A 72,089-nucleotide genomic window follows, 5' to 3' on the forward strand; every position below is an offset into this window, starting at 1 on the left:
CTGGCTGTTATCTGAGGCAAAGTGATTTTTTTTCCGTTTTAATATTTTTTGGTTTCATGCACAGTGTCCTGCTTGTAACAGAGGACACCTTGTCATATTCAAGTACCTTCCTTCAGGCATGGGGATAATAAATTAAATGCTGTGAACTGCCCTGCAGTTGCAATATGTTTGACGATGAAATGCAAAGAAAACATGATGAATATCAACATACGTACAGTACAGCTGCGGAATACAGAAAACATGACAAGAACTGACCTGACTTTGCATTCGCTTAGAGCTTCGACCTTTACAATGAACAAACTTGAAACCTGCCAAGAACATGCCTGATCATAAGAAAACACAGGAAAATAAGAAAATGTATTAGTTTGCTTAGAGAAAAAGAAGCCTGTCTTTAGGACCATTTAAGATGCCGCCCTTTTCTCATTACTGTAATGAAAATTAAAATAAAATAAATAAAACTACTCTACTGTATGTTATAATGATACATTATTTTAGTTCTATTTAGTATTTATACATAATGGTAATATTTGTTGTGCTTCCTTTAATTTATGCTGATATAAATAAAAAGCAAATATTACTTATTTCTTAAATTTATTACATAGAAAATATAGTGCCTCGCACACCTGAATCATTAGGTGTGTCTAATATAAACTTAATATAAACTAATATAAACTGAAACTTGCATCGTTGCTAATAAAATTTACTAATGATGCAAGTTTGAGTTTTTTGCGGGATTCATACTTTTTTTTATTATTACGCAACATTACATAACCGTATTGTATATTGTACTAAGATGCTGATCATCTAATGAAGATCACCACTGGAAATAATGTAAAAAAAAAAATTTTTTTTATTATTAATTTACAAAAAACTAATCGATGCATTATGCTAATGAGAATTGTGGGGTGATATGTGCTTAATTGTGATGAAAATAATGTTACAATGCAAAACAAATCTTAATGGTAGAGCTGCACGATTCTGGATAAAGAGATCACGATTCTGAACAGACAATTAAACAAAATAACATGTACTTTACTAGAGGTTCTGACTAATGTCTATTTAAAATGTTTAATAAAAAAATGGGTTGAAAGAATGATTCAATGACTCACTCATAAATAATTCACTTGTTTCATTACTGGATGAATCAGCATTTTTTTTTTTTTTTACAAATCTCTTGAATGATTCAATGACAAATACATTTTTAACAGTCATTTGTCGCCACCTACTGGTGTAACAATGTAATCCATACAATCGTTATTTGAAGCATCAAGTTACTTTCAAAAGGTGATTTGCTTTATTTTAATCGCAATCGTAGACATCAGTGTTTATAAATGAAATTTTAACTTTTATTCCAGTTCTTCTGTGATAATTTGAATTACTGTAACACAGAAATAATGTGTGGTTGTGTGGTTGAACACAGTGTGGTTGAAAAGACTGTTAATAAAGCTGTTTCATACCCATGCATCTCTCAGCGGCAGCGCGAACACAGATTTGAATCTCATGTGTGTGATTTGTCAAAGGTTTAATATTTGTTACGTTGTGATTTAGGAATGAGATCGTGTGGGTGTTTGAATCGAGATCACAATCTTGTACATTAATCTTGCAGCTCTGCTCAATGGTCCTTAAAATAGGTTTCTTTTTCTTTATGCAAAAAAATGAAAAAAAAATATTTTTCATTTTGTGTTGAAATGTGACCTGTGGCCAGTTGCATAAACTTAGCCACTATAAGACTGTGTCTTAAGAGCTAGACTGACCAACTAGCAGTTTTCCAAGGAGTAATCAGTCTTATTCTACAGAAAAAATTAGATGACTAACATGTAAGAAGACGTCTAACAAGCAGCATTTGATGCAACCGGCCACAGGACATGTTTTCATGAGATTCACCCAGATTAAGATCTGGAATAGAGTTGAAAACATACTTTTGCACCTTCAAGAATCAGTCAAAATTCCAGCAACCGAGTGATTTGAGACAAATCCTGCACACCAGTTTTACCTAAACCAAAGATCTCGTGACATGCTAATGCCGGGTTCAGACTACACAATATTTTTTGTCTGTTATGATAGTCACTGATAGGCAATGACTTTGCAGGCAGTGACGGGAAGCACACGTTCAATTATGGTTTGCCGTCTTTAACGATTGAGTGATGTCATCAAGAAAACTAGTGATTTACGTAAACAAACAAGGACTGTGGAGGACCAAACAAATTTAAACATGTTAAGTCTTTCTGTCGGGACGTTGCAGCCTAGGCATCAGTTCTCGTTCACTATGACTCACTATTGGAGATGAAACGATTCACTGAAAAAAAAAATGATTCGTTGAATTTAATCAATTTTTTTGTCGTAAGTGGTTGCACACAATTGATTTTAGCTACATTTAAACAAATGCATTAAGTTGAACTTTAATGCATTTGTTTAAATGTAGCTAAAATCAATTATGTGCAACCACTTAGGATACATTTTTTTATTAAATTCAACGAATCATTTTTTTCAGTGTTGATTCTCGCGTTCCGGCACCCATTTCTGTATACCAATCACCACGACACCCGTTCATCAAATGGACTGTGCCAAAATCGGGCTGATATTGTGTAGTCTGAACCTGGAATAAGACACTAATTGCGACACTACAGTAAAAGAAATGCCTTTCCACATTCATCACTTGCATTCATCTTACATTTTGACAGGCTATGATATTTCCCTTTGGCCACATTGACTCAGACCTTCGCACAGGGTCAGAGACTCACCTGAGAGAACCTGCAACTCAACAACTGTAAAATCCGTGACTCAACATAAAAAAATAAAATAAAAACTACTTAAATGGAGAGGCACAGGATGCTGTACAATATAACATAGCATCTAATACTGGTTATTCTGGACATTTTTTGGCATGATATGGAAAGCTCATAGGATTCATATGTGCTTTAAACCACTTTTGGTTTAATGGGAATAATTACGACGATTCGTCCAGCCTCAATAATAAGGAGCACTTCAGTCATTCTAAAGCTAAAAACGGTCCCTCTTAATCTGCGTATGGAAAACTCAGTAGTTGAATTTTTTGTCACGACTTTTTGCTTTTCTTACTTTTTTTTTATTTTTTGCTGTCCAGCAACAAACTACACACCACATCCTAATCGAACCTGACTGATAAATACCACGTGCGTTTTTTGGCGAGAGGAGCATTTAGTTTGGCTGTAGGGATGAATTGCACTGGAGGCTGGATCTTTCTCTCATGGTCTGCCGTCGAGGTTGGGCGGGGCCCGTGACGGCGGGGGACAGGGGGGTCCGGGTGGGACTCGGGCGGGCGGGGGACCCGGTGGACCCGGTGGAGGTTGGGTCAGGGGTGGTCCTCTCGGAGGAGGGCTGTTCGGAGGAGAGGACACTGGACTGGGAACCGGCTGATAGTCTGGTGGAGGTGGAGGTGGGCTTTGAGCTCGTGGACGAGCTTTAGCTGCCGCCGCCGCTGCCGCCTCCTCCTTCACTCGTGTAAAGTTGATACATCGACCCTGAGGAGAGAACAACAAGAGAAACAACGTGAGGTAATCCGCTCTGTTGAAGGTGGCCACTTTCCAATACGCAAGCATTGCTTCGTCCTATTTTCCAGAATGACACCCAGATCTGAGGCGTTCTTGCTTCTGCTCTAAACTGCACACATACAAGATCTCGCAAGCTGGCTGAAGCGCTGTGAAAACCACAGATGAAATCACCCACAGTTGTAAATTATGCATCATGGAAAGTCCTCCATAACCCCAAAGCCTCTCTAAAAAAAAAAGAAGAAAAAAGTCTGGACTTCACAAAAAAAAAAAAAAAACAGAAAAGTCATTAAATATATATTTAATATGCTTTACATAGATTATATATTTAAATTCAACATGAAATCAGGATTATTATCATAAAAAAAATAATTTAAATTAATTTCTGGTTAAATCTATAAATAAATAACAACTAATATGAACTAAAACAGAAAAATAATTCAACTTAAATAGCTATATATATATATTGAAAAAAGCACATAACAAAATTGCTAAAAAATTCAACTAAAATTAACATTTGAAAACTAAAAGTATAAAACTAAAAGTGAATTCAATATATCAATAAAACTATTTAATATTTGCCCATTTACGTTCTTAATAAATATTCCAAATCTTACTGTGCACAAATCAACAGTTCACCTTATACCTTTTTCTTATTTACCTTTTCGTAAAATGAGTTGACCTTAACGTCAAATCTTCTTTAAGGCTGCATAATGACAGGTGAAGTAGGTGTTTTGAAGGACGTTTGTTGTAATAGTCCTTCCCTCATGGCAAAGCAACAAATATGCCAGAGGAAAATGACCTCCTGACACAACTGCAATTATAGCTGGGTCATAAATCAGTCTGAAGTCAGTCTCAAGACCGTCGTAGATGTTTGATGTGGCCGTTTTATACATGACCTCATCCTCAAACCTCCACCAGAGCGAGGGTGTAAAGTGAGTGCTGCGCAAAACCGAAAGGCAAACTTCAAGGTTTCACGTCAGAGCTTCTGGGACAGCCAGTGGAAAGCTGATCCCTGTGCATTATGGGATTGAAGACAGAGGCATGAGGAAGAGAGCTTAACCAGGGCACAAATGAGAAAAACAGACAGAGGAGAGATAATGATACACTATAGACGTCAGACAAACATATGCACACACACACACACACACTCCGAAACGAACCAGAAGAATTCAATCGAAACAACATTAAACCTTGTTTCCACACTAGGTAAAGCCAAAACCTGCCAGGAAAGCACAGAAAGATGAAAAGTGACAGGAATCTGTTTGTTTAAGAAAGAGAAATATTGCATTAGGCGAGGGGGCGAAACTCGTAAAAGCATTGCCGTGACCTTGTCTTCAACTTATGGCGATGGTGCGAGTGCTTCATGCACACTGCTGGATTCATTTTATGTCCTCTTAATGCAATTGTAGACAGGAAATGATGCCCGTTTCATTTGTTTTCCATACTCCCAAAGAACGAGAGAGAGAAAAAAAGAGTCCGTCTGGGCATTTTTCAGCCCTCTCGTCACAAACCGCAGAGACCCATGCCATTACACAGGACGAGGAGGTGAAAACCATTCCTCTGCATCATGCAACCGTTCGCTCGAGGCTATTGAAACCAGTTGGGTCAAAAACTTGACGAGAACCAGTGTATGCACAGGATGTTAATCGGTCAACTGGTCTCAGTTACTGTACAGATTGTAAACGACGTCATGTAACTTTACATTTACCTCACACATTAGCCAGTCACACTGGAAACCTTTACCGACCCATAATGTAAAACAAAAAACTCATGTGACTTAGCCTGAGGATGTGATTGGATAACTGGACTATCCAGCGGACCAACTGCATCGTACAGCATCTCAAATGTTAGTTTGTGGTTCTGAGCCAAAGTCTGTCATCAGAATTATTTGGTTTAACATGATTGTGTTCCCAAACACCAGAATCCGAACACACTTTTTATTGCGTTTCGTAAACGCGCTCTGAAATACAAGTCATTTACGACGGAGGCTAAAAGAGCCACTGCTCACAGCTACTTCCATTTTTATTACAGATATTTTGCGCCAAATTCCCAGAAAGTGATGATTATGTTCTCTTGAACACTCGGGATGGAAACGGTGCTTTAGTAGCAAATGTTTTATGCAATATTCCTATTTTACACACAAGTTAAACTCGCAACTTTGGATGGAAACACGACCCGTGTATCTTCGGATAATTTATTTTCTCGTTTTTGTCTTCGAAAATGGGAACACAATGAAACTATTCTTTTAACTCTTTCCCCATCAGTGTTTAAAAAAGAAAGAAAAGTTGCCAGTCATCGCCAGTGTTTTTTTATAATTTTCACAAAGATTTCATGGCCCCGTCGATCGTCCTGGGTCGACAGTTCATTCAGTAACAGGCAGTTTTTATTTATATGCTGTTAAATGTTGATGAGCGGATTATTTTACATATCCATCTGCTTACATATGATATCTACGGTGGCCGAGAGAGCTCAACGCGCTGCAACTGAAGAAAACACATGCAAATAGAAAAACACCTGCAAATTAAGAAAACATCTTCATCTGTTTCACAACACATGTGTGCTCCAAATACTCAACACAACCAAATACAGAAACGCGCTGCAAATAGGACAGAACACAACGGAAATGTTTCCGGGGAACCCAATAAGTGACGGACGGACGGCTGGGACGTGCTTATTGCTCGTGAGCTTTACCTATGCCCTACTCTCTTATTGACAGACGGCAGAGCCCTTGACTTGGGCACTTTGGAGGGAGCGGGGCACTTGTGTGCCATTATGTTGATGAAGGGAGCAACGAAAGACAACGTAATTTCCTCATTATTTTCACCTGGGATGTTCCCATGACAACGCAGCGCGTGTCCATCAGCTGAATAGCTGTTCTTACCAGAAATATAGTATTATTGCTGTTAACATAACTGTTGCAAATAAATATACATTTTATACAACAAAGTTTTTAAAATATGCGTTATATCTGTGTGTGAGTGTCTCAACTTTAAAACTTGCCGTCTCATATTTGGACCCTAGCTGCATTCTAACATTTCTTATGAAACTTATTTTAACATAACATGACAAAATGTGTACAATGTAACTGATGTATAGATTAATGTCTTTCCCTCATGTTCTTTTTCTCTATCTTTATTTATTTATTTATTTATTTTAGTCTTCAGCTCATTGTTCTTTTTAGTATTCTTATGACATTGAACTTATTGTAAATACATTTTGTATATTGTATACAAAGTTGTATGTCATAAATGTGTCATCTCTGTATGTTTTGCAAAAAAATTAAATAATAATAAAAGTAGACAGCTGTAAGCACGTCCCAGCCGGGTCCGTCACTTATTGGGTTCCCCGGAAACATTTCCATTGTGTTCTGTCCTATTTGCAGCGCGTTTCTGTATTTGGTTGTGTTGTGAGTATTTGGAGCACACATGTGTTGTGAAACTGATGAAGATGTTTTCTTAATTTGCAGGTGTTTTTCTATTTGCATGTGTTTTCTTCAGTTGCAGCGCGTTGAGCTCTCTCGGCCACCGTAGATATCGCTTGTTTCTGCTTTTCTTCGACTGTGTTTTGATCAGGAGATTCTGTACTCTTTCAGAAGATGTGTAATAGCGCCCCCTACCGTATAACAGTGAAAACACAGAAAGCCAGAAATTTCAATCAATAATGGGGAAGCGTCTCATAAATTATGGGAATTTCCATCAATGGCGGGGAAAGAGTTAATAATAAACAGTCCATTTAAATGAACATTTTTTCAGTTTTGAAGACAAAAATGAGAAAACAAACTATACAAAGGTACACAGACAAAATGCAACCAATGACCATCTTGATAGCTAGCTTGAAAAAATAACTCTAGAGAGGTGCATTTTGATAAATATATGCACTATATTCATTATATTCTTACTTAACCTGTTCTTGTATGTTTGAATAAATCCATCATGAAAACAAGATATGACAGCCACCACAAACGAATTAGCGTAGAAACACATTTATATCATTAAAAATGTATTATTCAATTTTTATTTAATTAAATATATAAATTAAATGTTATATATTTTAACATTATATTCTTATGTGTAATTTAAATGTTTTCAATTTTTGTTAAATTTAACCTTTAATATTATAGTAATGTACCAACTTACAGGGTTCCCTGTATAAATTACAGCATTTTTTTTTTTTACTGTATACATCCAAATTAATCGATATCGAAGTGAATTGAATCGAGGTTGGAATTTAATCGAATCACAAGCTTGTGAATCAAAATCGAATAGAATCATGAGATGTGTGTCTATACCCAGCTCTAGTTTTTTCCACATTCACTAGCACCTGAAGATAGTTAATCTCAGCGGGATGAAAACGTCTGTGTGAAAGATGCATTAAGTCTAAATCACGGCGATCCAACAGAGCCGATAACCTGCAATTTGACATTTGAAAAGTCAAACCATGTGGCTGCTCTGCATATGTGAAAGTGAAAGGCCTTTAAAAGTGCAGACTATCTGTCTGGAAAGTGCCAACATTTGTGTTTCATTTCATTTTTATGGCTACTGATTGGATGCAGGAGGCAAGCTGGGCCTATGATGTGTCTTGGCACCCATCAGGCCTCTGTGATGGGGCGTTGCTGGTCTGGGTCGACAAATGAAAGGTAAGGAAACGTCTGGCCAAGGCGAAGAGGAATGAGTCAAAAAACCCACAGGACAAGGATTTATGAGGTCCAAACGCCTTGAAAGCTTTTGCTTGAGACTGTTTGTTGTTGAAGGAGTGTGTATTGACCTCATCGTTAATGCTAAGCCAAGACTCTTTGATCATCTAGACCTGGTTACTCACATGATCTCCTGGTTGTGGCCTCATAAGTGACACTTGATCATATCCACGGCGGAAAAGAGCCAGGATCGCATCAAGTTTACCCTGAACAGGAGAAACGTGCCGTTAAAACACTGGACCTAATTAAGCTTACAGCATGCTTTGATCAGACACAAAAATAAACAATGATGAGGATGACAAAGCATCGTTACCCTAATGGGAGAATACCACTTCCTGTCTTGAGCTTGCTTCCTGTTGTCTGATTTCCTGGGTTTGGGTTCAAAGGGTTCAAACTCCTGCTCAGGCATCTTTATAACAGCGTTTTTGGGTTTTTCCAGCTTCGCTCCCTCCTCAGTGGAGCCCTTCCCTCCCCAGCGAACCTGGACCAGCACACACACATTACATCATTTCCTCTGAAACTTGTTACAGATCTTCAGCAAATGCAAAAAGCGTGTCTTTCAGTTTCCGTTTTATTTTTGCAACTTTCTTTTGAGATGCTTTGATGTTTCACTTCTAGGTCACTTTTAGCAAAATATTCTTTGTTTTATAATTAGTATTAAGAAGGAATGAATGAATGAGGCATTTATAAAGCGCTTTCATATGTACTACTGTACACCCAAAGTGCTTTACAATCATATCAGGGGATCTCTCCTCAACACCACCAGTGGTTATTAGTATAATTAGTATTATCTTATTAATTATATAGACTGGTCAAAGTTTGTAATATTTCAAATTTTCTAATGTTTTTGAAAGAACTCACCAAGGCTGCATTTATCTGATCAAAAATACAATAAAAACTGTAATATTGTGAAATATTATTATTATTTAAAATAAAAAATTTCTATGTGAATATATTGTAAAATGTAATTTATTCCTGTGATCAAAGCTGAATTTTCAGCATCATTACTCCAGTCTTCAGTGTCACATGATCCTTCAGAAATCATTCTAATATGCGGATTTGATGCTCAAGAAACATTTATGATTATTAATATCATCACAAATACTGTTGTGCTGCTTCATATTTTTGTGCAAACTAAAAAAGTTTGTGAAAACTTTTCAGTTTGCAACACATTCAAATCTATAATAACTATATAAAGGGCCTAAAATTAACACTCGCCAAGCGCCAAATGCGAGTAAAAATGTTTGTAGGCGAGTATATGAAACGGTGTCAATCACCAGTTGGCCAGTAACATTTTTATGAATAATAACAATGCAATGTTGTGAGAACATGAACGTGAACAAACATGAACGTCGCTCGGGACAGTTGACGGGCCACTGCTGCATCGTCACGAAAGTTTAAGTCTTGCTAATTTTTCTTTTCAAGCTCAAGAAGGCGTGAAAGGGAGCTCGTTACTCGCATTACTAAGCGCACGTCCAGAAATCCATGTGAATAGTGAATTGAGCTCTCTTTCACGTCTTCTTACGCTAGAGCAGACATGGTCAAGCAAAATTGTCAAAAGGCCGGTCTTGGCAAGTACCCTTATGTCTTAACTGAACGAAAACAGTTGAGAAATAAAATGCATGCATAACAATATATTCAATGGATCCATGCATTAGCTCTTAAAGTGACAGCAGCCTAATATTCCTGATGCTGTCTGTGTTTTTAATGCTAATCAAACAACAAAAGATAAAGAACAAGATTCTGTAGACTGAACAACTTTTGTAACTTTATTAAGGATTAAGGCCCGTTCACACCAAGAACGATAACTATAAAGATAACTAAAGTATCTAAACTATATATTAGCGTCCACACCAGCGGACGATATTGTTCTGTTTACTATAAAGCAAGTGCTTGTCTGTCACTTTAAATGCTCGAGCTCATTACAGCAGGATTGATTCTGATTGGCTGTCATTGTTTTTATCTCTGGATAAAATCGTTCTACATTTGATTCCAACAATATTGTTCCTCTGTGCCATTATCATTATAAATGTGGTGTGATCTCTGCTATTCTTTAATATTGAGAACGATTTTTAGAACTATATATTTATTGTTATCTTTACAGTTTTTGTCCGTGGTTGTGAATGGGCCTTTAATCTTTAAACATTTATCTTTATGTAAAAAATGTATGGCCGGTAAGTGTGGCAAAAAATTAGCTTTATGCCCATCTGATATAATATGACTGATTAAAAACAATTATTCTTCCAAAAACTACACTTTCTTTAGTAAAGTTTACAGCTTCCTATGAATGTTGTTGTTAATCGCATGACCCATTTTTCTCAGATTACATATCCTCTTTTGAGGAAGCCCACCTCCATTCGTTTAATTCCTCCAACCCCTCGTCCGCCATAATATGAAGCGTCTACCGTGGGCCATTTCTTCTTTGGCATGCCGTCCTCATCATCTGACTCCTGAAGAGGAAAAACACGTTACGTACTCGAGCACGAGAGGTACGAAACATCTGCTCGCAGGAATAAACTGCCAGTGCTTTTTTTCACATGTTGATGTTGTTATACTCACTGTGAGTATAACAACATCAACATGTGAAAAAAAGCATCTGATGTTTTTCATTAAAGTCTCTTCATGAATCTCACACTAAGAAAATTCGGTTCCTTGTTCTAACCCTGCTGTGGCTTAGATGTTGACATGGGATTTGCTACCGAATACAGATTATGAGACAAGGCCAATTTACATCCATTTAAACATACTTTGAAACTGTAGCTTTCCAGGAGACAAGCTACTCATTATTTATAGCAGTTAAACCACAGTGACATATTTGAAAACATAGTTATACTATGTTGCTAGCTATTCAAAGATACTAACAAGAAGCTTTTTATAAGTGTTTTATATAAAGAAATATGTGTAAAATATAAGTAGTTACAAAGTACTTTCTATGAAGTACTAACTATGGCTGTCAACAGAATAAATCAGTTTTGATTAATGTCATGTGTTAGAGCAGAATAATGCCGCTGCCAGGCTGTTGACCGGTAGTTGAAACTTCGATCACATTACTCCTATCTAAACTTCGCTACACTGGAAACTGGTCAGACTGAGAATTGAGTTCAAATTTGTAGTTTTAGTTTTTAAATCGTTACACAGCCTAGCACCAGGGTATTTATCTGATTTAATACATTCTCACAACCCTTCCAGGTCACTAAGGTCTAGCAACCTTGGATTGCTTTATGTGCGTAGATCTAGGTTAAAGCATCGAGGAGACCGAGCTTTTGCGATTGCAGGCCCCAAACTCTGGAATAGCCTATCAGTATCGATGTGAATGGTGTCATCACTTGCCACTTTTAAATCGAAGCTTAAAACACATTTCCTTAATGTGGATCTTTAATGTATTATTCAATTTTGAATCGTAATGTATTTAATGTGTTATTTAACTTTGTGTCTGTAATCTTATAGATTGTAACTTCTGTCTTTGACTATATTGTTTTGTTCAGCACTTTGATCAACCGTGGGTTGTTTTAATATGTGCTCTATAAATAAATAATGAAATGAAATGAAATAAAACACTAGGGGCTTTTGCACCGAATAGTTCTAGGAACTTAGTTATAGGAATTATCCACCAGGGTGGTTCCCCGAGAACTAATGGTTCCTGTGAACCTCAGAAGTGACGTAAGCCGTAAGGACTTTTATTTTGACGGCACGGCGGACCTGTCTAATATGTTATTAGATATAACTGTTATACATAGAAAGTAGACAGTGTATGAAAAGGTATTAGCGTGTGCTGTATGGTTAATGTGCTGCTAGCTGAGCAGAAATACATAATCATGTTTCTCTTGGTCCCCTCAAAAGTTGCGTTGGATTTTCTCCTCAGCGTAAAGCTTAAGAGGCTCATCTATCACTGTTTTCCATGTTCGTAGAGTTAGTTTCTGGAGTAAATATATAGGCTATAATCTGTGTGTTTACACAGCTTTTTTTTAAATGGCGGGTGCTGGTGTTTCGCGTGCATTCGGCCAATCAGCGAACACTGACGTCACGGATAGTTCCTATAGAGCTGGTTTAGACCGACTCTGAAGTAGGAGTAAATTAGTTGCTAAAAAAAGGAGTTTCTAGAACTAAAATTGTTCCTCGTTCCTGCGGTGCGAACACGCTGACATCCGGGAACTTCCTCCAATAGTTCTAGGAACTATGAAAAGGTTCCTCCGGTGCGAAATCCCCTTATAATAAAGTCAAATTGGGATTTTTGTTCTTTTTCGTTACTATTAATTTTAATTTGACATACCGCTACTACTACTACTACTAATAATAATAGTAATAACAATTGATAATTAATAAAAATAATTAAATTAATTACAATTGTTATTATTTGATATACTGTATATTTACTATATATTATATATGGTAACACTTTATTTTACAGTGTCCTTGTTACATGTTCTTACCATAGTAATAACAGTAAATTATGCATAATTACATGCAACTAACCCTCAACCAAACCCTAATCCTAACCTAACCCTATAGTAAGTACATGTAGTTGCTTAATATTACTCAGTACTTAAATATATAATTACACTGTAACAATGACATCTTAAAATAAAGTGTAACCTTATATATTTATAATATTTATAAGATTGTAAATATAATATTTATACTGTTTTTCTCTGAACTTTTACACAGACCCCCTAACACCCTTGAGATCTCTGGTATGGCCTTCTAGAGGACCCATAGATATTCAGCAAAGCCCCCGTCTGTGACATTTAATCTTGTGTATCAGATAAACTGAGGTGTAAGTATAACTTACTGGCTCTGGCGGTGGAGGAGGTGGAGGCTCTTTGATCACCTGTGGAAAGACACACAGATGTTGTGTGAAATAGTCAACTCACAAAACCAAAAACACAAGTGATGCATAATATAGAATATCATGTTAAATCATGACCTCTGGTTATACAGTGTGTGCTCATTTGGGATGAATTGACCAATTTTCCACCTTAAATCACTCAACTTCAGTCTTTACCGCAAATCCATAGGCCTTGGCTCCCAGATTTAAAAATACTGGAAGATGTGTCGTGAGAACGTAGTGTATGAAGGCTGATATTTAAGATGGTAAATGAGGCGATGACTTACTACGGTGCAGCAAAGCGGCCAGAACCACCACATGAACAACAGAGCCAATAATAGAAACAACACCAGCAGGGTGATCAGCAGGATCGTCCCATCAAACTGCAAAGGAAAACACAGAGAAAGAGAAGGATAAGCAACCATTTTTATACTTCACTAACAAAAAAATATTGCCATATTGTTATTTGGGATTTATACTTTGTTACTTCAAGAACCGATGTTTTAATTTTGTCAATGAATTTCACTAATGATACGGTGTTGACAAAATAACATAATTTGCTTATGTTGATAAGCCTGTTATTTGTTTGCATTACATTAATAAATATTACATAACATTAATAAATTAATAATATTAAATAAATAAATACATTTAAAAAAAGGTTTAAATATTATTTTTTAAAAATTGTCAGTAAAACGGTTAATGAATGAACATAACATGAAGAAATGTTTAAATATTATTTAGTCATTTTTGACAGTAAAATGGTGTAAAATTAATGAATATTCCATGACAAAATAATGTTTAAATAGTATTTAAAAATGACGTCATTTTTGTCAGTAAAATGTAAAATGGCATCAAATACATGACCATGACGAAATATTAACTATATCTACAGGACATTTTCATCAACAGACAAGCTGTGACTACCATAAACTGAGTAATCTCACTGTTAAAAAGTATGTCATGGGAAAAGAATGGGAAGAGCACACTGTTTCTTTTTTCTTTTTTTAAGCATTTCGAGAAGAAATGCTTCATGAAAAGTTATTTTTGTGGTTGTGGGCAAGAAGCCCGCTCAGTGAGAGTCAGAGACAGGATCTTTTTGGGGGCTCTTGTCTGAGGACGTGCTGAACCCCTGCGGTTTGGCCCTTGATCTGTGTGTTATTGGGGGGATGGTGTGTGTTGTGAAGAGAAAATGATGATGGGGGACGACCTGAACGTGAGGAGGGGAGAATACAATAAAAATAAGGGGTTATGACGTAAAAGACCACCCATTAATTGTAGTACATAAACTTTCCAATGATTACAATGCAACATAATTACGATCATATATAATAGCTATATTTAGTTTTAATTAAAGGGGACCTATTATACACTTTTACAAAGTCTTGATTTAGTTTTTTGGCTGTACTAGAATGCTTAAAAAACATTTTTTCCTAAATACTCCATTGTTACAACTCCTCTCTTCCCAGTCTGTCAGTAAACGCTCTGTTTAGTTCCTGTCTCTATGAAGCCCCTCCTTCTGAAAAGCACACTGTGCTCTGATTGGTCGGCTGGAGCAGTGTGTTGTGATTGGTCAAGCGCTTCGAATGTGTTTGGGAATGTCCCGCTAGTTTAACACACTACTAACTAACTCAACCAGGCCCCGCCCCTTTATTCTGCTTATTCGTTATTTAAATGAGGAATATTGTGACGTGTTCGCTCCCGGAAGAAACTCAAGACTACACTGGAGGCGTTTCAGGAGTTCAGAAAACACCCAAAAACATGAACTAATGCCATAATTGTATGAGGTGATTTGGGTTTGGGACAGTTCACAACATTTAAAGAAGATACTTTATTATGTGAAGAGCTAAAGAGATCATGAGAGTATAAAGGGACCTATTAGAACAAAAAAGGTTATAAATTCTGATTAGATGAGAGGATTGGAAGAATTGTTATTAATAAATTAAACTAGGGATGCACAACATACTGATATCAGCCAATACAAAGAAAATCTATCAGTATCAATCAACATTGACGGCTATTTAATTGTGTACTCATTAAAATACGGTTTTGCCACCATTTAATACTAATTTAAAGGTAATATTTTCTAACACTAATCATTTATTAGCACTTTTATTTGTAATCTTAAGCAAATCTCAAAATGAATTTCCATTCTGTAGATTGTAGTTTGTCTGGATGTGGTGTTGTGTTGGTGTGTTTGCAGTCAGACTTACACACTCTGTTGTGGTTATGTGCACGGAGCTGGTGATAAACGACAGACCCTCGTTCATGCTGACTTGCAGGTACACCACCCTGGAGCGCAAAGACCAAAACATACATTTTCATACCCATATTTGTCACTTCGAAAGCTGGCAAACCCTTTAACATTGCACAGAAATATCCATAAAAGTAGAAAGAAAAAACACACAAGACCAACAGACATCAGACATGTGTGCCAAAGACAACATTTTTGTGACATTTTTGAGATGTATTTGCAGATCTTTAGTTTTGTGTGAAATGCCTTCCAGACCATAATTGGCACCCTTACAGCGCTCTGGAGGGTGTGCTGGTTAACTTTTGTTGTAGTCAGCTGTCTAGTGTCTCAAACATTTGATAAAAACAGCATTCCAAATGTTCAGCATTCCCGCCGAGGTTTGTGTCTGAGCAGACAGAGGTTAAGTCTGCTCTTCTGACAGATAAAGTCATTTCTCCCTGATGAAGAGCATCTACTTTAGCTTAGGCTCACATTCCTCTGTGCAAAAACACTGATAAACAGACGGATTTTTGCCAGACAATTATTACTGAAAGTTCTCTTCGTAAAAAGTTTGATGTTTAGATGAATATGTAAATATGTGCTGCACGCATTCCTCTCAACAACAAAATGACAACGGTGAGAAAACAGCAGATAAAGGAATAGTTCACTTAAAAATTTAAATTCTTTCAAGTTGTTTCAAATCTGTATGAATTTCTTTCTTCTGCTGAACACAAAGATATTTTGAAGAATATGGGTAACCAGCCAGTTGATGGACCCCATTGACTTCCATAGTAGGAAAAAAATGCAATGAATGTCAAAGGGGTCCATCAACTGTTTGGTTAGCCACATTCTTCAAAATATCTTTGTGTTCAGCAGAAGAAAGAAATTCATACAGGTTTGAAACAACTTGAGGGTGAGTAAATGATGAACTATTTCTTTAAGAAAGCATCTGATGAGCTCTGAAATTCGGCTCTCCAGTCAAGTCACGTTTATTGAAATCTTTATTCAGTGTATTGCTTTAAAGCAAGCCGTTTTACAATATTAAACATGAAAAAACAGTGTCAGTGTCACTTTCAATTAGAATTACAACTTCTATTTCTACTATAAAGCGGCTCTCCAGTGTGTTCATGTTTTTACTTGCGTCCGACCTCGACGGACTGAACAGGAGAAATGAACCGGAGAGGATTTCCACGTCAAAGAAGGCGGAGCCTCAGAGCCACACCAACCTATTAGGTCATCGCCACGAACCAATGGTAGTTCGAAGGCGTTTACCAGCAAGAGTGAACTTTTTTTGGAAACTCCAAACGCATCAATTTTGGCCTGATTTTGTTCGAAACAACGTCGCACCAGTTTGTTCTTCGATTTCACTTGAAGTATATCGGGGCCTTGAGAGGCAAAGTAAAGTTTAGGTGGTTTTTTTCACACTGTTCAATTACTTGGTGCAAACCTGAGTGCTTTCACACCGAACTTTGATGTCAAATGGACCCAGTCCACACCAAAAGCTCTAGTGTGAAAGTGTCACTCTTTAAAGATGTCGTGGGACGGTCGGTGGGATGACGGTTCGAGGTAGGATGGGAAAGAAGACAAGATGAGTGCGAGAAGAGAAAAGAAATGGACTGGCGATTTGGGATTAGGACAGTTCACTACATTCAAAGTATTTAGAGCTAAAGGGAACATGACAGTGTGAGATTTAGAGCCCTATCTTACACCCGGCGCAATGCAGCGCCAAGCGCGACGCAAGTGTTTTTTGCTAGTTTCAGTTTGACCAGTTTTCATTTTGACGTCCTGCGCCATGTTGTTTAAATAGCAAATGCATTTGTGCCCATTTGTGCGCCCATGGGCTGCTGGTCTGAGAACGAGGTGTGTGTTCTGGCGCATTGTTGGAGCGTTGCTATTTTGAGGAACAGAAATAGACTGAGCCATTGACCAACTGAACCCTGGTCTAACGTCAATATTTAAAGTCAATAAAAGCAATTTTTTTTTGTTATTTAATGAGTGCGTTAGTAATGTGCGCCTATAGGCGGGTCCACAATGCACGTACACTCTGCTTATTACACACACAGGGACGCACAGCAGCACACACACATGCCAAATATTTTAAATAAAAGGATTACAATGTAAAAGATTATTATTGTGTACATAAAGATATGGTGGAATCCGGCTTGTCCCGTATATGTTCTGCTTGCGCTCTTTTACCTCGCGCACGAGCAGATCCGTTTGCGTTCTGGAGACGCATTCGGTCTTTCCACTATCAAATTCCGTCATGTGAATAGCGAATCTGCCATGGCGCGAGCGCAACTGGCATTTAAAGGGAATGGGAGATGAGACTCTGATTGGTTTAACGCACGTAAATCCCCAAACACACTCATTACTCATTAAGAGAATAGGGACAACCCTTTTAGAGCATGCGCCGGGAGCGCCGACCATTTTTCCCATCGTTAAACTAACAAAAGTGGATTCGGACACGCCCTAAGTGAACTTGCGCCGTATGCTTTAGAATGTGCTTAGATCGTTAAAATAGCCCTCAGTCTTAAAAATACAGGTTTCTATGAGAACAAAAATAAAGGGACATTATGATGAAAAAAAATGGAGAAATTAATGCTTTTGTATTCTCTCGCAAATGTTTGTTGTTCCCCCGAGAAACTTTGCGTTCACTCGCAAAACATCATCATTAATATTGTTTATATTTTAGTTGATAGTGGATACTTAATTGCGTGTGCTCATTTCCTCTATTTTTACATTAACATTATTTCTGCCACCATATAATACTAATTTAAATGTAATATTTAATAGCATTAATAATTAGTAATTATCATTTATTTATTTATTATTCATTTATATTAATAATTTATTATTAATAATTAATTATAACACTTTTAATTGTCAATTAAGTTCAATTTAATTGTCTCAAAATGAATTTCCACTTTGTATATTGTAGATTATAATATTATGATGGCTAAAATCACTAAGAAATATGCTAGATTTTAATATTTAGTGTTTTTTTTAAAGACTTTTTTCCATTTTCTGCATATCAGCCATAACATTTTAATATTTATCAATTTATCAATATCAACCAGAATTTTAATTTGAGTGCAGCCCTACATCAAACATTGACCACAAACTCAGAGAACTAGAGAAGAACTAGATAACTATATTGTATTATTATGTCCTTGTATAACTATATTTCCTTAGAAAGCCTTGTCTATGAAGAATAGAAATATATGTTTATATAACATCAAGAATCTAAAAAGTCAAGAACACTGTCGTTCTTGACAACAAGAGGGTTCTGAACATAATATGCTGTATCAGAAGCGGGAGAGAAGATCTGGAGGTTTATGGGAGCAGTAAGGAAATAATGGAGATGAAGAGGAACAAAGAAAAGCAGAGAGTGGGAGTGATTTCTGAAAACTATCTGCTTTAACAGCTCCTCAGAGCCTCTGACATCATCTGAAGCTCAGGCTTTGATTCTGAGGATCAGAAGGCTATGAACTCATGAAATCAGGCAGTTCTGGAAAAAACAGGGTAAAACAGCGAGCTGTGTTAAGGAAGAGGAATGTGACCTCTGACTGGGATCATAAACACGAGCTAATGCATGGCAGACCTGTCCATCAGCCTCTCACTTACTTTCCCACTTCATCTATAACAGGCGCAGGGCACAGCAAGAACGTGTCTTCAACAATCGCAGGCTTCTCATCTGTCACAGGAAGAAGAAAAGCTTAGTAAAGCAGATTAAATGCAACTATATACAGTATGTTCATGAGAAATGAGAAAGTACTCCGACTCTGTGGGAATATTTGCAGGGAAAACACTCACTGAGCGTGACCGTGTCGTTTATTTTGAAGCTGCACAGGACCTGGTCTATGTTTCTGGCGTGCCGAAAGCCATTACCTCTCACCACCACTTGAAAAGACTCTGAAACACAGATTCCCACAGTTGCTGCTCAAAAAACAGTGATAAATCCTCACAAAAGACATTTCATTACACCATTTCCCAACAAAAATGTGTGTGTTTCCAGCATGGGTCAAGTAGCTCAAGTAATGCTGGGTAATATAAAACCACAATGATATAATTGTCCTCTTGGGTAAATGCATCTCACAGACTGTCAAGTTCAACGCTGGAATTTCTTTATGATTATTTTATGATAATGTGCTTATTTTTATTTGCAAAAATTCCAGTAATTTTTTTATTTGATGATACATACAGTAAATGTGTGCAACATTAATGTTTAAATGGAAATCTAGTCCAAAAGAGTGATATGCTGTATGTAAGTATGGAAATTAAATTAAACATGCAGTCTTACAGATTAAAAGACAGTTCATAGCAAGAAAGATAAGATCTGCCGCTTTAAATGCTCAGGCTCGTTACAGCAGGATTGATTTTGATTGGCTGTCAATGTTTTTATCGCTCAATTGCTGGAAAAAATAGTTCTTAAAGTGATTCCAGTTGTTTCTCTGTGTCGTTATCGTTATAGTTGTGGTGTGAACTATGCTATTCTTTTACATCTGGAATGATTTTTAAAACAATATCTTTAGTTTTACCGTTACAGTTTTAGTCCTTGGTGTGAACAGGCCTTAACTGAGTTAAATTCTCTTTGACTTGCAATATAACAAAGATTTATGGCACTTACATAATCCACTGACAGACATGTACAGTGAGTTAACAAGAATCCATATTTCCTACAGCTAAAATCCATGATGAGATCTTATTAATTGAATGTGGAAGGAACATAGCTATTAGCAAATGAAATCAAGGGCATTATTATTATTTTATGTAAATATATACAGACTATATATACAAGTTTTCATACCTCCTGCACATACGCTGGATGGCTCCGCTGCCAAAATCTCGATACAAGATTTTTTGATGATCTAAAAAAAGAAAATATTTCATTCATATCAATTTTCATTTAAATAAAAAATTATAAAACAATTTAATAATTTGTTCAAAATGCATTTATCAGTTATTATTAAAGCTAAAGTGTTTAATTTCTGCATTGGTGCCAGTGGTTTCTGCGATAAGCTTTATCTTCCGATGGTCTTGGGAAACGCAGACTTGATTAATTTTTGAAAATGCCACAGTGTTACAGTGTAAAACTTTCAGGTGAATCAGTTTACAAAATGGATACAAATGTTGCAAACAAACGATTTCTTACCATATTATTTAAAGGGGTGGTTGAATATGATTTCACTTTTTTAACTTTAGTTAGTGCGTAATGTTAGCCTAGAAATCTAGACGCACCCTAGCGGCAGCAAAATGTATTTCGCAGCCAGGGGGGTCTAGCAACTCTCAATAGACCTTCTAGCTGCAAAAACCTAAATTGGGTCAGGCCAATCACGTCGTGTATAGAGTAGGCGGGGGCGGGCTTAACATATGACGACAGAGTTGTGACGGCTGCCACTTGAAAACAAAGAATGACGGCTGCTGATGGAGAACAACGGTCTTTCGAATCGGCTTTGGCCGCGACTCGGGAGGACTTGGAGTTAAGTTTATCTTTGAGAAAAGAGCAAAGAACGGCACTTAAGTCATTCTTAAAAAAAGGAAGATGTGTTCGTCGTTTTGCCGGCCAGATATGGCAAAAGATGAATCTATCAACTAAGCTCCGCTGTTGGGAAAACGCTCTGGTTGGTTTAAGCGCTGTCCTATTGCGTGCAGAGGGAATTTGAAAGACAGCCGTTTATCCCGCCCCTCGGATTAAACCGCGTCTATGGTGAGTTTCCAGACCTAACATCTTGATGTAGGTCTGGCTTGCCAGGCTAGCGTAATGTTGCTGTTTGAGCATAAACAACATCTCCAAAGTTACAAAGCTCAAAGTTCAAAGCAAAGGGAGATATTTTATTTTAAAGAAATTGCTTTTTGAGGACTACAACAAACGGCTGGTAGGGACTACAGGAGCTTCCTCCCGGGTTAATGACATCACCAACCCTAAAATTTACATAAACCCCGCCCCCGGGAACCTGATTTATAGATTATCAAGACAGAATATGCTAATCAATGACTAGAAGATAACTACACATAAGCTACATAAATTCACCAACTAACCATTCAGAACGGTTGTCTACATGTTGTCACTTCTTCTTGAGTCTCTCCACCTTTCTGACTTCGGTTTGAACATAAAAAGGCTAAAAGTTTTAGAAATTTCCAGTGCATGTCTGTGTGAGGTAAAAGGACACAAGCTCTTGAAGCTCCGCCCTCTGTGTCGGGAGCAGCAGCTCATTTGCATTTAAAGGAACAGACACAAAACGGTGCGTTTTTGCTCACCCTCAAAAATTGACAACTTTAACATGCTATATAAAAATATCTGTGGGGTATTTTGAGCTAAAACTTCACACACACACTCTGGGGACATCAAAGACTTATTTTACATCTTGTGAAAAGGGCATTATACCACCCCTTTAAATGTCTTGTTGTAATTATAAACACACTGGTGGTTTGTCGTACAAATAGTTTTACCATTTACTGCACCTTGTTATTTGTCACGTAACTGCTCCAAGACACGAGAGTAGAGGATCCAAATGCAGCTTTTAATAAGGAAGGTCGTACAGGCGGGGTCAAACAGAGCAGACAGAGCAATGTAGATCAAACAGCAAGGGTAATCCAGATAACAGGCAGAATTCGGGGCAGGCAGCAATAATCAAAAGTCCAAGAACAGTCCAAGTCAGGCCAGGCAGATAACAATCATACAAATGAGGAAACAGTCCAAGATCAAAAACCAGATAAACAAAACACAGGATAAACGCTCAGAAATGCAGTGTGACACAAACAAGACTTCGCAGGGAATGATGAGGTGAACCAGGCTTATATGGGGTGAACTAAACTATATAATGAGACACAGGTGAATGTGATAATCAGGGATGATGAGTCCGGGCAGTGAATTATGGGAAATGTAGTTGTGAGTGAATAATGATAGTCTGATGTGGAGTGCCCTCTGGTGGCACTCAAGGGCACTCCAGCTGGTGACCGTTACATAGCCCCCCCTTTAAGGGGCGGATTCCAGACGCTCAGAAAATTCTCCAGGAGGGAGGTGGAGCGGAGGCGGACCCGGGGGCGGGATGACGGGCCAGGCCCGTGCAGCGGAAGAGGACCTGAAGACTGCTGCAGGGCGGAAGCCCAGGGCGGAGCAGGCTGTGCAGGCGACCAGGGCGGAGCAGGCGACCAGGGCGGAGCAGACTGTGCAGGAGGCCAGGGAGGAGACGACCCTTCGGATGGCCAGGGCGGAGACGACCCTTCGGGCGGCCAGGGCGGAGACGACCCTCGGGCGGCCAGGGCGGAGACGACCCTTCGGGCGGCCAGGGCGGAGACGACCCTTCGGGCGGCCAGGGCGGAGACGACCCTTCGGGCGGCCAGGGCGGAGGAACAGACACCGGAACAGGAACAGACACCGGCTCAGGAACAGGAACAGACACCAGCTCAGGGACAGGAACAGACACCAGCTCAGGGACAGGAACAGACACCGGCTCAGGGACAGGAACAGACACCGTGGCAGCGGTTATCTCAGTTGAGGGCTCAGGTTCAGGCGTGTCGGCGGCCATCTCTGCTGAGGGCTCAGGTTCAGGCGTGTCGGCGGCCATCTCTGCTGAGGGCTCAGGTTCAGGCGTGTCGGCGGCCATCTCTGCTGAGGGCTCAGGTTCAGGCGTGTCGGTGGCCATCTCTGCTGAGGGCTCAGGTTCAGGCGTGTCGGCGGCCATCTCTGCTGAGGGCTCAGGTTCAGGCGTGTCGGCGGCCATCTCTGCTGTGGGCTCAGGTTCAGGCATGTCGGTGGCCATCTCTGCTGAGGGCTCAGGCGACGTGGCAGCGGCCATCTCATCCGGAGACACTGGCTCAGCGGCTGCCATCTTGTCCGAAGACACTGGCTCGGCGGAGACTATCTTGTCCTGAGACACTGGCTCGGCGGCAACCATCTTGTCCTGAGACACTGGCTCGGCGGAGACCATCTTGTCCTGAGACACTGGTTCGGCGGCGGCCATCTTGTCCAGAGACACTGGCTCGGCGGAGACCATCTTGTCCTGAGACACTGGTTCGGCGGCGGCCATCTTGTCCGGAGACACTGGCTCGGCGGAGACCATCTTGTCCTGAGACACTGGTTCGTCGAGCGTGACGTGAACAGTCTCTGGATCGGCAGAAGTGACGTGAACAGTCTCTGGATCGGCAGAAGTGACGTGAACAGTCTCTGGATCGGCAGACGTGACGTGAACAGTCTCTGGATCGGCAGACGTGACGTGAACAGTCTCTGGATCGGAAGACGTGGCGTGAACAGTCTCTGGATCAGGATCAGCGCGCTCTGAGTTTGACGGGACCAGCGGCGGCGAGGGCTTTGAGCTGGGTAGGACCAGCGGCGAAGAGGACTCTGAGCTGGTTAGGACCAGCGATGAAGAGGGCTTTGAGCTGGGTAGGACCAGTGGCGAAGAGGACTCTGAGCTGGTTAGGACCAGCGATGAAGAGGGCTTTGAGCTGGACAGGACCAGCAATGAAGAGGGCTCTGAAATGGATGGAACCAGCGGCGAAGAGGGCTCTGAGCTGGACGGAACCAGCGATGAAGAGGGCTCTGTGCTGGACGGGACCAGCAGTGAAGGCTCTGTGCTGGACAGGACCAGCGGTGAAGAGGGCTCTGTGCTGGACGAGACCAGCGGTGAAGGCTCTAGCTTGGCGGGCATGTTGCTTGCTGTCTCAGGCGCGGCGAGCATGACGCTCTCAGTCTCAGGGGCGGCGGGCATGACGCATTCTGCCTTGGCTTCGGCAGATTTGGCGTGAAGTGCGGGCTCGGCTGGACTGGCGTGAAGTGCGGGCTCGGCTGGACTGGCGTGAAGTGCGGGCTCGGCTGGACTGGCGTGAAGTGCGGGCTCGGCTGGACTGGCGTGAAGTGCGGGCTCAGCTGGACTGGGGTGAAGTGCAGGCACGGCTGAACTGGTGTGAAGTGCAGACGGTGACATGGCGTGCCACGGAAGGAAGCTCTCCAGACATCTGGAGAGTGCCTCTCTCCAATCCAGACCGGAGAGATCGGGGAGCTCCCTCGGGTCGACCTCCTTAGCCCCCAGCCGGTAACATAACTTAATTGCCTCATCACCCAGAGAGCAAGAGGCAGCGAGAGGAACAAACCCCCAGGTGTACTGGAACAGATCGAGGCTATCCAGGGCCAAGGCCGCGATCTGTCCAGCAAACTCCCGGCTCATGCTGGGAAGATCAGGCGAGATTCGTACTGCTGGATTCCTGGAGGTCATAGCTGCTGGATCTGGGTGTGGCGAAGTCTTCTGTCACGTAACTGCTCCAAGACACGAGAGTAGAGGATCCAAATGCAGCTTTTAATAAGGAAGGTCGTACAGGCGGGGTCAAACAGAGCAGACAGAGCAATGTAGATCAAACAGCAAGGGTAATCCAGATAACAGGCAGAATTCGGGGCAGGCAGCAATAATCAAAAGTCCAAGAACAGTCCAAGTCAGGCCAGGCAGATAACAATCATACAAATGAGGAAACAGTCCAAGATCAAAAACCAGATAAACAAAACACAGGATAAACGCTCAGAAATGCAGTGTGACACAAACAAGACTTCGCAGGGAATGATGAGGTGAACCAGGCTTATATGGGGTGAACTAAACTATATAATGAGACACAGGTGAATGTGATAATCAGGGATGATGAGTCCGGGCAGTGAATTATGGGAAATGTAGTTGTGAGTGAATAATGATAGTCTGATGTGGAGTGCCCTCTGGTGGCACTCAAGGGCACTCCAGCTGGTGACCGTTACATTATTCTTCTAGTTATTTACCCATAGTAGCTAATGATTGGAAGTCTCGCACATTCACATGAAATATTCATTGAAAAATAAGGTGGATATTAAGCTTGGATTTAAAAAAACAATTACCATTCCACACTTTAGCTTTAAAGGGAAAGTTCACCCAAAAAATGAAAATATCATCATCATTTATTCACCCTCATTTCTTTCCAAATCCATAAGACTTTCATTCATCTTCGGAACACAAATTAAGATTTCTGTCCTTCCATTAAAAGTCTGTTCACCAAAAATTCATATAGAGAACATAAAACTAATCCATATGAATCGAGCCGTTTAATCCAACTCTTCTGAAGAGACACGATGGCTTTATATGATTAACATATTTAATTTATGTTTTTATTCACATATAAACATTGATCAGCAAACATAAACAAAAGCAATGGATGGACAGAAATAATTTGCGTTATAAAAGTCTTATAGGTTTGGAACGACATGAATAATTTTCATTTTTGGATGAACTAACCCTTTGAGTAAGGAAAATGCATCTTAGAAGATTCACAAAATGCATTCTTAATGAATCTTCCACAAGCTTCAGTTTACCGAGTCAATCATTCCTCTCAGTGCCTGGAATCCTCCCAAGACCGGAAACACATGCTTACTGGTGTCCGCTATGGTAGCCAGCTAGAACAGGAAAAACAGATGTTTATTTAGTATCGATTGGATGATTTCAACTGGTTTCCACCATATAAAGTACATGGTTTATATTGAATTACATTCTCTGGTAAGTATACTTGAGGGTTTAGGAAGAGTCTCCAACATTGTTTGTTAGATGGAAGAACGTATTGATGCTTTGATACTAGTTTAATCTGTTAACTGTCACTCCCCTTTTTGAGCATAGACTTTAATATTTGTAATTCATGAATGATTTGGTAAGATTTATTTCTATTTAAAGAAGACGCTCGGATTATTGCAGCGGCTTCAAATAATGAAAGTATAAAAAAGCAAACATTTGTTTATCAAATTATCCAAATAATCTGGACTCTATATATGTCTAACCAAGTTTGAAGTTAATATCACAAAAATCGAGCCCGCTAAAAGGTTTCCATGATAGCACAATCTTTTAATTTAACAGTTTTCACAGGAATTTTGAATAATACTTTTTAAATTGTAAACTTTCGAATGATTTAGTAATTTATGATGATTTCTAAAATATGAGATAGGGATAAAAGGCAATAAAAAAGCACTCCAATAACTGACTGTTAACAGGCTAAGTCCAGATTCACTTGCAACTTGCACCAGCGTTAAAAAAAACTACTGTCAGGATTTACTAAAGACACGCAGTGATAAATTAGCACTGAAAAGGTGTGGACATTTTTTTTTTGCGGCTGACCTTTTTGCATATGCATATGTAGGAGTTTCCCTTTCAGACGCAACATTTATGGTAGGAGAGTATTCAAATGAATCATGCAAGGTTATTTATTAAGGTTTGTGCTCGTCAATTTACTGGTATTTACTATTTGCGCCATTATTTACCGCCCCCAAAAAAGCACGTCTTAAACCAGACGCTAACTGGTAGATTGTGTTGGTCATTATGGAAATGATCCGGCTGAGTCTGTGTTCTTTAATTTGCACGTCGTCAGTAGATCACACGCAGAACTTTCCACTTCCATCGCCACTTTTATGGAATTACATTCTCACGTTAATTTGCCCTGTTTGGTAAATCTGGCCCCATGTGTACAAGTTTAGGAAACCATCAACAAAAGATCATCACTGTCATCATCACCTGTGTTTCATTGAAGTCCTTAACTCCAACACAATACACGATCGCACCCAATCCCCGAGCTCGTGCTGCCTGGTTAAATATCAAGCATTCTCAATTAGAAACCACAAGCCTTTAGATTCATAAATGTCTGCAGACTGAACGCTTGCTACCTCCTGTTGAGCCGCTATCAGCTGATGTTCTTGAAGTTCACCGTCCGTCAATGCAATTATGACACTCGCAGTTCCTACAAAGTAGAGTGAAGATCGTCATTGTTGGTAAGAACAAACTTTAATAATAGCAATAATCTATTCAGTGGTGACATCGGGCGTCTTTAATGAAAGCCTACCAAAGTTTTCCTGGTGTATTTGCTCGTTTGCCTGTGAATGAAGATTTGATAATATTGTTAAAAAGAAGCGAAGCACATTCAAATAGCTAATTTGAATGAAAAACAGCATAAATGTGAACATTTTACCCTTTCTAGACCAAGATGCATAAACGTATCTCCACCTGGGATCTCTCGTCTTAGAACATTTAGGCCTTTTCTTATGGTCTCCCTTTGAAAAATGCAAATAAAAATGAGAAGAATGAACTCAAATTCTACAAATGTGAAGCACTAGAGGCCGTGTCTTTCTGCACCTGTTTTCGGTGAGTCTCATGATTGTGGTTCCTCTGGTTGAGAAGACGATGAAGGACATTCGCAGCATTGGGCTGTAAAACGATGAAAAACAGACCAGAAACGGTTACAAATTCGTGAAATCATCTATAACACACATTAGAAATCGTATGCAACTGGAACATGCCATTCATTCAGTTGGGTCTTATATAGTTTGATTCATTTGTTTTTCTCAGGAGACGTCGGTTTAGTACCTGGTGAATTTCTCAGCCAAATGTTCAACAAAAGCATAGATTTCGTCCCAGTGGTGTTTGACACTTCCTGACCTGAGGAGAAAGAGGTGGAAAAACAAATCAATAAATGGGATGCTCCTGCTTTGACCCTTTAAATGCATTAGATCAATACAACTGAGAATCCTTCAAATTAATTATCAATGCTTTTAACTGCGGGAAGGATGAAGCCATCAAATGTTGACCCCTTCAGGTTTCCCCTTGAGGCGCGGCTGTAAACGCTCAATGACAGCTGGTCATTTCCTGTCCCAGTCCCAACCAGTGCTAATTCATTAGTGCTGGATGACAAATGGGAAATGAAGTAATTGAGTCTACTGATCTGAGCTTGAGTCAGTTTGACTTAATTAATGAATCATGCAGCAGGAATTGGTTCTGTGTTGTGTAAATATCTTTCCCTGGCCTGTGCAACACGTTCAGTCTGAGAGCCAGACATAACAGTAACTGGGTCACTTGATGAAACCGGTGCCTGTGCTAGTCCGACGAGGTGATTTTAAAGGCACACTATGCAAGATTTGCGACCATGTTAAGGGAAGAGTGAAAGGTCATCATCTGCATGTGTTTTGTCTTGCTAGTTTACACATTCAATAGATTTTAAAACCATTCCAGCACTAGAAGAAGCAAAAGAAAATTTAATTTGGTTAATTCTGTTATCTTGCACACACACAGTGAGGCGCGTTTCAGATACTCCTCTTTCTTGATTCCTCTTTCGAGTCCCCGTGCACTTGGATGGACACATACACACAAAGTATGTAGTCAAAATACCCGTCTCGGCAAGTATTCACGCAAGCACATTCGGTTATGTCTTAAGTGAACGAGAAATCGGATATGTATCATTATTGGATCTGTGCGTGCATTAAGTGACAGCAACCTATAAATATACCTATACCTGTCATGTTAATCAAACACAGCTTTAACAAAGATCAATCTATATTAAATTTATACAGTGAACAGTGTTTTTTATTTATTTAATTATTACATTTCTGTACCCGAAATTAATACTACAGTTAGACCTTACTTTATTTGTAACTTTGTTATGTTGTATTTATGTAATTGCTGTACATTACTTGTTCTTTTTACTGTCTGTTCACTTGCCTTTAATAATGATTTAATTTTATAAGTTAGGCTAGTAGTTTATGCTGTGGTATCGGAGTACTTAAAGTGAGCTTTCAGTAATAAATGGAAAGCAAAGTTACCTCCCATTTGTAAAATGATATGATGATAACTTTGAACAAACATTCTATTAATGTTACTGGAAGAATGTTTGTTCATAACTTTGAGAAAACCTTGCCAGAATGTCCAAAAAGTCAATTTCTGTAGATTTGAAATATTCTATCAGATAAATAAAGTGATTATGGTGTTAATAAATTGCAGCATGCTAAATGAATCAATTTTCATACATCATATTTTACTCAACATGTATGAATATATAATACATATGTTGCCTTAAGAATTGAATTTAAATTAATTTCAAAACAGAATTCAATTTCATTTCTAAGTCTTGCGCTTAAGATTATGAAACTAAGGGTGCTTCTTAGAAAGAGATTTTAATTTATAACAATTATGATCATCCCCTACTGAAAAACATAACAATACGTGATATAAATGAGTGCACTTTAACCTTTCCATTGAGAGTTCAATTCCTGAAACTATAATGAAATCATGTTACGTTTTTTTAAAATAAATTATATCAACTAAAATCTAAAAGTGCATAGAGAATGTAGTTTGTGTCCATCAAATGTGCATATTTTCTAATATTTTAAGAAGTGACAGACGAAATCTTCATAAAGAAATCTAAAAACATCCAAATAAAGTTTTTAACTAGATTTTTGCTGATGTGTTTAGAAAAACTACTACTGTATATTAACATATAGTACAAGTCTGTAATCATTTTCAAACATATTTATGAGGGACACAAATCTTTTATTATGACCCAACTCAACTGGATTGATTTTATTGTTGGTGGTGTTCCTCTAGAGAAATGCTAAGCTAATGGCTTCATCCTGAAGGAGAGTGATGAATGCTCCCGAAAACCTCTTTCTGGACCGGCGTGGGAGGAAGATGTTTTTATAACACAGTCAACAAAAGACGGGCCAGCACAAAGCCAGCAAGCTCTGAAACGGCAAAACAGACCGGGAGGTGCATGTTGGCACGAATATGCAGGTCATGCTAAGGCCTTGCCACAGTTTTCAACTTCAAATTTTCGAACATCACAATGGCCACTGTTTGTGTTGGAAGCATGACTTTCTTGAGGTAACGGCAATCATGGGATTGGTGCCTAGCTTGCAGTTTTCTCACCTGTGCAAACAGCATTAGAAAAGGAAGCGGTCTATTCTCAAGTGAGATCCTTGATGAAATATGTTGCGGTGCCCCTCTTTGATCTAATTTGAATGGGTTATACTGAACCATATAAAGCCAGAAATGTCATCCAGCAAGATTTCAACTGAACAAATCCACTCTGAAGATGATCCTAATCCACAGAGAAAGGAATTACCAGCGATCAGCAAAAGCAAACGTCATCTTTTAAATGACCCTCAAAACTCATGTTTTCTACAGCTACACAACTCTTCGTATACATGGATTATTGCACATATGTTAAGACATGTGAAAGTCATTGCGGTTTGATGCAACAAGAGCCAAGACAGGAAGACTTACTGGAGCAATATTTGGGAGAGGGATAATTAGAAAAGTGTGTTGCTCTTACAGGTCTCATCTGTTCGGAGATCAGTCTTCCAGTCTCTTCCCTCGAGATCGAATCCTAAACTGACTTTTCAGATCCGCATTTCTGCCAGAACCAGAAACCAAAACATGGTTTCTCCATGCTGTCCAGTGTAGTTACCTGTTGGCACGTCAGATTAAAGGGCTTTTGTAAAATGCTAATAATTGAGAGGACCAGGAAACGTGACTGTGTCGGTTTAGGTTTATGTGAAGTCAGCGTTACCTCCCTTTCCTCCTGCTTTGTGAGACATGGTAAGAATATTATGGTGACATTTCCCTGACACTGCTGTTTTAACTGCTCCTCTGGGTCCTCAAACGTCTTCTAGGCCTAGAGCAGTTTAACAGAACAAGTCTGGATGACCTCCTCCATGTTTATAAACAGCCTTAAAGGGGCCGTAAGTATTTTTTGGGATAGTAGACAAAGGGCCAGATTTATTAAACAGGGCAAATTAGCATCAGAGCGCAGTTCCAGCAAAGTACAGATGGGAGAGGAAAGTTCAAATTATAAAACACAGACGCAACTGGATCATTTCCATATTGACCAACACAATCTACCAGTTAGCGTCTGGCTTAAAGGGATAGTTCACCCAAAAATGAAAATGCTGTCATCATTTACTCTTCCTCAAGTTGTTCCAAACCTGTATGACTTTCTTTCTTCTGCTGAACACAAAAGAAGATATTTTAAAGAAGGTTGGTAATTAAACAGTTGCTGGTCCCCATTGACTTCCATAGTATTTTTTTTTTCCTACTATGGAAGTCAATGGGGTCCATCAGTCGTTTGGTTACCGACTTGCTTCAAAATATCTTCTTTTGTGTTTAGCAGAAGAAAGAAAGTCATGCAGGTTTGGAACAACTTGAGGAAGAGTAAATGATGACAGCATTTTCATTTTTGGGTGAACTATCCCTTTAACAAGTTTTTTTGGGGGTGGTAATGAATAATGGTGCAAACACCAGTAAATTGACAAGCGCAAACATTAGTAAATCATCTTGTGCGATTCATTTAAATACTCTTTTCCCATAAATATTGCGTCTAAAAGGGAAACTCCTACATATGCATGTGCAATAAGATCAGTCACAAAAATAACCCTGTCCACGCCTTTTCAGCGAAAATTTTTCACTGCGTGTCTTTAGTAAATCCTGACAGTAGTTTTTTAACACCAAAAGGGGGTTTGCACTGGAACAAGCTGTTAGTAAATCTGGCCCATACATTTTTTAAATAAATAGGTGTTGTGAGGTATCCCAACTGTCTCTCTGACACTCCTAGACTCTGTAAACGACAACAAAAACACAAAAAGTAGGACCCTGGAAACCATGCAACACTCCAAAAACGTACCTATACATGCGATCCACTGCTGTTTCCAGCTGAAATCAACACTAGTGGCAGTGAATCACAGACAACTTTCATTCCTTTTCAGGTCAAATATGATTACAAGGGCAGATTATTGATTTATAAAGACTTATTTTTGAGTGTTTTTTTTTTTTTTTTTTTGCACTATACTATTTTATGACCTCAATACACTTTTATCACATGCATGATTTGTAAACTAATACATTTAGGAATTTGCATCACATAATCAGCTCCATATGTGTGTCTTTTCTGATGTACAGTAGTACATCAGCTGGTACAGCATTGCACTCAGGTGCGAGTCCCGTGAAACACAAGTCGTGATAAAAGAGCTCAAAGACTTGGAGAAGCAGATAAAATGGCATGGTTGCTTCAGCAAATGCCTTTTTACCTCACTTTTGCTTTTGTTAACACTATCGGTTATGTCTAGAGATGGTACGTTATTTTCAAAAGCAATAGAGCATTAACCTTTTAGCACCACTTGCCAGACATTTTATTTCCGAACTGCTTCAATACATACAACAACCAACATAAAACGCAGCCAGATTCACATTCATCTGTTTTGGATGAAACTGAACCCTCTTTTAGTGCAACTCGCATTTTCATTGAAAGTGCCGCGAAACAATATTTTGCAGAAATGTCGCTACAAGCTCTTTTTCCAAATGGAAAATCAAAAATGACATCACCCTGAAAGAGGAAAGAAAAATGTATTAAAAAAAAGTTACTGGAGATATATGAAGGACTAAAAATAACAGAACGAAAAATAAATAAATAAATAAATAAAAGTAGAAATAAATAAATAAATAAATGCAGAAATAATAGTGAAAATAAATACATTTTGGTAATATAAATGGCTATTTCTGTATTTTTACATGTATTTATTTATTTATTTATGCATTTCTATATGCATTTATTTATGTATTTATACATTTCTTTATTTCTGTATTTCCACATTTCTACATTTATTTTTCCCTGCGCATGTATGCTAATTGACCAATGGCTAAGCCACGCCCCCAAAAGCGATGAGCCAATCACAGTACGCATAGCTAACCCAATACACTTGGACATGCTCTGCTTCCTCGTCCAATTGCAATGCATTGTGGTTATCAGTTTTCATTCGTTTTTGTTTTTTCTTAGTTGTCATTTTGGCTTTTAAACAGCGTGTGTGTGTGATTTTGGTTGGGTGACAGTTGTAGGTTACAGTTTGACAAGAGTTTACAGTTTGACAAAAGCACAATGTTGTGTTTTACACAAATATAAGTAGGCTAAACACTTTGCAGTTTTAATTATGTCCTGTATGAACAAAATGGAGTATGTTTTTATGTTTCCACTGTTCGATCGCGCCCGCTCTCTGACACACACACACACACACACACACACAGAGACACACAAACACACACACACACACACACATTCCAGCAATACAATCTTGACATCGCAGCCTGTTCATTATTCTGCGCTCACACCAAACGTGAATAGAGCGTCAAATTCGCGCGTATCCGCGTCTAGTTCGACGCGTGAACATTTTGAATCCAAAGCGAATAGGACACGCGTATAAAGCGAGCGTTTGAAGCGAAATAGCACCAAACTATAACGTTTACACTGTGAACTGTAAATCTTTGTTCTGGAGCTGAAGCTATCGACCTTCTCAACAATACGATTATTAATATAACCCTCCAATGCATATTTAAGGCCCTTTTGGTGACATCGAGATGATATATAATCTTTCTGTCTCCAAAAAATCATCAATTGCCTCCTGTGAAATGTCTCCTACTGTGACAGCTGCCAAAGCGCCTGTTACCGAATGTTGACTGTTTGTCCGAGTGAGTGGAGGGGGCGTGGCTTAGCCATTGGTCAATTAGCATACATGCAGGGAAAAATAAATGTAGAAATGTGGAAATACAGAAATAAATAAATGTAGAAATGTGGAAATACAGAAATAAATAAATGTAGAAATGTGGAAATACAGAAATAAATAAATAAATGTAGGTATAAATAAATACATATATAAATATATACATAAATAAATATATAAATACATAAATATATAAATACATAAATAAATACATATAGAAATGCATAAATAAATAAATAAATGTAAAAATACAGAAATAGCCATTTATATTACCAAAATGTATTTATTTTCACTATTATTTCTGCATTTATTTATTTATTTATTTCTACTTTTATTTATTTATTTATTTATTTATTTTTCGTTCTGTCATTTTTAGTCCTTCATAGTGATACTGACCTGAAGATTCATTAACCCATACTTTGCTATGCATTAATTTACAGAAGCACTCTCTGCCCGTCAATAATTTTATACTCATTCGTGTTTGCAAACATTGGATTGGCTGACATGACTTTGGAAAGGGGGCATGTAGTTGAAAGAATAGGGGTGGGTCTAATTCACTGTCCAAATATCATCAGCCAAATAGTTTTTAAATGTTTTTAATAGTTTTTTTCAAGATGAAAAACCCAATGAAAGATTAAAATTGTCATATTTGAGTAGTGCACCCCATCCTAGGACGATGAATGACTGCCCTCCAGTTCAACTGACTGGGCTTTGAAAAGCACTAACCTACACTTAGCTTCGGATCTGCGCCGGGCATGTGAGCCTACGCTTCTCCTATGATTTTAGTCTTTCAGTTTCTGGTCTGAAAACACAAGCCCTTTGCATATCCGAATACTTTTTACGCCCTGTGTAAACTTCACAGCAGTTTCTGGTCTGTATCCAGAAAGCATATTTGCGGTGTGTGATAACATTTAACTAGGAATGCATGTCTCTTAAAACTGTTCCAGGACCTTTACCGGCAGGTAAAGCTGAATTTGAGTGTATTGGGAAAACTCGACATGGCTCTCAGAGAAGGGACTGACATTAATGAATCATTGTCATCCTATACAGCTGTTATCCTGGCTGTTTCAAAACAGATGACTTAATGCCTGGGTTATCTTAAGCTAAACAGCAGTTACTGGGACCCAAAACTATGATTAACACAGTGTTGTTTCAAAACATTTATGAAGATGAAGTAAATCAGACCAGGATGTGTGTTCAGACATTGGTGATGGACGATTGGGACAATACAATAAATAATCTCAGTCCCAAGGGTCGTATAGCAACGGCTTAAAACCTATATGACTTTCCTCTGTGGAACACAACAAACATATTTTGAAAAATGTCTCTGTATTTTTTTGTATACACAATGAAAGCCAATGTTATGTCGTTAAGCACTTTATTGGCTTTCTTTCATTCATGCATTTGGCAGATGCTTTTGTCCAAAGCAACTTACATTGCATTTAAAGGATACATTTTATTAGTTCAAGCATTTCCCTTGGAATCAAAACCTTAACCCTGTTTAAGCTACGTGAATGCATTATATGGACAAGAAGTTTTGTCCATTATAAAGATTTTCGAAATATCTTTTTTGTGTTTCACAGAAGAAAGAAAGTCAGGTTTGGATAGACAAGAGGGTGAGCATGATGATGGAACTATCTCTTTAAGAAACCTCTAAAGTTGCACCAGCAAAAATCTCCAGAGTTCAGTTCCTCTAAGGACGTCTGGCTTGAGGGCTGCAGTGCAAATATCATGCTAAGCATTCCCACGGACAACTTCTTTGTTTTATTCCACTTGTTAAACAGCAGGCCACGGGCTGGTAGACTGATTCTGAATCACTACCCAAGGCTGCCACTGCCAAGAAAGCCTTTGGGCCACATGAAAGCAGAAGTGGAAGCAATGATGCCAGACTTAAAGGACAATCCAGGGGTCGATTTCTGTATCTGGTCCTTTTTTTTAGCCCCACATTTGCTGTTTGTGTAACCAATATTCCATTTATATATATAGCGGGACTTTCCACAATGATTCACATTACATAGGAAAGAGGAATGGAGCAATCTTTTAGTCAGTTTACCATCAGTCATTAAGTTTTGGCCAATAGTGATAGTTTTTAGTAAAAAAAAAGTTTAAGATTACAAAATATTTGAGTGTCAATGACCATTAAGTTTAAGATTGTGTAGATGTCAAAATATTCCTTTTTTAATCAGATAAACATGCCGATTCCTCAAAAACCGATCCAGGAAGCCCAATAATGGTGCACCTGAAGCCAAAAACTCTTGTGCAATACAGATGTTGTTTGTGATGCTTTGATACTTCAACTTCCCCTCATTCGGTGATGAAGCACATACAGAAAAATGACCTTTATGCACGCAATGGCAAAGTGATTAAAAATACTGAATAATGCATGCAAATAAAATTGCTTAAATTGTTGAAGGCTTGTAATGTTCTCAGAGGGCTGCAGATGTTCATGTGCATGTGATTTTACTAAATGTCAGTTTTTCCGAAGTCTGTAAAGAGGAAAAGCGGGGTGTTGGGGTTGGCTATGTCTTCTGCCATCACATCATGGGAAAAACTGGGACCTCGTATGAGATGTTTTTGCTCGCTCTCAGCTGAACACTTCCAGAGCATGTTGCATGACACATGAAAAAGGATTTATGATGCATTTACTGGTTTCTAATGTGTAAAAACTAACATATCTAGCATATTTGATAGCAGTATATTCATTTAACATACCCTAAATGCTTCCTGACACAGTCAAAGAATATCACTGTCCTTTCATTACAGAGCCGTCAACTCTATGTTCATAGGTTAAGCAATAAAGGAATATTAAAACAAACTAAAACATCCTAAAAACCAACTAAACAAATAAATATGAGATCAATGCTGTTTAGACAACCCACACATTACAATGAGAGCCTCGTGAGACTCGTATATGGCAGCATAACTTACATTTGCATTCAAAATCAGAGGAGGACAAAGTACACAACTTCCTTACTTGAGTGAAAGTACAGATACTACCGGTCAAATATTACTCTGTTACAAGTAAAAGTTGTAAAGACCGATTTTTACTTAAGTAAAAGTACAGAAGTAATCATTTTTAAAAGTACTTAAGTATCAAAAGTAAAAAGTAAATGTCAGTGCATTGTTTTATTATTGTTGCATTGTTGTTTGTAATACTTACAGTACCTTATGCCTCTGAAGCAACCTAGTAAATACACCTATCAGTTAGTAAGAGCTTAGAATGTTATAAAACCTATAGAAATTAAACAACTGAATTTACAATTTACAAAAAAAAAAAGTTTTTATTTAACACCCTACCACCCCAACAAAAGAAGTACACATCTATGTGTATCCATTCATGCAATACAACAGCAACACTGCTTTAACAAACAGCAAAACAGAAAGACCTATTTGCCATTGGTGCGCACACCTCACCGAGGATCTGTTTTCGTCCATTTTGCCACCAGTTGATTAGAGTTCAAAGAAAATTATGGGAAATCGCTGAACTTCACGACACGTGACCCTACAAGAGTGATTACTGATAGGCTGTCTGTCACCTGCAAAAGTTCAATCACGAACTTTGAAAAAAAAAAAAATCATCCCCTGACTGACGTTACTACTTTCTACTCAAGGACCTTGAAAAAAGTAGGATATTTATCTTTCAAATGTAGTGAAGTTAATGTAAAAAGTTTCCAGAATAAATAATACTCAAGTTAAGTACAGATACTCAAAAGGTGTACTTAAGTACAGTACTCAAGTAAATGTACTTTGTTACTGTCCACCTCTGAAAAAAAGGTGTTTAATATAAATAAGTGTGCAATTGGACTAAACATCCTCTAAAGAATCTTCCCAGACCGACACAGATCATGGGAAAGGATGTTGTCTGTTAAACAATGGTGAAGGACAAGAGACAGGAAAAGGAACCACAGAGGAATGAAGTTGTGACCGACTGAAGCGCTTATTCAGCAAACTTCACATGTACCACCCCTTTGCTCATCATTACACACACACAAAACAAGAAGTTGGCACAATACAAAAATAAACCGGATGACTTCTGCAAACTGTCACTGTCTACACTCATCAATGCCATAGAAGATCCATTTTTGGTTGCACAAAGAACACTTTATTAATCTGAAAAATCTTTTTCCACTATACAGAATCTTTTGTGGAATGGAAAGTTTCCATGGATTTTAAATTGAACCACTGATACCATACAATAAAAAAAAACTTTTTTTAGTGTAATACTGCACTGCACAGCATTTTCTCCCTGAACTTTAATTGAACCCAGCCAACTGATACCAAACAATGGACATCTGGTGAATATCTATTTTGGTGATGCGGAATGTGAGAAATTTGGGGAAAATACAGAGGATGTGAGTGGAAATGTACTGGCCTACTTTATCCTAGCAGTATGTGGAAAACATCAGGCCAACAGACCGCAAAAGCATCCCTAACATCTACACTTCATATAGATCAAGTTGCCTTTAAATGTGATTGACTGACGGGTTTATGTTGGAGAGCAGACAGTTTACCAGCTGCAAGACCAAAGAGATTAAAGATATAACTTACAGATATCTTTCCTTTAAGTTTGAGAGAGAGAGAGAGAGAGAGAGAGAGAGAGAGAGAGAGAGAGAGAGAGAGAGAGAGAGAGAGAGAGAGAGAGATTCTTTGTTTCAAAACAATGAGCAAAACGATTGAATTATAACTGTTAGGCCTACTTACTTGTCAAGGACAAAATACAAGTCGAATGCGCCTTGACATGATCTCTCCTCCTCCACATCTTCTTCGGCTCCCGCAGATGGAAGCGTGAACAACAAAAGTCCAAAGAAAAGCACGCCGAGACACATTTTTACTACAGAACGTGCCATCGTTTCTTATTGCAAAAACATCAATCCTCAGTCAAACAAATGGCCATTCACATTATCTTTAATATCGAGCTTGAAATGAGCCTCTGCTGAGATCCTGGGGGAAGGATGCACACAAAGAAGAGGAGTTTTTGCGGATGTTGACGCAGTCCTTACTCACATCAGTCTGAAAACTCTCAAAACTTGAGATAACACACGCTATTCCCAATATGCACTGCACAGAAAGCCGATGTCCAGGGAAAAACACCACAAAAAAAAAAAAAAAAAAAAAAGGTTTCCAAATTTGTGTTTAGTGATATAAAACACGGGCCACTTTGCTGTTTTTGGGTAACTTTGAAGAACTGTTGCCGCACGAAATCCACGTGTAAAAAAAGGCTAGATGTATTTTCCCCCAAGCGCTTGAAAGCTATTTAATGTAAATGTGCAAAGCAAAGACTGAGTCGTTTGAGAAAAGAGCCCAGGCTCAGAGTTGGCAGAAGAGGATCTGGTGTCAAATTTCTACCCTTGTAGGAAAAAATTGGGGCAGTTTCTTCTCCTGCTCCTTGAAGGTTTCCTCCCTTCTTTTGGATATGCAAAACACGTGTTTTTGCGATGTCTTTTCGCTGTTTTGTCTTGTCTGCTTTTGACGATAATAAAATAAAACAAAAATAAATAAAACTAGAGTAAAATATTTTATTTTTAAGCATTTTCCAAAAGGGTTTACCAGTATATATGACTTTATTTCTTATTCTATACTATAGTCTAAACCACAATTATATAAGTGCAATTTCCAGGTGTTGGGTCAAGATTAAATAATAAATTGACAAATTAATGTTTCAATTTCATTTACTTTCCCCTTTCTGCCCTGTCAGTAGGTGGTGTTAAGCATGAGTGCCTTTTTATGCCAATTCTCCAAGGCTGCATCTGAAATCGCACATTTACTACATAGTAGGCGAAAAAAAGTATGTGACAAAAGAAGTAGCCTATGTCTGAATTCATAGTACTCATTAAAGTATAGGCAAAAAGTCCCCAATTTACCTACTTCTTCCGGTGACATCTTGTTATTGAATAATATTGATCACATAACGAACTAAACGAACGTATTTCTAATAGGCCTATAGTGTGTGTCATATCCCCTACATGAGGAAGGAGTGAACAAAAATGAGTGAACAAATTCGGACAATCTGGATATATATAAATATTGTGCTTCGCAGGGGTCTGTGGATTTCTTTATTATGGAGTTATAATTCTTTAATTCTTTATTATGGAGTTATAATTGTGGTGCAGTATATAATTTAAAGGGGTGGTATAATGCCCTTTTCACAAGATGTAAAATAAGTTTCTGATGTCCCCAGAGTGTGTATGTTAAGTTTTAGCTCAAAATATCCCACAGATATTTTTATATAGAATGTTAAAATTGTCACTTTTTGAGGGTGAGCAAAAACGCACCGTTTTCTGTCTGTCCCTTAAAATGCAAATGAGCTGCTGCTACCGTCACAGAGGGCGGAGCCTCAAGAGCTTGTGTGTGTGTTTGTGTGTTAGCAGCTCTGATAACCTCACACAGACACACACTGAAAAATTCAAAAATGTTTAGCCTTTTATGTTCAAACCGGAGTCGGACAATGATGGAGAGACTCAGGAAGAAGTGACAACATGTCGAATGTTACAGGACATTCTGTTACCCTGGTAATCCAGAGTTCTCGCGAGCAACTCGAGCAATTTATATTGCTGATGTGGAGTTATCTTTCAGGCATTGATTAGCCTATAATCAATGATAATCTTTAAATTCCCGGTGGCAGGGTTTATGTAAATATTGGGGTTGGTGATGTCACTAACCCGGGAGGAATGTTGTGTAGTCTCTACCAGCCGTTTGTTGTAGTCCTTAAAAAACGCAAAAAGCAAATATCTCCCTTTGCTTTGAACTTTGAGCATTGTAACTTTGCAGATGTTGTTTATGCTCAAACAGCAACATTACACACTAACTTAAGTCAGAAAAGTGAAATCATAATCAACCACCCCTTTAATGAAGGCAGTTTTCTACTTCATAGTTTCAAGCATCATTACAAAATGTCTGACACCCAAAATACAGCAGTAAATAAAGGAGCAGAGTGATCGGTCTACTGAGTCATTCAGTGAAAGGGGCCGTATTTCTTCTGAATATCAACCAATGAAGTGATCCTTTCAAAGCCTGCCCTCGAATGCCATTTGCTTGTGCTGCAGTCAGTCTTTAAACGCTGGAGACACACGCTCTCAGAGAAAGCGATTAGTTAGTTCACTTAAAAGATTCATTAAAGGTCCACTGAAGTGCCTTGAAACATGCAGCATTATTCCATGTGTTTACATTATTTCCACTGAAACAGGAAAACAGCCCCCTTTTTAAAATAGCCAATAGTGTTTCGTTTATATCACAGCTGGTCAGAGCTGTTGATCTTGGTAAAGTCGCATTTGACAGCTTATGAAAGCCACAGTCCAATAGAATCCCCTTTAAGATTGAATATGAAACTGTTACTAAAGATGTTGTTACTAAACAGTGATCATAATCATGCTGAGGATGTGTAGATTGAAAAGTGTGTAATTTATGTTGGTGCATGGCACCGGTGTTTTCTCTTCCGAGTCTGTCTAACTGTTTCTCCTCCTAATCTCCTCAATCGCTTTAAAATATGTAATTCTGTGTAGAATTCAAATGAGTCCGATACGTTTTGTGGTCAGCACTGACTCGATTATATGATCCGCTGTGTGTATCGTGTCTCTGAACCGGAGCTGCGGTGGTTCATGTGACACTAACATGAAGCCAGACTTCATTCGCCCCAATGGAAAGCATATTTACATTGTCTGAATTGTTCCCTATCCCCTATATAGTGCACTATGTGCCATTCACCATATTGAAATTAGTAAATGTGTGAACAAGTGACCGATATCAGCCACAGCTTCAGCTTCTATTTATAATGTAGGGGGCGGAGCTTCAGATTCTAGAGAGCATTTGATTGGACAGAAAATCTGATGAGAATCTGAAGTGCAGAGTGATGTCATCAAATGATCCATATTGGCAGACTGTAAGTTTTGATCGCTTATCTTCTAAATGCGAATTTTGTCATTGTTTTGGAGCACACTAGCTTATAGATAACAATAAGGCTATATTCATTCTAAAAGCCAAAAAACTTGCAAGGTAATACTGAACGTAATAGCAGACTGAATGTTGAACTCATGTGAACTCATTCGAATTCCTCAGATGAACTTGATGTCGTAATTGTTGAGCTGCTTAGACCAGTCCCAGTAAACAATTACCGTAATTCATTGTTGAAATATGGTTGAAAATAAGTCGGTCCACCTTGGACTGGTTTACGACGTAATTTCAGCTAAGTAGTTTCGGCCGGACTGTTTGACTATGTGATTTCAACTGATCATTTAAGACAGGATAAGTCTGTTATACATGCTAAAATAGTTATATTTATAGAGTTAATAGTTATAAAACAAACTACCAAAACATGTTCATTATTATCTCAAATAAATTTAAAGAGTTTTACATATTCCATCAAGACGTTGAAGACCGACCTGTTTTCAACGTTGAAAAGTCGTAATTAGACATTGAAGATTTACGTCTATTCAACGTCTAATAGACGACTTTTTGCTAGCTGGGGTGGATCAGGTTAAATTGTGAAATATTTTTGTTTTATTTATCTGGTTTTAGATGCCATTGGTTCTGCTGGGTGTTGTAGCAGGTAAATGTAAATGTAAATGTAAATGTAAACCACCATGACCAGTGTAGCCATGTATAACTAACCAGCCAAAACCAGCATGACCATGGCCAAAACATACATAACTGATAACAAGCAATAAGTTAACCCAAAACTTCATACAGAAATCAGTTTTTATTGTTGACCTCTAACTTTGACACACGCCATTACACTATAGTGTATTGAATGTAATTTATTCCTGTTAAAGTCCTGTTGACAAAAGGTGCTACATAATTGAAACTTTAGTATGGCAGTGGATGTATTTGACCGCATGCTTTGGTCCAGTGCTGGATGAAGAAGATATGCTGCCATCTTCTGGCACTTGATGATAATTTCTAAAAGAAAAGGTGCAGTGAATCATATAGTTTTATCAGAGCCGGACAGTAACAGAGTACATTTACTTGAGTACAGTACTTAAGTACAATTTTGAGGGATCTGTACTTTACTCGAGTATCATTTTTGGGGAGTACTCATGACTTTACTCAAGTACATTTGAGAGGCAAATATTGTACTCTTTACTCCACTACATTTCTATCCATAACCGTGAGTACCCGTTACTTCTTCTAAAAAAAAAAAGAAAAAAAAAAGGAAAAAAGAAACATCTCGGAAACCCTCAATTTGTTGTTTCCCTCTCAAATGTGATTGGATTGTGCAGGCGTCACTGATTGGGACAGCCTATCAGCAATCACCTTCAGCTTTCCGCCAAAGTCAACTCCATGGTCAGATTTAGATAAGAGACGAAACCATGGACTAAACAATGGATGAAGACGCAGCAGGTCCATCCCGGGAGCGATATTTTTTTTTCCAGGATGGTAGGGGAAGACTCATGAATATTCATTAGGGAAGTCATCCCTGATTGGTCTTAATCCCAGTGACGGGTAGGTTTAGGGGCGGGGTTAGGGAGGTCATAAGACCCCCAGTGACGGGTAGGTTTAGGGGTGGGGTTAGGGGTAGGTCATCAGACCAATCAGGGATGACTTCCCTAATGAATATTCATGAGTCTTCCCCTACCATCCTGGGGAAAAAAATATCACATCCCGGGAATGTGCCAACCCGTGGCCCCACCTTGCCAGACTATTTAAATTTTCTGAACAAGTTAATGATAGTTTTCGCTTCAAGTGTTTGCTGTGTTTACCAATGTAAGCACTGTGGCAGTAGTAATGCAATATTTAGAAAATGTACTCTTGTACTCTTGATACTCAAGTACTTTTAAAAACAAGTACTTTAGTACTTTTACTTAAGTAGACATCTGACTGTAGTACTTTTACTTGTACTTGAGTAAAATTTAGCAAGAGGTATCTGTACTTTTACTCAAGTAATGTAGCTGTGTACTCTGTCCGCCTCTGAGTTTTATAATGACATTCAGTACAGCAAAAAGTGCATTGTGGACTTACCAAATATGAACAGTGTTTTTGCTTATATTCTGTGTGGTTAAGTGTGTTTGTGTTATAACTGTGATTTAAAATTTTTTTTGAGATTGCAAGTAGTTAATTTAAGTAGAGATAAATAATCTTAAACCATCACGCGAATTAATATGACTGGAATTGGTTTATGTTTGCTAAACTAATTTTAGCTCAGCTGTAAGTAATTTTATATTTATTATTTAAAACACATTACAACTTGAACAGTTTCCATGTGATACAGTATTTATTAAGTTTTATCATTTGGTTTCAGTCGCGATTTCCCCCAAATAGATTTAAGGTGCATTTCAAACAAGACAATTTTCATCTTTTTTTTTTTTGTAATATGCATGAGTAGATGTTTACAATACAAGCATATACAAGCATAAACACATTTTAATGTGTACAAAGTAAACTAGTACACAAAGTACCCAACACTTACATTCAAGTTCAGACCAGGCCTAATCTGAATATCACTTGGAGAATATTACTTTTAGAGATCGCAAGCTTTAGATTGGATGGGTTAGAAATAATACAGAAAAATAGAAAAAGATTTGAACTAGCAACAGAAGGCTTAACTTTGTACTTTCTAAACATTACCTTAATGATCTACACAAAAAAGTCATCCTTCTAAATAACTAATTTGCTATATAATTTGGCTTCCATAACAGGCCCGGATGAACAACTTATTTTTGGCCGGAAAAATGCTTATAGAGCATGCCCTTGGCTGTGTCAAGGGCAGCATCAGCGGGCACTGGAATGTGTGGGGCAATGCCAGCACCCTCCCAGGCCGGACCCTGAGCAGCGTCCGAGTGCTTGATGGGAATAGACAGGAACATATCGCTTTCGCCCACACGGAAGGCCTCTGGGGGGTGACAACCTCCACGGGTTGTCTCACCGATAATCATTGCACGTCCCAGCCTTTTCATGATAAAAACAAACTCCTCAGCAGCTCCAGCGGTCACACCACTGGTGAGGATTATTAAACTCTTTTTGCTGCCATATCTCTTGCCTAGATAGAGAAGAATTGCACACTTAATTTTGCAGTATGAAATATGCATATAACAATATGCAACCCAGACAGCAACAAAGTGTCTGCCCAGATCTGGTACATGTGGATTCAACGCATACCGGATGTGGGCCGGATCTGGGCCGAAACTATGTTGCTGTCTGGGAACACATAATCTACTTCAGGACACTGCATTTTTTATGTTTAGATAAAAAAAGCTAGACCAGTTTTGAAATTGGTCTTCGCAAAGAGTAAAATAATAAATTAAACATGTCAGTTTAGTAATGTACCTGTAAGTTGTGTAAGGGTCAGAAGATCGCTTGTGGTATTGGAGGGTCTGTCATAAACGTGGTCCAGCGCAATCTGCTTGTCACCATCAAAGAAGTATGAGCAAAAGCCAGCGATAGAAGAGGTAGCTCCACCAACATTGTTCCTTGAAAAAAAATTATAATAACAAAATTGATCGTAATATCAAATTATGGTCAAAGCCGGTGGATTAAAAATGTGTACATTATTGAATTTCATTCAGAACTGGCTATTTATTTAGCTGGATTTATAGTGCGAGAAACAATTATGCAATACAATAATCACCTCAGATCAATGATCAGCGCGTCAGTGTCAATCACTTTTTTCCAGACATGTTCCACAATGATCTGAGCAATGGCAGCAACTTGTTCAAAATCTCCAAACATGTCAAAGCGAAGGTAACCAATGTTGTTTTCAAATACATCAGTCTGGAATGAAACTTTGATGAGCTCAATGAACATCTCGGGTGTGGGATTCTGGAAGTTAAAGGAAAATTGTCATTTATAATTTTGCCTCATCAACCAACACATCTATGAATTGTTATATCTATCTATCTATATATATATAATGATTTACCATTGGAGGAAGTGCAGGAATATTGCTGGTGGTCTTCAGGCATTTGTCCCCTGACAGTTTTAGGAGGTCCGCTGAGAGCTTTACTTCCAGTTCTTCTTTTGTGGAGATCAGTTTGTATTCCCCACTGGATGCAACAGCTCCCAGCTTCTCAGCGACATCTTCCCCAACACTTGGAAATGCATAGTTGTCTGCAACCAGTGTGGCTGCCGCCTGAACCAACCCTGGGATTTCAGTACGAAGTTTAATGATTGCAATGGCAGCGTCAAGGGCATCTTCTGCTGCAACTTCAACATCTGGTGCCACTCCAGTGATTTCCCAGCTCTTGCCAGTGATGGGGTTAATAGACTTAGCAACTGGCACAGACACATAGAAGTCGGTGTCACCCACCTTGATTTTGGCCATTTTCATAGTTCCCCCAGCTGTTTTCTCCCCAACGATTGTGGCCCTTTTAAGGTGTTTAAGGCAATAAGCAACATCTTCTGCAACCCCAAGAGTATCCTTGCTTGTCAGAATGATCAAGGGTTTGGAGGTTCCATATCTTTTTCCCAACAGGGTCGGCATGGACCACAACTCTATGGTGAGGTCGGACGTGCGATCGTACACCGAATCAATGTGGATTAATGGCTCAGGATCAGTGTAGTAAGACACAATATATGGGATTCCGGATGTCTCACCACTGACAGCATTGCGGAAGTCAAGAATCATGCCAGATGTTGGGAGCACTTTATCCCAGATGTACTCCAGCAAAAGAGGCCCAACTTTCTGAGCCATCTCCTCACCAATGATGTGCTGAATCTTCAGGTAGCCAATGTCGCCATCCAGGATCTCAACTTTGACCGTGTCTTTGATCATTGCGGCCAGATGCTCCGGTGGGATGTTAGGCATGGCTGGTGGTACCTTAGGAACGAAACCTGGCTCGTATGTGACGTCCACTCTGGAATCACTAATTGTTTTTTTAACCCCATCAGCCAGAACACTGGCAAGGGTGGTAGGATCTGAAATGCCGAGGATCTCCGTGTTACTACTCGCAGCGTCAATTGCCTCTTCCAAGCCGGCGAGTTTTTCTGGTGAGCAGTAGTTGTCTATGAGTATTTTTGCCATATCCACAATAAGTGTTGGGGAGAAAGCACAGTGAGCCACATTACTGAAGATCAACAACGACGCTAGTAGAACTACAGCTTGAGCCATTTTGGCAGGTTTCGGATTCCTGCTAATGCGGCGCAACTGAACTCTCCTTCTGCAGAGAGGTTTGTCAACTGAGTCTGCTTCGACAGTCAGGTTTCTGTTAACACATGCATAAGAAGCTTTTCCTCACAATAAAACCTTAATCTCATTAGCCAAAGTTCCTCAGTTAGAAAATAGCAAGCTAAAATGTAAGTTACATATATGATACAATAATATGAAGCACTTGTAGTTAAATTAATGGTATTTATTTATATTTACCTTTGTAAGAGTGTTTCTTAAATACAGTATTAAGGAAATGAAATTCATGTGTATCAAATAACATTTTGTTGTAATTTCAGTGGCTAAAATGTATACAAAGGAAACATTTACTGATGTCCTCTTTTTTATTTTATTCTATAGCATGTCCATTTTTTACATTAGTATGAGTATACAAAAGCACACCATCAAAAGAGCATTCTGGTGAAAATTATGCTAAACAATTTCAGAAATATGTCAGAAATAGCTTTAAAAAAGGTAAATTAATTTCTACTACATACACATAAAACATTAAAATAACTTAAAGTTAAAATGCTTTCGACAATGTTTCGACAGTTTTACTGTAAAATAAAAAAGAAGAAGAAGAAGAAAAAAAATAATAATGAAGCCCCTAGTTGTTCTATTTCCCTGAATTTTTCTTTTGTTGTTTTTTGGCAATTATTTTCAGGGCAACATTAAGTGCATCATTTGCTTGAACTGCTACATGTGGTTCAACCCCTGACACACTCCATGCTTTTCCAGTAACTGCACTCAAAATCACCTGGTTGGGAATGGAAGCATATAGGAGGCTATTCCCAATTTGGTATGTTCCACTTGAGAGGGCGCCTCCGATAGTGGGCTCTCCAATTACAGTGGCCCTTTTCAGGTCTTTCATTGTTCTAGCGAATGCCTCAGCGGCTGATCCAGTTATGTGACTTGTCAGGATATAAATGTCTTTCTGAAAGCCGTACCTCTGTCCTAGCACTTCTGGAAGGGTCATAACCTTTGTCGCAGTTGTTGTGGAGCGATCAAAAACAGTGTAAAGGTGTTTCAAGGGTCGTGCATCAAAAAAATAGGTGCAAATTAGTGGAATCGCTGTGGAATAGCCACCCGTGTTATACCTCATGTCAATTATGAGCGTGTCTGTGTTCACCAGCTTGCTCCATACAGCTTTGATGAGCTGGGGACCAATTGCTCGCACAACCTTTATGTCTTCCATCATGTCGAATCTCAAATAGCCAATGTTTCCAGACATTACCTCTACTTTGAATAGGGCATCAATGATGAACCCTACCTCTTCAAGGGAAGGGATTTTGGGGATGTCATGAAAGGATTCCGGTTCAATTTCACAGTAGAAAATGTGCAGTCTGTGGTCACCCGAGGTCTCTTGGAGATCTGCAGTGAGTTGAGATGCAAGAGATTCATAGTCAACAACTGACCGGTACAGTCCCTCGGTTAGTTTGGACTGTAACAGTCTACTCACTTTAGCTTCAACCTCAGGTACAGTGTAATATTTTTCCAAGAGTTCTCCAACTTCTTGCACTAAAGCCTGAATATCCTTGTGAAACGCAATGATTTCATGAGCTCGCTCAACTGCATCTTCAGCAAGTACGATGGCATCGGGAACTACACCGCCTCCAAGCCAACATTCCCCATTTATATCAATGAAATTTATGACAGGGACAGTAATGGCAAGGCTTGTTTCTTCAACTTGAAAAGTCTTGGAGTGAAGGAGTGTTCCAGAGGTGATTTCCCCAATAACAGTGCCTCGGTGCAGGGACTGCATCAGGTAAGCGAACTCTTCTCCAGCTTCTGCTGTGTAATAGCTTGTCAAAATATAAATACCCTTTCTGGAACCATAGGACGGTCCGCTGATGTTACGGAGAGTGTGGAAATCAACAGTCAGGTTTCGGATGCTGTCGTAGATTGAAAAGAGGTGAGTGTTTGATGAGATGTCGAACATGTAGGAAAGCAGAATTGGCAAGGCCTCGGTGGATCCACCGGTGTTATATCGCAGATCGATAATCAGATTCTCAGTGTCTTTGACAGGTTGCCAAACCTTCTCTTTGATTCGATCCTCTAGTCCTATCAAAATGGTGGGTGTTGGGAACCTGTCAAAACGCAGATATCCATTGTTTCCTGAGAGAATTTCCAACTTGAATAACGGATCAATAGGATTATCAAAAGATGAATGGTCTTCTGGTGTTGCATCCAGGCCATTGTCAGGCAATTCTTGCATTGTCTTGATATTTAAACGAGGGTCTTCAAAGACCGACTGCAGCTCATAATTAAGTTTCGCCGCCAAGTCCTCCTCAGAAACCACTGTGAAAAAGTCTGTTTTAGCGAGCTGATTTAGCAAAGCAGGGATTTTATCTTTAAACAAATAAAATCGTTTAATGATGTCTGACACTCTTTTAACTGTTTTCGGTAGTAATTTCCTGACAGCAATGAGGGACTTGGCTTTGGCAACTCCTTCCTTCGGGTTGACTGTGACGGATGGCGAAACCCCGTTCACTTCCCAGCTCTGTCCTGTTACAGGATTCACAGATCTAGCAACCGGAACCGTGATATAAAACCCAGAGTCCCCAACGCTTAACTTTTCAACCTTAATAGAGCCTCCAGCCGACCTTTCTCCAACAATGACAGCTCTTTTGAGATGTTTTAAGATGTAGGCAACCGCTTCAGCCACGCCCATGGTGCGCTTGCTGATTAAAACGATCACTTCTTTTCTTTTCCCATATCGTTCCCCCAGGAGGGTCGGCATCGTCCACAGCTCCTTCGTTGTGTTAGTGGGTCGCTCATATATTGTGTCGATGTGCAAAAGTGGTTCAGAGTCGGAAAAATAGGAAACAATGTATGGCAGACCAGATAGCTCTCCCGCCGTGCTGAAACGGAGATCAAAGATCATCGCTGACGTATGCGCAACCTTCTTCCAGATGTTGTCGTGAAGGAGGCGTCCCAGTTTAGACACAGTCTCCTGACCTATAATACGGTCAATCCTCAGGTAGCCAACATTGTTATCCATCACCTCCAGTTTAACCGTGTTCCTGATTAGCCGTATCAGCTGTTCAGTAGGCAGCGACTGAAGTGCAGGTGGCGTGATCGGAGTATAATTAGGCTCATAAGACACACTCAGTCTGGGATCATTGAGTGCACCCTGAACGCCCGCAGTCAGGACTGATGCCAGTGTTTTCCGATCGGAGATGTGTAGGATCTCTCCGCTGCTTATGGCTTGTTGGATTGCCTCCTGCATACCGACTAGATTCTCTGGGAAGCAATAGTTGTCAAGCAGAATTTTAGCCATATCCAAGACAAGCGCAGACTGAAATGATGCGCCGACGAACAGAACCCGACAAGCGACTATGATCAGGGCAAAAACTCTTACAGTCCCTGCCATCTTTCGCCGTTGGTTGTTGAATTTTGTCTAAGCCAGAGGTTTTCGTCCATTCATTTGGTGGTCCTTTGGTAGATAGAACAGGTTTTTGACAACAGCAACCACATAAGAGGCTTTTGCTCTGAATAAACCTTTAATCGCATTATCTGCAGTGCATCAGCAAGACATTGACAGATCAAAATCAATAAATATGGAAAAAATACTCTCTAAATATAGATATATCTTTCTAAATACACAGCTTCATCATGACTTAAAGGGACAGTTAAACAAAAAAATTTACTTACATCTGTGGAACACACAAACACATTTTTTTTTATGTCTTGGGATTTTTTTTTAAACAAACAGATTAGTTTTTTTCAAAATATCTGTTGTTTCACGGAAGAAAGAAAGTCATACAGGTTTGGAATGACATGAGGATGAATGAGGAAGATGTTTGTTTGGAAGAAAAGTAAATCATATTATGGAAGGCTAAATGTTTAAGTACTGTGTATTTATTGGTTCATCTGTCTTTTTTTTGCATTTGGTCTCAATGGTGGCACTTTATTTTACAGTCCTGTTATTTTACTTATTATAGTAATTACAATAACTGGGTAATAACTAGGTACTAACCCTAAACCTAACCTTTACCCATGTAGTTACCTTATAATACCCAGTACTTTAAGTATAAGTACACATAAGTGCATGTAATATAAAATAAAGTGCAATCATCTCAATGTTAATTAATCTCAATGTTTTTGACCATGACAGGGGTCCTGGAAACATTTTAAGCATTAGAAATATTTGAGTGAAATTTGGGGAATTATTTTCCAGTATATGTGTCTCTTTACACATTTGCTTTTGGATTATAGTCCAGTCATCCCTGTCGTCATGAGGAAAATAAGGTCAAGCTTTCAAAGGTGACGTCTGGGTCAGGCTAATGATGTGATTACACTGCTGAACAGGTGACTGATAAATAAACACCAAGATAGAAATGCATTTGTATATGCAACACCACAAACCATAACATATATTTCTCACCAGGCAATTTAGACAGTGGCTTTGATTGTATAACATCAGAGCATTACTCTTTTTCTGAAAGAGGCTCATTTATTAACTCTTTGGCAACAACTGTAAGTTATTCACATACCGAATAGTTCTTGTTTTTTTTAATCTTCTTATAGATTTCAACGCTTCATTCTTTTCTATTATTTGTCTAAATATCAGAGCATTATCGTGAATTTAGAGGCCCTTGCCACTTTTACAGGATGAAATTATGTAACCCCACATTCACTCAACACTAATTGGTGCTGCACTGTTAATCTTGCTTTATCTTTTAATGCTCAGAGTCTTATGCAATTCTATCTGATGATTGCATGTGGCCAATCAGAGATTGGGAATCTCATTTTAAGATGACTAGAGTTTTGTCCAGTGTATCTGATGGGAGAAAATGTTTCTCAGCTGGAGATAGAAACAGGTTTGCATGAATATCTGTCTCTGAAACCCTGAAAAGTATTGCTACGCTGACCTTTAAAAAAAAAAAAATAAAAAAAAATAATATATATATATATATATATATATATAATTCCACAAACACGTCCTCCTCACTATGTCTGAAATTTACCAGAACCATGCAAATCCTATGAAGTTTGTGCCTTTATAAATTCCATTATGTTGTTTATCATTTGATGATCATGCAACTACAGTATTTGTTAAGATCTAATGAATTTTAAGCTATTACAAAACAGTGTAGGCTACCAGTTCTAACCAACAATTGCTTACCTGACTGAAAAGCTCCACCAGCAGCAGAAAGAAAGCACTCACCACACACACCACAATGAGCTTGGCTTGCTAAAAATGTATTAGGAAAGCCCAAACTGAAATTACTTTGATGCATGATTTCTTGCAATCAAATAATTTTTGGACTTTATTGATAAAATGTAAATCAAATTACATCATTGTAAAACAAAATATTTTGTATGTAAATATATATGCTGGACATACAATGGATTATATACAAATCTTTTTGTGGGGGGAGAAAAATAATAAAATGAATGAAAAAAAAATAAAAATAATTAGAGAGCCGTTTGTACAACAGGAAGAAAGAATACAATTGTAAGTTATATCCACGAGCGTCAATAGTGCTCAAGCCCTGAATGTTTCCTTCTGGAACTCTAGTGGGAGGTATTGCGTAAGTTTTGTTTATTGTATATGAGCATTTCCCTGATTATTTTTGTCTGGAACAACCCAGAATAGGTCAATTTTGAAGCCAAGCGGGACCACAGGGGCATTGTCCCTAGCTAAATTCTCATTATGCTCCATCCATATATATTTTTTTAAATGAATTCCTAAAGAACTAGATATAGGTTTAAAATGCTTAGAAACTTTGCAGATGTAGACCTGAAACAAACACAAAGTACATGCAAGTACACGTCACACTGAGAGCACTGTCAGTGCACTATTACTCTTACTGTTTTGAGCAGGGTAGATCTTACAAACATGTTTACAGCTTTATACATCATTTGGGGGTGTTACTCTATCGCCACCTTGAGGTTTCTTACTAGTATGTACAGCTGGACCGCATGCCTGCAGTGCACTGGGCAAGCATTGACATCTGTTTTTGCATACTTGTGTAGAGTGTGTTGCTGTATTAAAATGTAAAACAAAAATCTCTAAGGGGGAATATCGCCCCTGATGTTTTGGTCTATGCTGCCAAATCCTAGAAAAGCCCCTGGGTATGTCCTCAGCTTGTCGGCATAAGTGAAATGAAAACAGAATTATGGAGTCAATATAATGCCACAGTTGTTTGCAAAAGAATAAAGCATTGCAAAAGAGAATCAAGTTTTGCAAAAGAAAATTAAAGTATTGAGAGAAAAAAGGTTGTATTGCATTCAAAAATAAAGAATTGCAAAAGAAAAATAAAGTATTGAGAGAAAAAAACAAGTTTTGCAAACAAAAATAAAGAATTGTGAGAAATAAAGTGTAAAAATAATGTGGTGTTTTTAATGTGCAAATTCATAAGTCAACATAAAACGTGATTTGAAATCGCTGGTGTTTCTGACGTCACAAACTACCTTGTAACCAATCAGATCAACGTGTGATCGTCAACCAGTGGATCTCTGAGCTGAGTGAGTGAGTGGAGGCGGGGCTCATTTGCATATTCATAGAACCGCGTATACTAAATGAGGCAAGAGTGTTGAGTTACATTCAAGCTATTTTAAGGCATGAAGAAATGTGTTTCAAGGAAAAAACTTTTAAATACGTCATTTTGAGTTTTAAGGGATACAATAATTGACTACAGGGGAACTATAAGCTTTTTTTTTACAGCTGTCATTGATTTTTGCAACTAGTGTTTGCAAAACTTATTTTTTCTCTCTAAATACTTTATTTTTCTTTTGCAATTCTTCATTTTTGTTTGCAAAACAACTTTTTTGCTCAATACTTTTATTTTGCAATAGGCTGCTTTATTCTTTTGCAAATATATGTGGCATCATACTGACTTTATAATGGAAGCTGCCTTTAACTTCAAGAATCTCTTTTATATTAAAAGTAATTTTTAATTATGCTACACTCTTAAAAAAGGTTCTTTATTGACATGTATGGTTCCTTTAACAGGTTCTTTATATAAAAAGGTTCTTCTGATTATTAAAATGTTCTTCACTTTTAAGAACTGTTCATTGCAAGGTTCTTTGGGGAGCCCAAAATGGCAGCGCTGTGACAAATGGGAATGATAAAACGAATGCTGTCATTTTCCAGATGAATGGGTAAGCAGCCAAACACTACCTACATCCACACTTTGCTACTTTCATCTCCTCGTACAGGTTTCGGACCGTGAGGACGCCCCTTTCCTGGTACATGATGGCGATTGGGTCCAGCTTGGTCGGGACGCAACATGCCTTGTTTGCCTTTTTGGGATTGCTCAGGTTAACCAGTGTTTGGATGATTGCATGTTTGGAGGGGCTTACGTCATCTGTCAGGGGGAAGTGACACACCCCTTTGCACTCATAAGCGTCATATTCAGGTGGAGCCACGATCCATTTATCCCATCCGATGTCTTTGAAGTTCACCTTCAGCGAAGTTCTCCGACAGTAATTGTTCTTCGCTTTCCTCTTCTTCCTGGGGTGCTTGTCCACAGGAACATGATTCTCCACAAATATCGGCTCCTTCTCATGAAGAAGCATCTCTTTGACCTCATTCATCGACTCTCCCTTTCTGTTCCCGAGATCATCCGAAAAAACTATTAAGACTGCCGAGCCGTTGTCCTCTAAACCCACGCTTATGTCAAGAGATTGACAGTTTTGTTGGATTTCCACCTGGAGTTCACCCGCCCCGCGTCCAGAATCCTGCCAAATCCTGACGGCGCTGGTCACGTCGAAAGCCTCCCATGTGTTTCTGGCCTCAGTGACGTCTCTCCCATCCAGAAGCTGTAAAATGTTTGTATCCTGCTTGTATTCTACGCCGTAAACATGAATGGCTGTGGATTGGTCAGCGCAGGTGCTTTTACTTCTTTCCCAGAGAGTGAACAGCCTTAGCTGGACTGATGTGATCTCTTCGTGATTTGGGATGGAAACGTTGAATAGGAGCCTGTGTTGAGTTTTGTTGCCGTGTCTGATGGAATAAATAACATCTGTAAAGAACAGAAAATAGAGATTAATGAACCTTTTCACTCATATACAAATCATCAGAATTGCATCTACCTTAGAGATACTTACCCTGAATGATGAAGCTTCGGATGACATCCGACCGAGGGATGGAAGTCTTATCAGACGCATATTTATTATAGAGATCCATCATGAACTGAGGAGGTTGAACCTTTCTGTGTTCTTGCGGCACGCCTGATAAATTCAGCTTCCTCAAAAAGTCTTCCTTCCTGAAGCCCAAAAAGCTCTTGAAGACATCTTCTTCCTCAAGGTTTTGCTCTTCTCCCTGAATGAACATTGTGTCTTCCAGACTCCCTAAAGATTTCCCCTCGCAAAGCCCAACTGAAGTAGCAAAATTGATGGACATCAGAAGAAGCAGATATCGTAAACCCCGCATCTTTCGTTTGGTTCCCAAAGCGGATAGGTGACCGTCTGCGGCAAGTTTTACATCTGACTTTGGTTTGTGGAAGATCCTTTGAAATCGGGGTTCCTCAAGTGAACCTCAGGTTCACTCCCACGTCCCACGCTAAGCAGCACTCTCTCCGGAAACCAAAATAGTAGCATAGCTATTCTTATCTTTGACACCAAAGTCGTGGTTTGAGCGTTGTTATCTTGAGGAAGCTTGTAGTTAATGAGGGCTCTGTAAACACTTCGGGAACAGACTTTGAAAACTAATGAGAGTGATTTTGACGAACCCTTATTTACAGGGTCAGACTTCTGGCTATTTTTACTGAAGCAACTCCATCACTTCTGAATGTGTTTGTGTCTGCACATGTAAGATGCTTCAGCTAATCAGCTTCAGCTATGATAAATATTAACATTATAGATTCCTTTCATTTTCATTTGGATTCATTTTCATTCAGCTGGAATCAGGCTGTGTAAGAGTTAATGGGTCTGAGTTGACCTTTGCCCCTTTGTTGCAAACAATCTATGTCCCTAATACAACTCATTAGGTCTTTATTCACAAAAATTCCTCCAGGATTTCAGTAAAAAAACAAAAAACATACCAGTTTATATACCAGAAGAGCACTGAAGAATCTGGTTTAAGAAATGTTTGCATAAAAAGTCAATACAGTACAGTTTTGAAAAAAATAAATAATTATAAATGACATGAAATTGCTATAAAAATACAAAACTCTCCTTTGATAAAGTTTCACAAAACCTCTGAGATGTTATTATTTTATTTTAAAATCCATAATCTATTGACTTTTCTATAGCTATGGCTAATCAATCCATCTGTTCTAACTTACGGGTCCGTCCTCGTAGCGGAAAAACAATATTATGCCAAATCACAGAGCACTAGATGGCAGCATTATGCTGCATTTTCTTCATGTCGTCTGTCTTTTCATGCAAGATTCCAGGTTTAAATCCTATAGGTTACACTTTATCTAACAAGCTTACAAATCAAATCAAATGCTTATAATGATTTATGGCAACACTTTACAATAACGTTTCATTTGTTAACATTAGTTAACTCGAACTAAAAATGAACAATACTTCTACAGCATCTCTTAATCAATGGTAAAATAATACATTTATTAATAGATTTTTTTTTAAAATAAAACATGAATTACATGAAATTAATGAATTACATAAACAATTTGATTTTTATTAACTAACATTAACAAAGGTTAACAAATGCTGTAAAAATATATTGCTCATAGTTATGCATTAAAACTAATGTTAAAAAATTAGACCTCATGTAAAGTGTTACCAGATTTGGTTACACTTTATTTTAAGGTGATGTCATTACATTGTACTTACTCAAATAAGTACTGAGTAATATTAATTAACTACATGTACTTACTATAGAGTTACGGTTTAGTTTAGGGTTAGTTACTTTTAATTATGCATAATTTACTGTTATTGTTATAGTAAGTACATGTTGTAACGTGTAACTACATCATCTTAAAATAAAGTGTTACCCTGGATTTATTTACAGAAATCCATTTAAATCGCTATGTTCTTTTAAATTTGTTATGTACTTGTTTCAAAACAAAAACAGTTTGGCTTACTATATGTTAAGGATTATATACAATTCATTAAAAAAAGAGAGTGGAAAGAGGATACGATGTTTGTGTGCAAAGATCCAATATTATTTGAGGTGTCGAGGTCTTATTTGCAGAGATAAAAAGTTGATTTTCGGCAGTCCCTTGAGCTGAGTTCATTGTTTTGCAGGTTGTGTTTATCTAGATGTCCATTATTGACCTTGCTCTCCTTACCGACAGGCACAGGTCTCCACGGACATGCTGGGATAGACCTTCACTAGCATGTTCCTGCTGGAGTCGAGGAACAGCACAGCCAGAGAGCTCATCGTGTCGGGAACGCAGCACGGCTCTGGGACGCCAGGCACGATCCCCACGGCTCTCACTATACTCTGGATGGTCGCATGATTGGATGGACGAACAACCTGCATTAAGAGAAGTAAAGGTTGGAGAAAAACTACTGTCTTTTAATAAGGTTAACGTGACAATGCCCAAATGCATTTCTTAGTCCTATCCACCCACCTTATTTTTAAAGTCACCATGACATCAAAATGGACAATTTTTGTGGGGGAATATTGCAGTATTTATTATAAATGACGTATCAGTGCACATCATTATTTCTTGAATCAGAATAACTTCCCCTCTTTCTTACAGCATCTCTTCTCTGATGACGAGGGCGGGGCAACCTGTCACTCACATGAGATCAGCCAATAGCAAACCACAACCATCCAATCAATTCCCCACGGACAAAATTCAATCAATTCCCCCGTCCACATTTTTTCTTGTTCAAGAAGTGATTCTATTTATATTTTTTTAACTGGTAAAATTATCAAATGATTTCAGCTCAATATTCAAATGAATCTTTCATGTCCACATATTAATTTTATTTTGTTGAGCTGCCGTGCAATAATGAGATAATGTACACACTGCCCAGCCAAAAAAAAGTTGTTGTTTGGATTTAAATAGGCCTATGATTGGATCATTCTTGCTGTGATTATTATGTTTCTTGCATGTTATATGTTTGGCAACAGTTCCTCTAACCCTAATTGATGGAGTGTGTAGCTTTTCATTTCTTAAACACCCATGTAGGAAGACACATATTGTCCATATATCAGGATGACAATGTCAAGATTCATCAGGCTCAAACTGTGAATGAATGGTTGTGAGGAGCATGAAGAATCATTTTCACAGATGAATCGGCTCCTCTGAGTCCAGACCTTAAATTCACTGAAAGTCTTTGGGATGTGCTGGAGGAGACTTTACAGAGTGCTGGACTCTTGCATTGACAAAACAAGATCTTGAGCAAACATTGATGGAAATTCATGTGTGAAAATGATTCTTCATTGTCCCTCCCAACCATTCCTTCACAGTCTTAGCCTGATGAATCTTGACATTGTCATTCTGGAATATGGCCATGATGTTTCTTCCTACATGGGTGTTTAAGAAATGAAAAGTTACACACTCCATCAATTAGGGTTAGAAGAAAGAACTGTTGCCAAACATATAACATGCTAGAAACATAATAATCACTGTAATCAGGGAAGCACCGATATGAACATTTTGGCAGATACGATAACCGTTAATTCTTTATATTAGAATGCCGATAACCGATATATTGGCCGATAAATTAAATCCAAATTTTTATATAGTTTTTGAGAGCCTGATTACAAAAACAAAAGTCTCACCATTAAAATACATGTCCCAACCAAACAATAATAATGATGTTCTCATTATAATTTTATATAGCCTATATGTCAGACTTGTGTTGCACTTAACTAGCCTATATTTTCCTTTTTTGAAGTGATTCCAATCATATTTCAAGCAATTCAAAACCATCATGTTGAACAGTGCACATCTGAAGTGTCTCAGCTGAAGGAAATAATCCATTATTAATCGGATTTAATATATCGACCACATTTTTTTATTGGACCGATAACGATAACATTAAAAATGAACATTTATCGGCCAATGCCGATATATCGTGCATCCCTAACTGTAATAATGATCCAATCATAGGCCTATTTAAATCCAAACAGCGACTTTTTTTAAGGCCGGGCAGTGTACATTCAGACGGTCATCATACACAAAACTAACTAAAATATACAACATAAACTTGTATTCCCTTACCTTTGGAATCGGGAATCCACAGGTTCCTGCACAATAGTAGGCATCAAATGCTTTCGGCGCTAATATCCATTCGCTCCAACCGATGTCGGCGAAGTCCACCCTCAGGTAACGGCGCGCGCACACTCGCGGTTCACTCCACTGCTTGCGTCTCGCTTTTTTCATGGTCTTCTCGTCAAAGGTGAGCTCCTGTGACCCTCTCAATCCCTCGTGATAGTCCTGGCCTTTTGACAACGGTTTGGGCTTTTTCGCAAAAAAGCCGCTGTCCCATAACTCCCTGCTCTTCAGGTCGTTGTACTGGACGTCAGGAAGGTAGTTATTCTCCAAGTGATCCAGTTCCCTTCTGATTCTAGTGCTTAAAGAAGCTGTGGGCGCTTTGGTCCTGGTCTCCTCGACCACAGGAGACGGACTGTATCTCTGTAAACTCATAGCAATGCTGTTTGGTTCAGTTATGGCAACGTCATCAGCGTATACGAGAATGAACGGCAGACTGTGAGGAGACAAACGATCATGACGTCTGTGGTGACCAAAGTCAAACTCAGCGGCAATCGATAGTTCGCCAGTCACATGGGCTTGTTTGATGGCTGATGACACGTCTGTAATCTGCCAAAGCCCCTTTCTGTTTGTGGACAGTGTGATGTTGCACAGCTGAGAGGGGATGGCAGCGTTTGGTGATGTTCCTTTAATGATGAGATGTGTTGTGGTGAGTGACTGAAGGTTCTGGAGACGGCATGCGGATCCGCGGGAACGACGGCAGGCCCAAGGACGCTGACGAACTTGCTGGTCAAGAAAGTGTAGAGTTGACGTCAGTATCGCCTCTGAATCGGGGATGGAGGTCAGGTTGAAGCGGAAAACTACTTTGTGATGGGAGAGCTCTGAAATAAGGCGTGAAAACGTCACAAGTCATTAATTGCAGCTTGACGATTTGGCGTGGGTTTTACGCTCATGCATGCATGTGATTGACCAGTAAAGTTTCCAGACAACATCCTCATAAACAACACATTTTTCACATTTTAGATTTAACATCCGACCACATTCTATGGTTTACGAGGTAGTTTAATAAAAAGATAAACACGGCTCCTGAATCGGTCTCTGGCCATATGGTAGTGTTTAGTGAGCCGCTCTCAAGGTTTCTTTCTTTCTTTTTTTCTGTTTCCACTAATACCCTCTCTGTGTTTTAATAGCACACCTCCAGTGGAAACTTAGCAGCTCTGAAAAACTGAAATAATGGGAAAAATGCTATCTGTGCATGATTTCACATATGCTTATCATATATAGCCTAATTCATTTTAATCCAAGTGCATGTGGATTTTTTATGTACTGAATATTCAAAAGATGGATCATTGGTCTTTTTTTCCCCTTGTATTTCCTCAAGGGTTTCCAACAAATAAAATACTGTAATTAACAGTGGTCACACTTTAGTTTAGGGTCTAAATTCTCTAATTATTAACTACGACTTTTGCCTCAATAAACTCCTAATTACGGTTTATTAATAGTTAGTAAGGTAGTTGTTAAATTTAGGTATTGGGTGATTAAGGGATGTATAATATGATCATGCAGAATAAGGCATTAATATGTGCTTTATAAGTACTAATAAACAGCCAATATGCTAGTAATATGCATGCTAATAAACAACAAGTTAATAGTGAGAACTTGTCCCTAAACTAAAGCGTAAACACTTAATGAATGCATAAAACAAAATTATATTGTATTTTATTAATTATTTATTTATATGTAATGTAATGTCTTGTATTGTATTTTTGGAAATATGATGTAGTTTATTAAATATAATTAAAAAAATCTTGAAAGTTAAAATATAGCCTAGATACATTTTGGAAGCACAAACAGCGTGAAATGAAATATGAACTATAAACTTGCATTGCTGTATTTTAAATCGTTTTTTAGTTGTTAGTTTCACTCACCTTGGACTCCTCTAAAGCTTCGGATTGTATTGACGTTCTGTCGATGTTGATGATGATGCTTCTTGCTGTATTTATCATAAACTCTGTACATATTAACAGTCATCATGTCTCGAGCAGGATTGTGGAATGACGGTTCTGTTGCAGGAATATCTCCGTTCAGCTCCGACGAGTTTACTAAGCAAACTTTGACGATGTTTAGACAGAGAAAAATGTGAGCCACCACCGCACAAATTGATGCCATATTCACAACTGATCCCTTTATAATCGAGTAAACTAGACGAAAGTGGAAGACTGATGGAAAGCTCGGCGAGAGAAGGACTGATAGAGTCGGTGGAGGATGATGATGATGATGATGTCTCGCGCTCATACACTTGTTTCTCACTGATGATGACAGATGATGACGTGCAGCCTACGAGAAGCTTAAAGCATCTTTCTGAAGCGATGCAGTTCACACACACACACACACACACACACACACACCTCTGCAGCTCATACTGTTTCATACCACGATCCTCCTTCACTGTTTTGCACTTTTTGTAATTTGTGGGACTTTTTTTTTTTTTTTTACAGTTTTTCTCGATTGTTTACACACATTTTTTGAAAGCATGCCTCATATTCTCAGAACTCTACACACAAATCAAAACACACACACACAATGGGCAAAACCCCTCAATTCTCCTGCAAAATGAAACTTTACATTCAAAACAATGTTCTCAAAATGGTATTTTGTTTTCAAATGACACACACAAACCATCATATGAAAAGACATTTATAAGAACCAGTTGAACACTGATGTGCTCAATGTAAAACACTATGATGAATGCAAAACACTTCTTCTCCATTCATCATTATGACTTAGGCTTTTTTTTTTTGTACATACAGTGGTCTACATACAAAACAACAGAAGAATTTACTGTATACAGTTACAGTAAAAAAAAAAAAAAATCCAATGTTGGCATCCATTGCTCCATTGAAGAGCTCACCTGTTGCCCTTTTATGCTAAAGCTCTGATTGCTAATTGTAAAACTGTGTGACGGGTGTTTGCCCATGTGATGAGTCAGTGTGCATATCTGAATGGCAGTGTGTTCCTTGTGAAAACAAGAGATTTTCTGCATGAAAACTGTGCCAAAAGCAGAGAATTGTGTGTAGTGTTTTAAAAAAGGTGTGTTTTAGAACTGCAATTTGAGTGTAAAGCAAGAATTGTGCTTGTAGTTTAGCAGAATTGGTTCAGGGGGTTGGTGAATGAGTTACATGTTGTGGTCATTGTGTCTCAAGTACCAGTATTTGTGTGTAAACATTTGAGAAAAACTGTAAATGAAGTGTTATAAGTTAAAGATAAATTGTAGCTATACCTTTAAAATGTAAAACGTAGCCTACCGGTATCTTATATTTCGTAGTGACGGACAAGCAGCTAACAAAGAATTAGACAGTTTTGCTTTCTAAGAGGTTTTATTGTTTTGTCTTTCCCATGGCATTATAATTCCCATACTTGTAGCCTACAGTAGGCTATTTCAAAGTTTTGATTTTTTTTTTAAAAATGTTGAAAATAGTCGTAACAAAGACTTTTTACTGGTATGCACTAGCCTATATTTCGCAAGTTTTTAGAGCATATGGTGACAAAAACAAATAATCTATTATTTATTCATTTATTTTACAGTAAAGTACATCAATAAGTCATGTTAAAGAAAATCATATTCTGCTTTGAAAGTTTGCTGATGTTAATTGTACAAACTTTTGTATGAGGAACAAACAACAATTTTTGTACAAACTTTGTATAAAATGTACAAACTTTTTTATGAGGAAAAGAAAAACAATTAATAGCTGTAAAAAAAATAAAATAATACTGTTCCCAATTCCATTTATTGTTTTAATGACGATGTTGATGACTTTTGCAAATGCCAGAAATCTCAGAAAAAGCCCAGGATGTGGCATGTATGAACAAATTCACCAAAAAATAAATGTTCTCTTGAGAAGATAAAATAAATTTGCATCACAAGGAATTAAAGGTAGGGTAGGCAATTATTTTTGGAGCAGCTAGCAACAGCAAGTTAGCTTTGAAAGCTATATCACCCTCCCTTCAGAGCGTCTCCAAAGCCACGCCTCCTCCAAAACACATGAACGCGTAGAGCAGATTCTGCAAAGCGTCAGGAGACGAGAGATGGTGTTAAACTACTTCATGTCTCAAAGCATATAAAATTACAATAATAATGAACATAAACTGCTTAAAGATCTCTGACCTGTACCACCTGACTGCTGCAGATTCATTTCAGCGTTGATAGTGTTGCCATTGAAATGCATAAATTCGACCGCTCTGAGTATAATATCCTCCGCTCTTCCAAATGACAGTAGTTATGGTGTGAACGCAGCGTAAGCTTGCTGTTTTGATTCAGGAGGAACTGTAAACTGTAAAAGGCGGCTGCTGTTTCGTTTGCAGTGCTCAGTGACTGACGTCTGTCTAACTCTGAATAGCATGAAACGCGCTGATGCCGTGTGATGTCTGCGCGAGCAAGTGTGCGGAGGAATGGAAATACATATGTTGACAGGCAGGTTTGGACATCGTATTTGATGAACATTATATGGTCCTATGCCTCACACAGACTATATATATATATATATATATAGACCACTTAACTTAGTGATTGCTATCAGGTTGTGAAGAGACTTTCAACCAGCCTAACAAAAATAAATTCTGAAAATAAATCACCTACCCTGCCTTTAAGCAGTCACAAAGTTAGTAAAGTACATCATAAATGTTTGTAAAATGCACTGCATTTCTTTGATTTTGTGAGGAAAACAGATAACGTGGGACATCCACTCATTCTGGAATGTAATTGTAAATGTAACCTCTTCAGTCTGTTTCTTTGGATTCAAACAGTTTGGTTGCTCACAGTGCTATAGGCCCGTGAAAGAGGTGGTGACAAGCCATTAAAACACTTCCAGCTGAACTGTTCAGCACAGTTAGGGATTTCTTTTCACACTGGGCTTTACATGAACCTCAGTTTGTTCTCAACTTTGCCCTATAATGAATGATGAAGCAGAAAGGTTTGTGATTATATGCAACATCTTACAACGCCACATTCATTTCTGTCTGCACACCTTCACTCAAGATAAAACAGGACTTTAGATGCAGAGTTTGACCCTTAATTCACCTGAACAGAGCAAATAATCAAAGTCTTTATAATGATAAATCTGTGTGATTCTAAACATTGTACAGCCATACTAATCCATCTTACAGGAGCAGAAAATTGTTTGCAAACTCAACTGAAAGGTTGAATAATATTGTGGAATATATAATAATTTGCCATTTGTTAACTTTTCATGGTTGTTTAAATTATGTACAAAAAAGAAAAAATCCCAGAAGCAAGAATGTCCAGGTGTCAGGCATTTACAGTAGAGTTTCAGAGTTATAAATGGCTGCTAAAATAAGGTAAACCAATCAAATCTTTCCAGTGTTTTAGTCTGAAAAGGACAAATATGTCTGGTGCCCTGTAATAAATCTCAACAAACCCTTTGCAGCCTCTCTAAAACCGAAAGCCCTCTCTCATTCTCAAGCTTTTTGCACCGAGTGCTCATCTAAACCAAAAGACAGTGTAAGCGATGTTGTTTTTGGACCCTCACCAACCTCCTACTTTTTTTTTCAGATTGCTGGCTCCAGCTAAATAACCATTTTGACTGATTCGGTCATGGATGTCCGTGGGCCATGAAAACCTCTGTCAACCGCCTCATCTGTGCCAAGATTCATCAGTGGCTTGCCTTTTGACAGCTCCAGTCTCTCAGAAATATCCGGCATATAGAGACCGGTCGTGCAAAACGGGTTATGAACAGCTAAATGAACTATATTTGCATTTCCTGAAGGAAAGAGTAATTCAGAGCTGCCTGAAAATTTACCATTGCACTTGCACGCTTTTGTTTTCTGCATAACAGTAGTTCAACACATCATCGAGAATCAACTCATAATTCGGCAAATTATATGCAAATATATGTAAGAAATGCATATATTTCTATGACATCACTGTAATCAGTCATTTTTGAATGGAGAACATTCTCTTTTTCTTTTTTTTTTTTTAGAAAATTACATTAAATTAAATAAAAATGTCTAATTTGTTGGCTGGAGCATGACTTCCAGAAGCGGTTGTGACTTTGCCTGTATTCTACACAACATCCGGAGACATAAAATAGATCATCAATCATTAGGAATATCCTAATGAGCGCAGAGACCACTGGAACGTCGACCACAAGGAGGAACAACCAGGAACGTTGCCTTTTTCTGAGTGACAGCCCTTCACCAGACGCACGTTCTGTCTACAAAAATCCACCACAATTATCCAGCGTTTATCTTCAGGAACCATCTTCTAATACATACACTTCTCAAATCACGTTTCCGTGCAATTCTCCCCACCAAAGCAAAGCAAACAGCATAATTTATTGCAATTTTCCTGTCAGAATCACAGTTTATTCACCATCAGTACAATGAAAAGCAGGTTTACTGTGTCAAAGGACAAGTTGGATCATGGTTTGAAGTTATGAAGTTTGACATGATCTATATGCTGTACAGATGGCAGTTTAACTTGGGTTGCTTTGCAAAAGATATTTTTTTAAGTGATATCTATGAACAGTAATCCTTTAAGATAAGAGTTGAAGTGCAAAAAAATATGAATAGACAAATAAATCAAGCCTTGTGCAAATTAAATTCAAATGAATGTGTATTTTTTTTTTTAAAATATAGATAATATGAAATATGCCAGACCATTTTTTTCAGAAAGGTCCCTCTGTATTTTAATAAAACAAAGTAAGACTCTTATACCTTGGTGTCTGTTGGGGTCAATGTCAGTTTAAAATTACAAACCACATTTTTGTAAAAGTAAAGGATCCAAAAGGGTTTTATTTTCGCAGTGATGCCATAGAAGAACCATTTTTGGTTCCCCAAAGAACTTTTCAGTGATCAGTTCCTTAAAGAACCATTTCTTTTCTTAGTGAAGAACTTTTAAAAAATCTAAATGAACCTTTTTCCACTATACAGAACCTTTTGTTGAATGGAAAAGTAAAGGAACCAGAGTGTGTGATGAAATAAAACAATGGCTCAAGTACATTACCCTTTTGAGGGGAAAAAGAGAAATAGGCTACTTGAGTGCAAACCCTTTTTGGCTAATGGATCAGCCACTCTGTTCAGTAACAGATAGTTTTGATATGTTTTCTGCTGAAAGTCAACATAAAGTTCTGTGAATGATCATTATCACTTATCACCATTTGTGGTCTGTGGATGTGGTGATATAACAGCTGTTCCAATGTCTTGTGGGACAGCTAGTCAAAGAAGAGGCCAAGACGTTCCTCCCTCCTCGTTTGTGTATACATACGCTGACTAAAGGAGAGTGTGACTGGTCATAGGCCGTTGTTTTCTCTCCTCACCGTTATCAATCACTTCAAGGGCTCCTGAACAGGAAGGCCATTTTCCCATCATCACTCCGTCGGCAAGACCATTACACTCCACATTAATGCAGCGCATGGCCTGACCATTGGCACTGTTCTCTGCACCTCGCTATATCTGCTTGTTTCATTCTCCATAAATCACCCTCACTCACTGCCTGGGCTGGATTTCGCAGAACTGTGAAATGATTTTCCATTTTTTGTTCCCAGCATGTTTTTGTTAGCACAGTATGGTGCGTGAGCTGTATAACTTCACAGGTCAGATGAAACCATTTGGTAATGTAAAAAAGATGCTGCTTTTTTTTTATTTTTCCCCCGCCTTTTTCCTTTGCATGAAATTACTCTTACAGGTGAGGCACAGGATAGATCTATCTATCTATCTATATTGATTGCACTTGATATCTTAATTCTGCTTTTCTTTTTCTATTATTTTATGAATTTTAGCAAAACTTTTTTTTAATCTTTTTTTTAATTTGGCTGGAACAATTCTTACATGATATATATACAACATAACATGCTTATGGGTTAACTTGCATTAAACTTGTTCATTAACAGTGTTATAACAGTTAAATGACTTTAAAGTTCATTAACAATTATTGAAGGACTATTGAATTATTGAATTGTCAGTAAAAATTATCACATGGCTGCATCATATGGTAGTTTTTCTCTCTCTGAAGTGACTTCATCCCACAGAAGCACACAGTCTGCTCGCAGCATCAGGACTTTGAACTCTGCACTGCTGTCAGTCATGATTAGTTCTGCTTTAATATGGCTGCCCTGAACCTTATGCTTCTGTGGCTGCATGATCACTCAACCCATAATATATGAAATAAACTTCAGTGGTGTGGTGTGCAACTATTTGAGCTTATTTTTTTAATCATTTAAATTAAAAGGGTTAGTTCACCCAAAAATGAAAATTCTGTCAGTAATTACTCACCTTCATGTTGTTCCAACCCCGTAAGACTTTCGTTCATCTTCGGTGCAGCGCTTCTGGGTTGTACGTCAGAACGTAGGCTCACTATTGGCTAGCATCACACACATCACACACATGACCAGCGTCGGCCAATAATGAGCCTACGTTCTGACGTAGAAGCGCTGCGCTGTTACACTACGTGAACTCACTCAGAGGCCCAGAGAGAAGGAAATGAATAGTTGAACAAAGTCGTTATTTTTGTTTGTTTTTGCGCACAAAAAGTATTCTCGTCACTTCATAAACTTAAGGTTGAGCCACTGTAGTCACTTGGACTATTTTAACAATGTCTTTACTAACTTTCTGGGCCGGCAAGTTTCAATAACATAGAAGCCAAGGAACTTCCCTTTTTAAAAAACGAGGAGAGTCTGCAGGAGAACGTGACAGAGATCGCAATAAAGCGAGAATCAACATTGGCTCTGGCTTCTCAGAGATGGCTAGAAATGAGGGATTTGAAATGTTGTAAAAGCGAGGAGGAGATGCCGTTTTTATTAGGCTACTCAACAGGTGAGTAAGGTATTTTTATTTTAAAGCATTATCTGTTATGGAGGGTAGTTTTGTGATGGAATTTATTTTCAAGGAAGTAACGTTAGGCCTACCGTCTTCAGTCAGCTTGAGATCCTTCCAGCTAAACTTCTTCTTCTTCTTTCTTGCTTTTTACGGCGGATCGCAGACAAATATGTGCATTACCGCCACCTATCTTGGAAATGGACCATTGACACTTCCTATACTATAACCTCTCAACCAACATAAATTCCCCTTATTTACCCGCACAGAGGCTTCATAGAGTTTCATCCGGCGCTGCGTGTTCAGCTCCTCCGATTCCAGCTAAACTGATCATATCTCTTAAAGGGATAGTTATCCCAAAAATGAAAATTCTGTCAGTAATTACTCACCCTCATGTCATTCCAAACCCGTAAGACATTCGTTCATCTTTGGAACACAAATGAAGATCTTTTTGATGAAATCTGAGAGATTTCTGTCCCTCAATTGATATGGGCAACTGAAACTTTTAATGCTTCAAAAAGTTGACAAAGAGATTGTAAAAAATAATTCTGAAGGAGACTTGATCGCTTTCTATGATGAACAGATTGAATTTAGGCTTTTATTCATATAAACATTCAAGTCACATCAGTTGTGGTTAACAGAAGCTTGCAAGAACCAATGATGTTCATTCTCTTGTTACGCAGCACGTTTGAGCTTCCTCAAAAGGTTTGTTGGTTGAGCTTCGGTTTATGTTTGCTGATCAATGTTTATATGTGAATAAAAGCCTAAATCAATTCATATGGATTAGTTTTACGAACTCTTTATGAACTTTCTGAAGTGTCAAAGTGTCAGTTGTGTAGCTGTCAATAGAGGGACCGACAGCTCTCAGATTTCATCAGAAAGATCCTCATTTGTGTTTTGAAGATGAACCAAAGTCTTTTGGGTTTGTAAAGACATGAGTGTGAGTAATTTTCATTTTTGGTGAACTATCCCTTTAAACCTAGTAGTGAAAGTTTTATGCACAGTCAGGCAGAGCCTAAGCCCAACCAAAACATTTTCTCCTGAAAAATACAGGCAGTTTTGTTTTTTTAAACCATGGCAAAATTTAAATAGTGTAGCCTACCTTTTAAGACACAAATGAATTACTCAGTCAAGAGTAAATGTAAAAGTCATGTAAAACTAGAACCAAAAGGACTATGCAAAATACATGTATTAGGCTATGCTTTTTAAAATATAAATTTAAAATAAAAATGTCTCAGAACTGACTTCAAAGTGTTTTTTAAAATGTTATTTTTGTGGTTATAAAATGTTATAAATGGTGTTTATGGTTCAAAAAAGCATCTGCTTATTTTGATTAGCCTTACCTCTCATCAACTTGGTTAGGCATTTCACAATGGAAAATAAATAATTTGCACATGTACACATTTTACATTTTTATCTTTGACCTCAGATTTTAAAAGGAAGTTGCTGTGTGCTGAATTTTCAAGGTCTGGTGAGTAATTTGATTTAAATTAAGATATTATTATGAGACTGTTTTTGATAAGTTGTTTTGGTAACTCATTGTAAAACATCAAAACCAAATCTTCAATTAAATTTGTCACTCCAGTTATGATATACAGAGCTCTCTTTTCTCAGGGCTCAACAATCACCGCGATATCTTGTTTTACCTGAATTATTTCCCTATTATCCTATATGGTATGTGATATTGCTGTGGGCCTTTGCTGATTTCCAAGAATTATTGTCCGACCCTTGGATGAACTCTCAGCATCGAATCATTGAAAAATACGAGCGCGCTGTGGCCACTGCTGCATTTGTCATTAAGCTGAAAGGTGCCTCATAGATTTAGTGCGGTCATACTGCATGCATGTTCCTGTTCCCTTGTGTCAAGTATACATTCAAGGTTTAATCTCCAGATAAAGTCACAATTCTCGGTAGCTGATCTCTTAATTAAAGAGAAACTATAGAAAGTCAGAAAGGGATTTTCACAATTGATTTATCAATCAATCCAGCCACAATCTACTCTGCTTCACCTCCACGCTGACATTTAAAGGTTTTGTTTTCTATCAAAAAAGGTTTTATTATTAAAGAATAGTACTTTCAATAATGTTTTTAAATAGGTAGGCAGACAGCTAGATAATATAGCTAGATAATATAGCTAGATAATATAGATAGACAGACAGAGAGAGATAGACATGACAAAATGATAGATAGATAGATAGATAGATAGATAGATAGATAGATAGATAGATAGATAGATAGATAGATAGATAGATAGATAGATAGATAGATAGATAGATAGGCAGAAAGGCAGATAGATAGATAGGCAGATAGATAGATAGATAGATAGATAGATAGATAGATAGATAGATAGATAGATAGATAGATAGATAGATAGATAGGCAGAAAGGCAGATAGATAGATAGGCAGATAGATAGATAGATAGATAGATAGATAGATAGATAGATAGATAGATAGATAGGCAGAAAGGCAGAAAGGCAGATAGATAGATAGATAGATAGATAGATAGATAGATAGATAGATTTTACGTCCAGCATCTCAACCCGATCTCATGAAATGCGTCTCTATAGCACGCATTGTATTTATCATTCAATTTCTATGTGAAAATTAGTTTTTTCGCATGCATATGATACGCACTGTAAACCCCTTGAGTAGGATTAGTGGTGTGGGGTACGTGCGTATTATACGTCATAAAGTGCGTATCATATGCATGCGAAAAACTGCGTATCATATGCACGAAAAAACTAATTTTCGCATATAAATTGCACAATAAATACAATGTGTGCTATAGAGACAAATTTCATGAGATCAGGCATGTAGACATTCATCACTGCTCCTCCACCTCATTCTCTCTTTCTCCACCTGCTCTTTCTCGCTTTCCTCAATGAAGTATTTGAATCGGAGGCCATCAAAAGCAAAGGTCCAGCCAGCATATGTGAAGCTGATCAGACATTTGGGCAGAGATGATGTGGCCTGTTGCTATTCCCATCCAGCAGCTCTGTGAAATACAGCCCGCAGCAGGATGAATAGAAACACAGCAGTTGATATATTTGATTATCGTTACTTTTTGAGATTCCCCAGACATCAGGGTCGGGTTCCCAAAGACTGAGTCAGTAATTTATTTGTCTGGAGATGGATAACATTCCAGTTCTTCATTTCCATATGGACGTCTCTTTCACTTTTCTTTCCCTTTCTGGTTCCTTCTCGATAAACATCTAATGTTCAAACATTTCTGCGAGGAAATTTCCTTTCCTTCACATCTCTTGTTCTCCGTGAATGCCTATATGGCTGCGTGGGTTGTGTGTGTGTGTGAAACAGTGGACTACTTCAGTAAGATAAGTGATTGTTTAAACAGCGCTCACGCTCCATCAGTGCGATGACATTGTTTGTGCAATGGCCATCAGTCAAGTGCACTGACCAATTGAGTAAACCAGTAAGTCGTCCATCTCCCCACCTTATGCACGAACTGCTTTATTTCATCATGAAATTTTTATGTGCAGAAAAAAAACAAGATGGAAACTTGAGCACTTTTTTTTCTTTTTTTTTTTCGGGAGAGGTATTTAAACAAAAGGCTTCTGTTGTTACTAAATCAATGTTAATTTGCGACTTGGCAAACATTCGTTCAGAGGAAGCTTGTGGGTAAAGGATATTTTTTCACATAGATATCTTGTGTCTTTTTGTAGCGCAAATTCTATACTTACACTCAAAGTGACCTTGTAGATATGAGAGGAAACCAAAAAGACTTGCTTGAAACGTATGTCATGGCATCTCAAGAGCTAGGTTTTATTGGATCGTGTTTCAAAGCAAACAATGAAGCACAGCTACACCTTTGTCCAGACATCATAACATCCGACGGTCCCTTCTGAAGCTTGAGGAACTGCTAAAGATTACATGAGTCCTGCTGCCAAAGAAGGGTAGACAATACTGTGAAACTCCAGAACACTGTTACCAAAATAATAATAATAAAATGAAATAATGAACTACAAAATCCTGACCACAGGCAGTCATAAATACGTTGTTGTTCCAAGACTTACACCACATGGGCAGCTTTTGGTGCGGTGGAGACTTGCCCAGTTTATCAAAGGGAGATATTTGAACCAGATGAGGAATCTGAGCCTCAAGTTAACAGCTGAGACTGGGGTTAACATGCTTTCATCAGCTGGTACAGTTGAGAATATATTTGGGTGGCTGAAAAGATTTAGTTTCAAACCTCTAAATAAGGGATGATGAAAGAAGTATCACAATTAAATCCTTGGACCTTTAGCTTCATACTTAAACTGAAGTTGATCGAGGGGAACTGGCTGCAATACCTTTTTTTTCTCTTTAAATCGCATGCATAAAAGTATGAAAGCTTGTTTCTGCCACAGAATTAAACCTAATTCAATCCCACAATGCACCGCAATAACAAGTGTACAACCGATGTATGCTCAACGGCTAGAGAATACCCATAATGCACTGTAAGAGTCGCACGCACGTGAAATGATTTCCTGCGCGTCGCCAGAAGATGGCGCCCG

At 38.3% G+C, this 72,089-nt stretch overlaps 5 protein-coding genes across 5 annotated transcripts; all 5 read right to left on the minus strand.

The window, feature by feature from the left end:
• Window positions 1-1,165: 1,165 nt before the first annotated feature.
• antxr1c (ANTXR cell adhesion molecule 1c) lies at window positions 1,166-38,935 on the minus strand. The gene is made up of 18 exons (XM_084134570.1): window positions 38,290-38,935; window positions 27,638-27,709; window positions 27,407-27,478; window positions 27,243-27,324; window positions 27,117-27,147; window positions 26,941-27,014; window positions 26,792-26,860; window positions 25,609-25,689; window positions 20,089-20,149; window positions 19,095-19,193; window positions 18,906-18,975; window positions 15,262-15,340; window positions 13,336-13,431; window positions 13,013-13,051; window positions 10,575-10,673; window positions 8,537-8,704; window positions 8,349-8,429; window positions 1,166-3,500 (listed from the first exon to the last, which is right to left on the minus strand). The coding sequence occupies exons 1-18, from the start codon at window positions 38,433-38,435 to the stop codon at window positions 3,225-3,227; spliced, it is 1,695 nt and encodes a 564-aa protein (XP_083990696.1). The 5' UTR covers window positions 38,436-38,935; the 3' UTR covers window positions 1,166-3,224.
• A 4,789-nt stretch (window positions 38,936-43,724) lies between these two features.
• Window positions 43,725-46,853, minus strand: rbp3 (retinol binding protein 3). The gene is made up of 4 exons (XM_084134693.1): window positions 45,437-46,853; window positions 45,146-45,336; window positions 44,845-44,987; window positions 43,725-44,557 (listed from the first exon to the last, which is right to left on the minus strand). Exons 1-4 carry the CDS (start codon window positions 46,622-46,624, stop codon window positions 44,232-44,234), a joined length of 1,848 nt encoding a protein of 615 aa, XP_083990819.1. The 5' UTR covers window positions 46,625-46,853; the 3' UTR covers window positions 43,725-44,231.
• Window positions 46,854-47,276: 423 nt separating this feature from the next.
• Window positions 47,277-50,033, minus strand: irbpl (interphotoreceptor retinoid-binding protein like; the record flags this gene model as incomplete). The annotated part of the gene is made up of 1 exon (XM_084134692.1): window positions 47,277-50,033. One exon carries the CDS (start codon window positions 50,031-50,033, stop codon window positions 47,277-47,279), a length of 2,757 nt encoding a protein of 918 aa, XP_083990818.1.
• Window positions 50,034-53,423: 3,390 nt separating this feature from the next.
• gdf2 (growth differentiation factor 2) lies at window positions 53,424-55,176 on the minus strand. The gene is made up of 2 exons (XM_084134932.1): window positions 54,719-55,176; window positions 53,424-54,633 (listed from the first exon to the last, which is right to left on the minus strand). The coding sequence occupies exons 1-2, from the start codon at window positions 55,041-55,043 to the stop codon at window positions 53,786-53,788; spliced, it is 1,173 nt and encodes a 390-aa protein (XP_083991058.1). The 5' UTR covers window positions 55,044-55,176; the 3' UTR covers window positions 53,424-53,785.
• Window positions 55,177-55,584: 408 nt separating this feature from the next.
• Window positions 55,585-61,167, minus strand: gdf10b (growth differentiation factor 10b). Its single transcript, XM_084135875.1, has 3 exons — window positions 60,678-61,167; window positions 58,759-59,630; window positions 55,585-57,056 (listed from the first exon to the last, which is right to left on the minus strand). The coding sequence occupies exons 1-3, from the start codon at window positions 61,042-61,044 to the stop codon at window positions 56,865-56,867; spliced, it is 1,431 nt and encodes a 476-aa protein (XP_083992001.1). The 5' UTR covers window positions 61,045-61,167; the 3' UTR covers window positions 55,585-56,864.
• Window positions 61,168-72,089: the final 10,922 nt, after the last annotated feature.

Source organism: Abramis brama, assembly GCF_963993115.1.
Source record: "Abramis brama genome assembly, chromosome: 14".
Lineage (NCBI taxonomy): Eukaryota > Metazoa > Chordata > Actinopteri > Cypriniformes > Leuciscidae > Abramis > Abramis brama.

Coding starts and splice junctions, on each gene's coding strand:
- antxr1c (XM_084134570.1), bottom strand. CDS start 38,435: ATGGCACGTTCTGTAGTAAAAATGTGTCTCGGCGTGCTTTTCTTTGGA. Junction 27,479..27,637: donor TTGGCTGAGAAATTCACCAG/GTACTAAACCGA, acceptor ATCGTTTTACAG/CCCAATGCTGCGAATGTCCT. Junction 27,148..27,242: donor TGCATCTTGGTCTAGAAAGG/GTAAAATGTTCA, acceptor CTTCATTCACAG/GCAAACGAGCAAATACACCA.
- rbp3 (XM_084134693.1), bottom strand. CDS start 46,624: ATGGCTCAAGCTGTAGTTCTACTAGCGTCGTTGTTGATCTTCAGTAAT. Junction 45,337..45,436: donor TTCCTGCACTTCCTCCAATG/GTAAATCATTAT, acceptor TTTAACTTCCAG/AATCCCACACCCGAGATGTT. Junction 44,988..45,145: donor GCGCTGATCATTGATCTGAG/GTGATTATTGTA, acceptor TTTTTTTTCAAG/GAACAATGTTGGTGGAGCTA.
- gdf2 (XM_084134932.1), bottom strand. CDS start 55,043: ATGCGGGGTTTACGATATCTGCTTCTTCTGATGTCCATCAATTTTGCT. Junction 54,634..54,718: donor CCGAAGCTTCATCATTCAGG/GTAAGTATCTCT, acceptor TGTTCTTTACAG/ATGTTATTTATTCCATCAGA.
- gdf10b (XM_084135875.1), bottom strand. CDS start 61,044: ATGAGCGCGAGACATCATCATCATCATCATCCTCCACCGACTCTATCA. Junction 59,631..60,677: donor AAGCTTTAGAGGAGTCCAAG/GTGAGTGAAACT, acceptor GCCTTATTTCAG/AGCTCTCCCATCACAAAGTA. Junction 57,057..58,758: donor GTGGATTCCCGATTCCAAAG/GTAAGGGAATAC, acceptor CTCTTAATGCAG/GTTGTTCGTCCATCCAATCA.